Here is a 72,089-nt window from a genome sequence, read left to right on the forward strand (position 1 = left end):
TGCATCGTGAAAAAATATAGGACATGAAAGTCCTATATATTTGCCTTTGTCCCTCATCTCGGTAAAAATTGGTTGTATTTACATGGTGATTATTTTTGTCGATAAAGGATGAAAGAGGTATATGATCTTCTTATACCTTATCCTGATGTCAAAAAATTGAGACGGTTATAATCAGATGCATGTTGTATGCGTCGTGAAAAAATATAGGGCATGAAAGTCCTATATATTTGCCTTTGTACCTCGTATCGGTAAAAATTTCTTGATTATACATGATGATTATTTTTGTCGACAAATAATGAAAGAGGTATACAATCTTCTTATACCTCATCCTGATGTCGAAAAATTGAGACGGATATTATAAGATGCATGTTGTATGCATCGTGAAAAAATATAGGCCATGAAAGTCCTATATATTTGCCTTTGTCCCTCATCTCAGTAAAAATTGGTTGTATTTACATGATGATCATTTTTGTCGATAAATGTTGAAAGAGGTATATGATCTTCTTGTACTTCATCCTGATGTCGAAAAATTGAGACGATTATTATAAGATGCATGTTGTATGCATCGGGAAAAAATATAGGGCATGAAAGTCTTATATATTTGACTTTGTCCCTCATCTTGGTAAAAATTGGTTGTATTTACATGATGATTATTTTTGTCAACAAATGAAGAAAGAGGTATACGATCTTCTTATTTCTTATCCTGATGTGGATAAATTGAGATGGTTTTGAATATATGCATGTTGTAGTCATCGTGAAAAAATATAAGGCATGAAAGTCCTATATATTTGATTTTGTCCCTCATCTCGGTAAAAATTGGTTGTATTTACATTATGATTATTTTTGTCGACAAATGATGAAAGAGGTATACGATCTTCTTATGCTTCATGCTGATGTCGAAAAATTGAGACGGTTATTATTAGATGCATGTTGTATGCATCGTAAAATAATATAGGGTATGAAAGTCCTATATATTTGCTTTTGTCTCTCATCTCAGTAAAAATTTGTTGTGTATAAATGATGATTATTTTTGTCGAGAAATAATGAAAGATGTTTACAATCTTCTTATGGCTCATCCTGATGTGGAAAAATTGAGACGGTTATTATTAGATGCATGTTGTATGCATCGTTAAAAAATATAGGGCATGAAAGTCCTATATATTTGCCTTTGTCCCTCATCTCGGTAAAAATTTCTTGCATATATATGATGATTGATTTTGTCGATAAATGATGACAGAGGTATTCGATCTTCTTATGCCTCATCCTGATTTCGAAAAATTGAGACGATTATTATAAGATGTATGTTGTATGCATTGTGAGAAAATATAGAGCCTGAAAATTGATTGTATTCACATGATGATTATTTTTTTCGACAAATGATGAATGAGGTATACGATCTTATGCCTCATACTGACGTCGAAAATTTGAGATGGCTATTATTAGATGCATGTGGTAGTCATCGTGAACAAATATAGGCCATGAAATTCCTATATATTTTCCTTTGTCCCTAATCTCAGTAAAAATTGATTCTATTTACATGATGATTATTTTTGTCGACAAATGATAAGAGATGTATGATCTTCTTATGCCTCATCCTGATGTCGAAAAATTGAGACGGTTATTATCAGGTGCATGATTTATGTATCGTTAAAAAATTTAGGGCATGAAAGTCCTATATATTTGGTTTTGTCCCTCATCTCAGTAAAAATTTCTTGTATATACATGATGATTACTTTTGTCGACTAATGATGAAAGAGGTATACGATCTTCTTATGCCTCTTCTTGATGTCAAAAAATTGAGACGGTTATTATTGGATGCATGTTGTATGCATCGTGAAAATATATAGGGCATGAAAGTCCTATATATTTTCCTTTGTCCCTCATCTCGGTAAAAATTGGTTGTATTTACATGATTATTTTTGTCGATAATTGATGAAAGAGGTATGATCTTCTTATACCTCATCCTGATGTCGTAAAATTGAGACGGTTATAATTAGATGCATGTTGTATGCATTGTGAAAAAATATAGGGCATGAAAGTCTTATATATTTGCCTTTGTCCCTCATCTCGGAAAAAATTGGTTGTATTTACAAGATGATTATTTTTGTCGACAAATGATGAAAGAGGTATACGATCTTCTTATGCCTCAACCTGATGTCGAAAAATTGAGACGGTTATTATTAGGTGCATGTTTTATGCATCGTGAAAAAATTTAGGACATGAAAGACCTATATATTTGCCTTTGTCCCTCATCTCGGTAAAAATTTCTTGTATATACATGATGATTATTTTTGTCGACTAATGATGAAGGTATACTATCTTCTTATGCCTCATCCTGATGTCGAAAAATTGAGACAGTTATTATTAGATGCATGTTGTATGCATCGTGAAAAATATAGGGTATTAAAGTCCTATATATTTGCTTTTGTCCCTCATCTCGGTAAAAATTGGTTGTATTTATATGACGATTATTTTTGTCGACACATGATGAAAGAGGTATACGATCTTCTTATGCCTTATCCTGATGTCGATAAATTGAGATGGTTATTATTATATGGTGTTGTATGCATCATGAAAAAATATAGGGCATGAAAGTCCTGTATATTTGCCTTTGTCCCTCATCTTGGTAAAAATTTCTTTTATATACAAGATGATTATTTTTGTCGACTAATGATGAAAGAGGTATACGATTTTCTTATGCCTCATCTTGATGTCGAAAAATTGAGACGGTTATTATTAGATGTATGTTGTATGAATCGTGAAAAAATATATGGCATGAAAGTCCTATATATTTGCCGTTCTCCGTCATCTCGGTAAAAATTGGTTGTATTTACATGATGATTATTTTTGTCGATAAATGATGAAAGAGGCATATGATCTTCTTATACCATATCCTGATGTCAAAAAATTGAGACAGTTATAATTAGTTGCATGTTGTCTGCATCGTGAAAAAATATAGGGCATGAAAGTCCTATATATTTTCCTTTGTCCCTCATCTCGTTAAAAAATTCTTGTGTTTACATGATGATTATTTTTGTCGACAAATAATGAAAGAGGTATACGATATTCTTATATCTCATCCTGATGTCGAAAAATTGAGACGGATATTATAAGATGCATGTTGTATGCATCGTGAAAAAATATAGGCCATGAAAGTCCTATATATTTGCCTTTGTCCCTCATCTCGGTAAAAATTGGTTGAATTTATATGTTGATTATTTTTGTCGATAAATGATGAAAGAGGTATACGATCTTCTTGTACCTCATCCTAATGTCGAAAAATTGAGACGGTTATTATAAGATGCATGTTGTATGCATCGTAAAAAAATATAAGGCATGAAAGTCTTATATATTTGCCTTTCTTTCTCATCTCGATAAAAATTGGTTGTATTTACATGATGATTATTTTTGTCGACAAATGATGAAAGAGGTATACGATCTTCTTATGCCTTATCCGGATGTCGCTAAATTGAGATGGTTATTATTATATGCATGTTGTATGCATCGTGAAAATATATAGGGCATGAAAGTCCTATATATTTGATTTTGTCCCTCATCTCGGTAAAAATTGGTTGTATTTACATGATGATTATTTTTGTCGACAAATGATGAAAGAGGTATACAATCTTATTATGCCTCATGCTGATGTCGAAAAATTGAGACGGTTATTATTGGATGCATGTTGTATGCATCGTGAAAATATATAGGGCATGAAAGTCCTATATATTTGCTTTTGTCCCTCATCTCAGTAAAAATTTCTTGTGTATAAATGATGATTATTTTTGTCGAAAAATATTGAAAGAGATTTACGATCTTCTTATGCCTCATCCTGATGTCAAAAAATTAAGACGGTTATTATAGGATGCATGATGTATGCATCGTGAAAAAATATAGGGCATGAAAGTCCTATATATTTGCCTTTGTCCCTCATCTCGTTAAAAATTGGTTGTATTTAGATGATTATTTTTGTCGATAATTGATAAAAGAGGTATGATCTTCTTATACCTCATCCTGATGTCGAAAAATTGAGACGGTTATAATTAGATGCATGTTGTATGCATCGTGAAAAAATATAGGGCATGAAAGTCTTATATATTTGCCTTTGTCCCTCATCTCGAAAAAAATTGGTTGTATTTACAAGATGATTATTTTTGTCGACAAATGATGAAAGAGGTATACGATCTTCTTATGCCTCAACCTGATGTCGAAAAATTGAGACGGTTATTATTAGGTGCATGTTTTATGCATCGTGAAAAAATTTAGGGCATGAAAGACCTATATATTTGCCTTTATCCCTCATCTCGGTAAAAATTTCTTGTATATACATAATGATTATTTTTGTCGACTAATGATGAAGGTATACTATCTTCTTATGCCTCATGCTGATGTCGAAAAATTGAGACAGTTATTATGAGATGCATGTTGTGTGCATCGTGAAAAAATATAGGGTATTAAAGTCCTATATATTTGCTTTTGTCCCTCATCTCGGTAAAAAATGGTTGTATTTATATTATGATTATTTTTGTCGACAAATGATGAAAGAGGTATACGATCTTCTTTTGGCTCATCCTGATGTGGAAAAATTGAGACGGTTATTATTAGATGCATGTTGTATGCATCGTTAAAAAATATAGGGCATGAAAGTCCTATATATTTGCCTTTGTCCCTCATCTCGGTAAAAATTTCTTGCATATATATGATGATTATTTTTGTGGATAAATGATGACAGAGGTATACGATCTTCTTATGCCTCATCCTGATTTCGAAAAATTGAGACGATTATTATAAGATGTATGTTGTATGCATTGTGAGAAAATATAGAGCCTGAAAATTGATTGTATTCACATGATGATTATTTTTTTGACAAATGATGAATGAGGTATACGATCTTATGCCTCATACTGACGTCGAAAATTTGAGATGGCTATTATTAGATGCATGTGGTAGTCATCGTGAACAAATATAGGCCATGAAATTCCTATATATTTTCCTTTGTCCCTAATCTCAGTAAAAATTGATTCTATTTACATGATGATTATTTTTGTCGACAAATGATAAGAGATGTACGATCATCTTATGCCTCTTCCAGATGACGAAAAATTGAGACGGTTATTATCAGGTGCATGATTTATGTATCGTTAAAAAATTTAGGGCATGAAAGTCCTATATATTTGGTTTTGTCCCTCATCTCAGTAAAAATTTATTGTATATACATGATGATTTCTTTTGTCGACTAATGATGAAAGAGGTATACGATCTTCTTATGCCTCATCTTGATGTCAAAAAATTGAGACGGTTATTATTGGATTCATGTTGTATGCATCGTGAAAATATATAGGGCATGAAAGTCCTATATATTTTCCTTTGTCCCTCATCTCGGTAAAAATTAGTTGTATTTACAAGATTATTTTTGTCGATAATTGATGAAAGAGGTATGATCTTCTTATACCTCATCCCGATGTCGTAAAATTGAGACGGTTATAATTAGATGCATGTTGTATGCATCGTGAAAAAATATAGGGCATTAAAGTCTTATATATTTGCCTTTGTCCCTCATCTCGGAAAAAAGTGGTTGTATTTACAAGATGATTATTTTTGTCGACAAATGATGAAAGAGGTATACGATCTTCTTATGCCTCATCCTGATGTCGAAAAATTGAGACGGGTATTATTAGGTGCATGTTTTATGCATCGTGAAAAAATTTAGGGCATGAAAGACCTATATATTTGCCTTTGTCCCTCATCTCGGTAAAAATTTCTTGTATATACATGATGATTATTTTTGTCGACTAATGAGGAAGGTATACTATCTTCTTATGCCTCATCCTGATGTTGAAAAATTGAGACAGTTATTATTAGATGCATGTTGTATGCATCGTGAAAAAATATAGGGTATTAAAGTCCTATATATTTGCTTTTGTCCCTCATCTCGGTAAAAATTGGTTGTATTTATATGACGATTATTTTTGTCGACTCATGATGAAAGAGGTATACGATCTTCTTATGCCTTATCCTGATGTCGATAAATTGAGATGGTTATTATTATATGGTGTTGTATGCATCATGAAAAAATATAGGGCATGAAAGTCCTGTATATTTGCCTTTGTGCCTCATCTTGGTAAAAATTTCTTGTATATACAAGATGATTATTTTTGTCGACTAATGATGAAAGAGGTATACGATTTTCTTATGCCTCATCTTGATGTCGAAAAATTGAGACGGTTATTATTAGATGTATGTTGTATGAATCGTGAAAAAATATATGGCATGAATGTCCTATATATTTGCCGTTCTCCGTCATCTCGGTAAAAATTGGTTGTATTTACATGATGATTATTTTTGTCGATAAATGATGAAAGAGGCATATGATCTTCTTATACCTTATCCTGATGTCAAAAAATTGAGACAATTATAATTAGTTGCATGTTGTCTGCATCGTGAAAAAATATAGGGCATGAAAGTCCTATATATTTTCCTTTGTCCCTCATCTCGGTAAAAATTTCTTGTGTTTACATGATGATTATTTTTGTCGACAAATAATGAAAGAGGTATACGATATTCTTATACCTCATCTTGATGTCGAAAAATTGAGACGGATATTATAAGATGCATGTTGTATGCATCGTGAAAAAATATAGGCCATGAAAGTCCTATATATTTGCCTTTGTCCCTCATCTCGGTAAAAATTGGTTGAATTTAGATGTTGATTATTTTTTTCAATAAATGATGAAAGAGGTATACGATCTTCTTGTACCTCATCCTGATGTCGAAAAATTGAGACGGTTATTATAAGATGCATGTTGTATGCATCGTGAAAAAATATAGGGCATGAAAGTCTTATATATTTGCCTTTGTTTCTCATCTCGGTAAAAATTGGTTGTATTTACATGATGATTATTTTTGTCGACAAATGATGAAAGAGGTATACGATCTTCTTATGCCTTATCCTGATGTCGATAAATTGAGATGGTTATTATTATATGCATGTTGTATGCATCGTGAAAATATATAGGGCATGAAAGTCCTATATATTTGATTTTGTCCCTCATCTCGGTAAAAATTAGTTGTATTTACATGATGATTATTTTTGTCGACAAATGATGAAAGAGGTATACAATCTTCTTATGTCTCATGCTGATGTCAAAAAATTGAGACGGTTATTATTGGAAGCATGTTTTATGCATCGTGAAAAAATTTAGGGCATGAAAGTCCTATATATTTGCTTTTGTCCCTCATCTCAGTAAAAATTTCTTGTGTATAAATGATGATTATTTTTGTCGAAAAATATTGAAAGAGATTTACGATCTTCTTATGCCTCATCCTGATGTCAAAAAATTAAGACGGTTATTATAGGATGCATGATGTATGCATCGTGAAAAAATATAGGGCATGAAAGTCCTATATATTTGCCTTTGTCCCTCATTTCAGTAAAAATTGGTTGTATTTACATGATTAGTTTTGTCGATAATTGATGAAAGAGGTATGATCTTCTTATACCTCATCCTGATGTCGGAAAATTGAGACGGTTATAATTAGATGCATGTTGTATGCATCGTGAAAAAATATAGGGCATGAAAGTCTTATATATTTGCCTTTGTCCCTCATCTCGAAAAAAATTGGTTGTATTTACAAGATGATTATTTTTGTCGACAAATGATGAAAGAGGTATACGATCTTCTTATGCCTCAACCTGATGTCGAAAAATTGAGACGGTTATTATTAGGTGCATGTTTTATGCATCGTGAAAAAATTTAGGGCATGAAAGACCTATATATTTGCCTTTGTCCCTCATCTCGGTAAAAATTTCTTGTATATACATAATGATTATTTTTGTCGACTAATGATGAAGGTATACTATCTTCTTATGCCTCTTGCTGATGTCGAAAAATTGAGACAGTTATTATGAGATGCATGTTGTATGCATCGTGAAAAAATATAGGGTATTAAAGTCCTATATATTTGCTTTTGTCCCTCATCTCGGTAAAAATTGGTTGTATTTACATTATGATTATTTTTGTCGACAAATGATGAAAGAGGTATACGATCTTCTTATGCCTTATCCTGATGTCGATAAATTGAGATGATTATTATTATATGCATGTTGTATGCATCATGAAAAAATATAGGGCATGAAAGTCCTGTATATTTGCCTTTGTCCCTCATCTCGATTAAAATTGATTGTATTCACATGATGATTATTTTTTTCGACAAATGATGAAAAAGGTATACGATCTTATGCCTCATACTGATGTCGAAAATTTGTGATGGCTATTATTAGATGCATGTCGTAGTCATCGTGAAGAAATATTGGGCATGAAATTCCTATATATTTTCCTTTGTCCCTGATCTCGATAAAAATTAATTGTGTACTATCCGTACCACTATGCCGAGCTTGAGCTTGACATCACAGCGCAGGACGACCTTAGACACGCGCTGGGAGACCTCGGCCAAGTCGAGGTCCGCTATCTAAATAAGTCATAATTGATCTCAGGCCCAAGGCCCAACAAAACCCTAATCCACACAAAGGTACGTGCATTACTGATACGAGACTCATACACCCACAAACACTAACTTTAGCATCGGAGTCTCTTTTGCAGGTACCACTCCCATCTTGGAGCAACAAGCATACCAGTGAAGGAGGCTCACCGATCTTACCCAGCAGATCGTCCCCTACGACCAATCTCCGGTAAGAACATTTGGCGCCCACCGTGGGGCCGATCAAGACAGCTCTTATCGTCCATGCTTATGGTTTTTGATGTTGTGTCGGTTTTCCATACAACAGTTTTCACCCGAAGCCATAGTAGACGAGCAACAGACGACGTCGATCATACGACAAGCATGGACAACGAAGCAACATTGTGAAGGCTGATCGAGCAGGTCAAACAAATGCGGCAGCAACACACTGCCGATCTGCAAAACATGCGTGCCAAGCACGAAACTGACCTAGCGGCATTGCGTACCGCTAACGAAGCTGACCTAGCGGCACTGCGCGCCGAGAATGAGCGTATCCACACCCAGCTTCCTCGGTGCCCCTCTGATGATAGACTATGGCCAAGGCCAAGGAATCCAAGAGGTGATATACTAAAAAAACCAAGAGGAATGGGATGATCTTAAAGACCTTTTTCTTATGTTTATACATATAGTAGTTCTTTTGTATAGGTTATTTTTGCCTTTGTATTTGTGAGGCACTTTACTTGCTTTTTCTAGTGTTTGTATATTGATTTCAAGGTAGGTTACTTGGAGAGTTTAACTCCATTTAACCTCCCTAATTGATGTATTCATTTTGTATTTTTTCAGTAGGGAAAAAGGGGTGACATTTAGCAAAGCTAGGGGGTGTACTTAGAAATTGGGCCTGAGTTGGGCTTAGGCAAAATTTTGCATATTGGACTCATTTTTCTCCTAATTTTTCATAGATTTGATTTAGCTAGGTCTCATCATCATTTGATGAACCTAACTAAACCAAATCAATAATTTTTGAAATAAATCAAAGGAGAAAAAGAAGCCAAGGCCGCCTAGCTCCTTCATTTCTCTTTGGCCGAAATTTCCATGTGCATTCTTGAGTTTTTGAAACTTCTCCTCCAAGTTTCTAAACCTTGGTAGGTTGGCTGACCTTACCATGGTTCTTAAGTGAACCATGGTCTAGGATAGCTTCTCCTACAAGTTTTAGAAACCATGGATGGTTAGCTACACCTTACCATGGTTCCTAGTGAACCATGGTTAAGGTTAGCTTCTCCTAGAAGCTACCTCTCCCTATATATTTGTAATTCCTTCACTTGTACTCACTTTTGGACATTTATGAGAAAAAGAATTCAGAATTCTCTCTCATTTTCAAGAGTCAAAATTCGTGAGAAACCTTCTCTTAGGTTCTCTCTCAAGGTTCCTTCTCCTAGAAGCTTGGTTTCTCAAGCTTCTTCACTTCTTCAAGAGGTAACCGAACCTCTCTTAGGTGCTTCTCCTCCATTGGAGATTTATTCAAGGAGCTTCCACTGATTTGAAGTGTACAACCTCATTGAGAAAAGGTCTTGGACGTTGGAATTGTTGAAGAACATCAATCCTCTTCAACCTAGTTCCATCATTTTTGGTATCTAGAGCCTAGTGCTCTTGAGGTTTTGTTTCTAAACTTTTTCTACTTGAATCCGTGTTGTCTAATCTTCCTTTTCTATGTCTTAAACTTGTGTTTGCTGCATGGATCTAGTTCTAATACAATGTTTGATGGATCCTATTTGTCAAGTATGAATTAATTGATTCATTTTTGCTTATTCCTATTCTTGTGAATCAATTTCGATTTTGTGCTTCTAGGACTCTTGAACTTGTGCGTTTTTGTTTTTGCTTGAGTCTTCTCCATTCATTCACATGTTTCCGTGATTGGACAACATTCATTGAGCATAGATTTTGTTTTTGAATCACTTGTTTTGTCATAGAAGTCATGTGTAGTCCTTTCACTTGTTGAAACTTCCTAGACTAGCTTGTTTGACCTAATTTTTTGTGTATTGTTTGAGTCCGAAATTTTGTGTGTATTTTCTTATTGAATCTGAACCTTACTATATGTGCTTTTTATTTACATGTTTGAGTTCTTAATTTGCTATTAGTTCTAGCAAATTTCCTAGAGTTAGGTTTCTATTATGTCTTGTTAAAAGTTTTGGCAAAAAAATTCATAAACACTATTTCCTATTAGGTTTTCCTTGAGTATTTTGTGTGGCTGAAACCTATTGCAATTTTTTTGAGCCTTAAAACAGAGACAAAACAGAGGTGTAAGTGTTCTAAATGCTTGAGAAAAACAAAATAATGAGTGCTTAAAAATTTTACCTAAAAACATTACAAAATTGTGAAGCACTAGTGAAAACATGCTTGTGAACACCTCTTGTTTTGTGTGAAAAATTTGCTGCAATGTTTCTAGCCTAAGGCCGAGATCTATACTTGTTCAAAAGGCATCTAAACTCCTGATTAATCAAAGAAAAAAAAGTGAAAAATATTTTGCAAAAAGAAAAGAAAGAAAATAGCAAAAGAAAAAGCCAAAAATGAGTGAAAAATTTGTAAAACTAGCTCTCGGTTTTGGTATGTGTTTGCTTACATATTTTTCGGTCCAGCCACATAAATTGTGTCTTATTTTTGTGTCTAATCTTAGCTTTTGTTTTGTAATCCATTCTAGTGCCTTTGATAGGTTATCTTTTGTGTGCTAGCTTCCTAAAATTGCCTTAATTGTTGCTTGTCATTTTTGTGGAATTCCTTCTAGTTTTGTCTCATCTACTTCCACCAATTAGTGTAGCTGTTCCTAATTGTTCCTTTTCAGTTTTTGTACTAATATTCCAGCATCTTAAGGTGTGTTGAGTGCCTCTCAGACAGGGAGACGACGAGTCGCTGAGGGCGTTCATGGAGCGTTTCACCGGCATCTCGGTCAAGATCCGGAACCTGAATCCCGAAATCGCCCTGCACGCCATGTTCATGGCGCTCAAGCCATTCCCTTTTGTGGACAGCTGGTGCCGCCGAGCTCCTGCCGACATGGACAAACTCCGCGCCCGAGCTGCAGGGTACATACAAATGGAAGAGCACTCCACTTTTTGTGACCAGGTTCGCGAAAAATCACAAGCGAAGCCTGACCATGGTCACAAACACAAGATGAAGGTCACCAATGACAGCCAGTTCAAGAAGACTGCCAAGGCAAATAAGGGGGGGAGATATGACTTCTACACTCCCCTGAATGCGCCCCGAGTGCACATCCTGGAGGAGGCCAGCAATAGCAACCTGCTCACCCTACCACCATCAGGTCACAACCCCAACAGTGCAGACAAATCCAAGCATTGCAGATACCACAGAAACCACGGTCACACCACTGAAGAGTGCCGCACCCTCTGAGATCGTATCGAGGAACTCATCCAGGCGGGTCACCTTAGCCAATATGTCCAATGGCAGTAGGGTCACAGAGGGGGCTACAATGGACGAGGACGAGGCAGAGGTCGTGGTTCGGGAGTGTAGAATACCGGTGGTGTAGTGCAGGCTGAGGTAAGCCAGGAAACAGGGTCAGCTCCCCTACGGAGAGTAATCAACACATTTGCAGGAGGCTTTGCAGGGGGAGGATCCAGTAGCTCGGCCCGAAAAAGACACATGCGCAGCATCAACAACGTCCACTATGCTACCTTGGCCTCGCACCAGAGCTCATCGCTGATCACCTTCACCGACGACGAATATACCGGTGTTTGCCCCAACCAGGACGATCCAATGGTCATCGTTGTGGAGGTCGCCAATTGGGAGGTCCACAAGACGTTGATAGACCAAGGAAGCTCGACTGGCGTCCTATATTGGCCGACGTTCCTCAGGTTAAATATCCCTCACTCCCTTATCCAACCTCACACAGAAACACTAGTTGGATTTGCAGGAGAGCGAGTACACACTCGAGGCTACGTAGACCTACTGACAACCTTCGGAACCTCTCCCGAAACTAGGAGGATTATGGTCCGATACCTCATCGTGGAAGCCAACATCTCCTACAACATAATCATCGGGAGGCCGACAATAAACCAACTCGGAGCAGTGGTGTCTACCCCGCACCTCACCATGAAGTTCCCAGGGAGTGACATCAAGATTATCTCCATCAAGGCAAACCAGAAGACAGCTCGGCAATGCTACGCCGAAAGTCTGAAAGTCTCTTCATCCGATGAGCGTTGCCGAAATCCTCCCCCCACAGTGGCTCACATCACCCACGTGGATATCACTGACCTGTATCCAAGTTCGGACTCCCATCATGAATGGCCGAGTCCCATCGACCAGCTCGATGACCTCCAGATCGGAAAACTTCCTGGGCAATGCACGAAAATCAGCAGGCAGTTGAACCTGGAGTTACGGCGACAGCTCGAAGCTGAGATCTCTAGGAACGCCGACCACTTTGGATGGTCCAGCGCCGACATGCCAGGTATAGATGCTAACTTCATTTGTCACAGGTTGGCAATTCACAAGGAGGCGAAGCCAGTCGCCCAAAGGAAGAGGAATGTCGGTGGTGAAATGCGGGAGGCCATCGTCATCGAGACGCAAAAGCTATTAAACGCAGGCTTCATCTGTGAGGTTAGGTACACCATGTGGTTGGCAAACGTGGTCCTGGTAAAGAAGAGCTCTGGGAAGTGGCGCATGTGCGTCGACTACACTAATCTGAACAAAGCATGCCCCAAGGACTCGTACCCCTTGCCGAGCATCGACAGGCTGGTTGATGGAGCATCCGGGCACGCCCTCCTCAGTTTCCTTGATGCTTACTCCGGGTACAACCAGATCATGATGTACCCACCAGACGAGGTTCACACGTCATTCATCACCGATCGCGCCTACTACTGCTACCGAGTGATGCCCTTCGGTCTCAAAAATGCGGGAGCCACCTACCAGCGGCTGATGGACAAGGTTTTCCACCAGCAGATCGGATGGAACATGGAGGTCTACGTCAATGACATGGTGGTCAAAACCACCTCGATCGAGGATCATGCTGCCGACCTGGCCGAGGTGTTCGGGCAAATCAGGAAGCACAACATGCGCCTCAACCCAGAAAAGTGCGTCTTCGGCGTCCAGGGAGGTAAGTTCCTTGGATTCATGATCACTAACAGGGGGATCGAGGCCAACCCGGAGAAGTGCAAAGCCATCATCCAGATGCAGAGCCCTCAAAATGTGAAGGAAGTCCAACGCTTGGTGGGAAGGTTGGTTTCCCTGTCTCATTTTATCCACAGGCTGGCAGATAAAGCGGGGCCCATCTTCACCCTGCTGCGCAAGCCAAAAAATTTCGAATGGACGGACCGGTGTGAAGAGGCTTTCAAAAGCTTCAAAGCCTTCCTCACGACTCCACCAATTCTCCAAAGGCCGGATCATCAAGCTGACCTCCTCCTCTACCTGGCTGTGGCAAAAGGCGCAATCAGCACAGTTATAATGCAAGAGAACCAGAAAGTGCAGACGCCAGTCTATTTCATCAGCTGAGTCCTCCAAGACACCGAGAAACGATACCAGACGATTGAAAAGCTTGCACTGGCAGTTGTCACCGCAACTCGACGTCTCTGACCTTACTTTTAGAGCCACCAGGTGATAGTCAAGACCGACTACCCAATCAAGCAAATCCTGAGAAAGCCAGAGCTCGCCGGGCGGATGATAGCGTGGTCGATTGAATTGTCTGAGTTTGGCATCCAGTACAAAAGCCGCGGTGCTCTGAAAGCTCAATGCTTAGCTAACTTCGTGGCCGAACTGACGCCAACCTCGGTCAAGGAGCCACAGCTATGGACTTTGTATGTTGATGGGTCCTCCAACTCTAAGGGTAGTGGTGCAGGTATCATCTTGAAAGGTCCAAGTCAAGTCACCTTGGAACAATCTCTCAAGTTTGGCTTCAAAATGACAAATAACCAAGCAGAGTACGAAGCACTTCTCGCAGGGCTAAGGCTAGATTGCGACCTCGGAGCACGAAGAGTAAGTTGCAACAGCGACTCAAAACTCATGGTAGAGCAGCTCAACGGGACATATCAGGCCAAAGATGTTCTATACAATAGTATTTCCACATGGCATCACATCAGATCTCGTCCTTCGACGAGTTCACTATACAGCATGTACCGCGAGAGCAAAATACCAGAGCCAACCTCGTTTCAAAGCTCGCCAGTACCAAACGCCCTGGACAGCATCGGACCATTATCCAAGAAACCTTGTATTCACCCAGCTTGGACGACAAGGTCGTCAACACCAGCGATAGCGAAGAACAAGGGTGGATGTCAGGTATTTGGAACTACTTGAAGGCAGGTATTTTACCCGAGGATAAAGATGAAGCTCGGAAGATGAGGGGAAGGTCGGCTAAGTTCGTAATTGTCGGAGACGAACTGTTCAAGCGTGGAATCTCCACCCCTTTGCTCAAATGCTTGACTGCACCTCAAGCTACTTATGTCATCGAGGAGATCCACCGAGGTATATGTGGAATGCATTATGGAGTGCGCTCGATGGCAGCCAGGGTACTCCAGGCTGGGTACTACTGGCCCACCTTGAAGTCGGATTGCCAAGTCTACGTGCAAAAATGCAAAGAGTGCCAGCAGTTCGGCAACGCGCATCGACAGCCACCTCAAGCTCTCCACCAGATGATGTCCCCGTGGCCTTTCGCCCAGTGGGGAATGGACATCCTAGGACCGTTCCCCCGCGAAAGGTCAGCTCAAATTCCTCTTGGTGGCAATCGACTACTTCACCAAGTGGATCGAAGCGTGCCCACTCGCCAAGATCACCACTGAGAATATACGGAAGTTCACTTAGAAGAGCATCATATGCAGGTTCATAATTCCGCATTCCATTGTCACCGATAACGGCCGACAATTCATCGCGCAAAGCTTCGAAGACTTCCTTCGGGAACTTGGAATTAAGCACCTCCCGACCTCGGTGGAACATTCACAAACTAACGGCCAAGCCGAAATTGCAAACAAAGTGGTACTCCGAGAGCTCAAGAAGCGGTTAGGGAACGCCAAGGGACAATGGGCTGACAAACTCCCCAGCATCCTCTAGGCGTACCATTGCACCCCCCAGTCAATAATGCAAGAAACGCCCTACAGGCTCACTTATGGAACTGACGCCATGATCCTAGTGGAAGTCGGGAAGACATCTCACCGACGTCAGGTCTTCAAGAATGAGCAAAATGCTGAAGAAATACCAGCTGACCTTGACTTGATTGACGAGCTCAGGGACGAAGCTCGGATTCATGAAGAAGCTTGCAAACTCCGAGCTTCCAGATGATACAATACGCGTGTACGACCTCGCTCTTTCCGAGTTGGTGACCTGGTATGGCGACTATTAGGCGAAGCACGGAGAGACACACCAGACGACAAGCTTGCACCCACCTAGGGTGGCCCATTCCGAGTTATAGAAGACTTGGAGAACGAGGCATACCGACTGGAAGAACTTAGCGGAAAACCCATCCCGCGAACTTGGAATGCCACGCATCTCAAGTTTTATTTCAGTTAACTTTGTACGAATGAGTTGTGCACTCTTTTCCAGACTCAGTCTTTTTGTCCCAAAAAACAGAAAAATGGGTTTTGGCTGAGAGGGTTTTTAACGAGGCACACGTAACATCAATAAAATAACTCATTCTTTTCCATTCATATCTTCTTAATTCTACATCATTTCACCATAAGATACTTTATGCTAAACCGAGGTCGAGTTCGAACCTTGGTACGATTCACTTCACTCTAAACCGAGGTCGAGTCCGAACCTTGGCACGATTTATTTTACTTTACACCGAGGTCGAGTTCGAACCTTGGTATGATTTATTTCACTCTCAGTCGAGGTCGAGTTCGAACCTTAGTGAGAGTTACTTTACACCGAGGTCGAGTTCGAACCTTGGTACGATTTATTTCACTCTAAGCCGAGGTCGAGTTCGAACCTTAGTAAGAGTTACTTTACATCGAGGTCGAGTTCGAACCTTGGTACGATTTATTTCACTCTAACCCGAGGTCGAGTTCGAACCTTAGTAAGAGTTACTTTACACTGAGGTCGAGTTCGAGCCTTGGTACGATTTATTTCACTCTAAGCCGAGGTTAAGTTCGAACCTTAGCAAGAATTACTTTACGCTAAACTGAGGTCGAGTTCGAACCTTGGTATGATTTGTTTAACCCTAACCCGAGATCAACCATGAACCTCGGCAAACATTATTTTTATCTTACACAGAGGTCGAGTTCGAATCTCGGTCTGAATCACTCTATCTCGCCAAGGGTCGAGTTCGAATCTCAATACGAATTATTTACATCAGGCCAAGTTTGAGCCCCGGAAAAGCACAAAAAACACAAGTGCATAAGCAGAAGGCCAAATAGAACCACCGAAAGCGTGAGGATAAAATCTCGACAGAAAAAATATTATATACAATAATGTTTGTAGAGTTCAACACCCGAATCCAAAGAAAAAAGCAGAACAAAATAAACTAAGCTATTACAAAAATGGCCTAGGCAGAGGCATTTTCGCTCGAGCTGTCCTGGAGGTCATCCTCTTTCACCAGCTTCCCAAAGCTCACCTCTTTTTCCACATGCATGGCAGAGAGGTCGACCCTCGGCGTCGAACAGGACAACTCGCTTAGTTCCCTCGAGCTTCTTCTCCAGCTCTGCCTTCTCCACAGCCATCTTCGAGAGGTCCACCCTGAGTGCGGCGACCTCCTCTTCTTTCCCACCGAGAAGCACCTCGTCACAAAGACGCTTCTCAACCGCCACCACGAGATCAGCCTTCAGGGAAGTTACCTCGTCTTCTAAGGCACGCACCCGGCCTCGGGAAGAATTGGCGAGCTCCTGCAGCTCACTCACTTGAGCAGCGTGAGTCTCATTGGACCTTAGAGCAATCTCTAAGGACTTCTAAACTCTCTCCAGCTCCCTCTTGGTGGCTTTAAGCTTGGCCTCATTCTTCAGCTTAGCATCACTAAGATCGCCCGCCAAGGCCCGGTTCTCCTCCTTCAAAGCCTTGTTCTCTTCCCTCAAAGGTTGGACTCGGCCCTTCAGCTTTGCCAGGTCCTCCTGCTGCTTGGACCACTTATGCTTCCAGTGGTCCACGATGGCCATGGTCCTCTGTAGGAAGACCTCAACAGAATCAAGGCCTTCCACTGGCCCGGCCGTCTCGATCATGGCTTGATCAGCCGTACTCAGTGACTCCTTGGAGAAGAACTTCTCCGAGGTCACCCCCGCGCTCCACAGAGAATCTATGTCCTCCGAAGCGCTCACATGATCCAGCCACACCCGAGAACGATCCTTCCCGAAGCGATGGGCGAGGTATTGGCTTCTTGGGGGCCCCTTCGACAAGCTGGATGGCAGCGCCGAGGTCGTGGGTGTAGGTGTCGAGTCCCCGAAGCTCGGCACCTTTCCGCGGGCCCTGGCAGAAGCAGAGGCAAGCGCCTCCTGCTCAACCACGGGGGCACCCGCCCTTGGTACCTCCAAACTTGGAACCACTGGGACCTCGACAGCATGCCTCACCTACAAAAAATACAAATTTCCCCCTAAATCAGCAAGTAGGAAAAGAGCAATATAGAAGAAAAACCACAAAGAAAGGCACCAACCTTGGTGGCCTGGGCAACCTGCTCGGCGGCCTGGGCGATCTCCTCGGCGGCCACCTGAGGAGCTACCTCGGGTGGAGAACCCCCAGTTAGGTCGACCGCATCAGCATCGGCAGCCTTGGAGGTCACCTCCTCAGCATCTCGAGGGGTAGAGGTCCCCCTGACCTCTTTTTCTCCCCTCTTTATTTTTCTTCGGGTCTCCAAGGGGGCCACCTCCTCCTCTTGAGGCTCGGGGACCTCAATCTCGGCGACATTGTAGTGTGATTTCAACTCGCGCCACTTGCTTTTGCCCATTATACCTACAAGTACAACAATCATATACGTCAGTAAAAGCAAAAATTCCCAAGCCCTTAATAGCCAAAAAGACAAGATACTCACTCTCTAGGCCCCTCTCCTTGTACACTGAGTTAACAAGCGACAAAACGAGCTTGCAGTCCAAGGGACGAGGGAGCGCCTCTAGGTCGGCGATGGCAGCAGCCTCCGAGGCTGTCAACTGAAGGTTGCCCGACCCGTGAAACCTGGCTGGAGCTTGCCACCAATAAAGAGGGAACCTCGGCAGCCCGCTCAAGTAAAATACCCCATCTTCCAGCGGGTTCACATCCACGAGCCGAACCCAGAAAAACTCTTGCTTGAAATTTTTGTAAAACTGGGAGTAGAGAGAAAATAATTCCACAGCCTTACTGCTGTTCAAAGAAGCCCAACCATAAGGGGGTACACCCATCTTTAGTTGGTAAAAATGAAGAAAGACATGGAGAGATACCCCTATCCCTAGGGTCGAACATAGAACCTGAAAGGCCCTCAAAAAACCCCAACTGTTGGGGTGCAACTGGCAAGGAGCCGAGTTGATAAAGTTCAAAAAATCACATTCAAGCGGGGTAAAGGGAAGGCATACGCCTAAATCCCTGAAAAAGCACTGGTACATATAGAAGAAAGGAGGGTCAGAGGGACCCTCCATATAGACGTGCTCACCGGGCTGGCACGGTTCCAGCCAGATAAGCTCGGAAAGAGAGGACTCACAGATCCTATGAGATTTCCACATCACATTGATCTCCATAAATGACCTGAAAATGCACTAAAACTCCCCCACGTCACTTCTAACCCAATCGTAGCCAGGAATGCCGGGGAGGGGTTCCTTAGGCTGGCTCTCCCCTTTCTTCTTTTCAGCGGCGACAGTCCCGGCAGCCACCGCCTTGTCGCGCGCCTTACCCTTGCCTTTGGCAGGAGCAGAGGGGGTGACATCCTTGTTACCAACCATCAAGAAAATCAAAAGATTTGAAAAGAAGGAGAAAAGATTTCAGAAGAGGAAGAAGATTGAGAGATCGAAGTACCTGGTACTCCTTTGATAAACGAAAATACAGAAACGAGAGGAGGAAAACTCGGTTACCGGAGAGGGCGATAGAGGAAAACAGGGATGGCAGAAGTAGGGAGACAAAGAAAATCGGCGTGCTTAAGAAGCCAGAGAGGAAAGAGAATGCAAAGAGTAAAATGGAAGGAGAAGAGGTGCGAGAGTGAGAAAAGGGGTTCCATAAAATTCAAACGGCCACAACACGTGTCAGCCAAGGGACAAAACTGGCGACACATTTAATGAGCCCCATTATGACGTGCACGGCCATCATTGCTTAACCGTCACTCCCCATTAATACGCCGCCTACACGTTTTCGAGAACGAGGCAACGGTTACGACACATTGCATCTTGACAGACAGGCATACGCGAAAGGTCACGGCCCCTTGGCGAGCTCGGTCTTAACTCCTTGACCCACGGCCTTCGGAGCTCGGAGGGCTAGTGTATTATCTGTACCTCTATGTCGAGCTCGAGCTTGGCATCACAGCGCAGGATGACCTCGGACACGCGCTGGGAGACCTCGGCCAAGTCGAGGTCCGCTATCTAAATAGGTCATAACTGATCTCAGGCCCAAGGCCCAACAAAACCCTAATCCACACAAAGGTACGTGCATTACTTATACGAGACTCATACAACTACAAACACTAACTTTAGCATCGAAGTCTCTTTTCCAGGTACGACCCCCATCTTGGAGCAACAGATTATATTTACATGATGATTATTTTTGTCGACAAATAATGAAAGAGGTATACGATCTTCTTATGCCTCATCCTGATGCCAAAAAATTGAGACGGTTATTATTAGGTGCATGTTTTATGCATCGTGAACAAATTTAGGGCATGAAAGTCCTATATATTTGCCTTTGTCCCTCATCTCGGTAAAAATTTCTTGCATATACATGATGATTATTTTTGTCGACTAAGGATGAAAGAGGTATACGATCTTCTTATGCCTCATCCTGATGTTGAAAAATTGAGACGGTTATTGTTAGATGCATGTTGTATGCATCGTGAAAAAATATAGGGTATTAAAGTCCTATATATTTGCTTTTGTCTCTCATCTCGGTAAAAATTGGTTGTATTTACATGATGATTATTTTTGTCGACCAATGATGAAAGAGGTATACGATCTTCTTATGCCTTATCCTGATGTCGATAAATTGAGATGGTTATTATTATATGCATGTTGTAGTCATCGTGAAAAAATATAGGGCATGAAAGTCCTATATACTTGATTTTGTCCCTCATCTCGGTAAAAATTGGTTTTATTTACATGATGATTATTTTTGTCGACAAATGATGAAAGAGGTATACGATCGTCCTATGCCTTATGCTGATGCCGAAAAATTGAGATGGTTATTATTAGATGCATGTTGTATGCATCGTGAAAAAATATAGGGCATGAAAGTCCTATATATTTGATTTTATCCCTCATCTCCGTAAAAATTGGTTGTATTTACATGATGATTATTTTTGTCGACAAATGATGAAAGAGGTATACAATCTCCTTATGCCTCATCCTGATGTCGAAACATTGAGACGGTTATTATTAGATGCATGTTGTATGCATCGTGCAAAAATATAGGGCATGAAAGTCCTATATATTTGCCTTTGTCCCTCATCTCGGTAAAAATTTCTTGTATATACATGATGATTATTTTTGTCGTCAACTGATGAAAGAGGTATACGATCTTCTTATGCCTCATCCTGATTTCAAAAAATTAAGACGATTATTATAAGATATATCTTGTATGCATCGTGAAAAAATATAGAGGCTGAAAGTCCTATATATTTGCCTTTGTCCCTCATTTCGGTAAAAATTGGTTGTATTTACAGGATGATTATCTTGGTCGACAAATGATGAAAGAGGTATACGATCTTCTTATGTCTCATCCTGATGTCAAAAAATTGAGATGGTGATAATTAGATACATGTTGGATGCATCATGAAAAAATATAGGGCATGAAAGTCCTACATATTTGCCTTTGTCCCTCCTCTCGGTAAAAATTAGTTGTATTCACATGATGATTATTTTGTCAACAAATGATGAAAGAGGTATACGATCTTATGCTTCATCCTGATGTCAAAAAATTGAGACACATATTATTAGATGCATGTTGTAGTTATCGTAAAATATATAGGCATGAAAGTCCTGTATATTTGCCTTTGTCCCTCATCTCGGTAAAACTTGGTTGTATTTAGATGATGATTATTTTTGTCGACAAATGATGAAAGAGGTATAAGATCTACTTAAAAGTCATCATGATTTCAAAAAATTGAGATGATTTTTTTTAGATGCATGTTGTAGTCATCGTGAAAAAATATAGGGCACGAAAGTCCTATATATTTGTCTTTGTCTCAGATCTTGATAAAAATTGCTTGTATATACATGATGATTAATTTTATCGACAAATGATGATAGAGGTATACGATCTTCTTATGTCTCTTCCTGTTGTCGAAAAATTCAGACGGTTATTATTAGATGCATGTTGTATGCATCGTAAAAAAATATAGGGCATGAAAGTCCTATATATTTGCCTTTGTCCCTCATCTCAGTAAAAATTGCTTGTATATACATGATGGTTATTTTTGTCGACAAATGATGAAACAAGTATATGATCTTCTTATGCCTCATCATGATGTCGAAAAATTGAGACGGTTATTATAAGATGCATGTTGTATGCATCGTGCAAAAATATAGGCCATGAAAGTCTTGTATATTTGCCTTTGTCCCTCGTCTCGGTAAAAATTGGGTGTACTTACATGATTATTATTTTTGTCGACAAATGATGAAAGAGGTATTCGATCTTCTTATACCTCATCCTGATGTCAAAAAATTGAGACGGTAATAGTTAGATTCATGTTGTATGCATCATGAAAAAATATAGGGCATGAAAGTCTTATATATTTACCTTTGTTCCTCATCTTTGTAAAAATTGGTTGTATTTACATGATGATTATTTTTGTCGACAAATGATGAAAGAGGTATACGATCTTCTTATGCCTCATCTTGATGTTGAAAAATTGAGACGGTTATTATTAGATGTATGTTCTATGCATCGTGAAAAAATATAGGGTACGAAAGTCCTATATGTTTGTCTTTGTCTCAGATCTTGATAAAAATTGCTTGTATATACATGATGATTATTTTTGTCGACAAATGACGATAGAGGTATACGATCTTCTTATGTCTCATCCTGTTGTCGAAAAATTCAGACGGTTATTATTAGATGCATGTTGTATGCATCGTGAAAAAATATAGGCATGAAAGTCCTATATATTTGCCTTTGTCCCTCATCTCGGTAAAAATTGCTTGTATATACATGATGGTTTTTTTTGTCGACAAATGATGAAACAGGTATATGATCTTCTTATGCCTCATCATGATGTCGAAAAATTGAGACGGTTATTATAAGATGCATGTTGTATGCATCGTGAAAAAATATAGGCCACGAAAGTCTTGTATATTTGCCTTTGTCCCTCGTCTCGGTAAAAATTGGTTGTACTTACATGATTATTATTTTTGTCGACAAATGATGAAAGAGGTATTCGATCTTCTTATACCTCATCCTGATGTCAAAAAATTGAGACGATTATAGTTAGATTCATGTTGTATGCATCATGAAAAAATAGACGGCATGAAAGTCTTATATATTTACCTTTGTCCCTCAGCTTTGTAAAAATTGGTTGTATTTACATGATGATTATTTTTCTCGACAAATGATGAAAGAGGTATACGATCTTCTTATACCTCATCTTGATGTTGAAAAATTGAGACAGTTATTATTAGATGTATGTTCTATGTATCGTGAAACAATATAGGGCATTAACGTCCAATATATTTGCCTTTGTCCCTCATCTCGGTAAAAATTGGTTGTATTTACATGATGATTATTTATGTCGATAAATCATGAAAGACGTATATGATCTTCTTATGCGTCATCCTGAAGTCCAAAAATTGAGACAGTTTTTATTAGTGCATGTTGTAGTCATCATGAAAAAATATGGGGCATGAAAGTCCTATATATTTGCCTTTGTCCCTCATCTCGTTAAAAATTGGATGTATTTACATGATGATTATTTTTGTCGACAAATGATAAAAGAGGTATACGATCTTCTAATGCCTCATCCTAGTGTCGAAAAATTAAGACGATTTTCATAAGATGCATCTTGTAAAAATATAGGGCATGAAAGTCCTATATATTTGCCTTTGTCCCTCATCTCGGTAAAAATTGGTTTTATTTACATGATGATTATTTTTGTCGACTAATGATGAAAGAGGTATACGATCTTCTTATGCCTCGTCATGATGTTGAAAAATTGCGATGGTTATTATTAGATGCATGTTGTTTGCATCATGAAAAAATATAGGGCATGAAAGCCTTGAATATTTGCCTTTGTCCCTCGTCTCGGTAAAAATTGGTTGTACTTACATGATGATTTTTTTTGTCGAAAAATGATGAAAGAGGTATACGATCTTCTTATACCTCATCCTGATGTCACAAAATTGAGACGGTTATAATTAGATGCATGTTGTATGCATCGTGAAAAAATATAGGGCATGAAACTCTTATATATTTACCTTTCTCCCTCATCTTTGTAAAAATTGGTTGTATTTACATGATGATTATTTTTGTCGACAAAAGATGAAAGAGGTATAAATCTTCTTAAGCCTCATCCTGATGTTGAAAAATTGAGACGGTTATTATTAGATGTATGTTCTATGCATCGTGAAAAAATATAGGTCATTAAAGTCCTATATATTTGCCTTTGTCCCTCATCTCGGTAAAAATTGGTTGTATCTACATGATGATTATTTTTGTCGATAAATGATGAAAGAGGTATATGATCTTCTGATGCCTCATCCTGATGTCAAAAAATTGAGACAATTATTATTAGATGCATGTTTTATGCATCGTGAAAAAATAGAGGGCATGAAAGTCTTGTATATTTGCCTTTGTCCCTCATCTCGGTAAAAATTGGTTGTATTTACATGATAATTATTTTTTGTAGACAAATGATGAAAGAGGTATACGATCTTATGCTTGATCCTGATGTCAAAAAATTGAGACACCTATTATTAGATGCATGTTGTAGTCACCGTAAAAAATATACGGCATGAAAGTCCTGTATATTTACCTTTGTCCCTCATCTCGGTAAAACTTGGTTGTATTTAGATAATGATTATTGTTGTCGACAAATGATGAAAGAGGTATACGATCTTCTTATGTGTCAACCTGATGTCGAAAAATTGAGACGATTTTTATTAGATGCATGTTGTAGTCATCGTGAAAAAGTATAGGGCACGAAAGTCCTATATATTTGTCTTTGCCTCAGATCTTGATAAAAATTGCTTCTATATATACATGATGATTATTTTTCTCGACAAATGATGATAGAGGTATACGATCTTCTTATGCCTCATCCTGATGTCAAAAAATTCAGACGGTTATTATTAGATGCATGTTGTATGCATCGTGAAAAAATATAGGGCATGAAAGTCCTATATATTTGTCTTTGTCTCTCATCTCGTTAAAAATTGCTTGTATATACATGATGGTTATTTTTGGCGACAAATGATGAAACAGGTATATGATCTTCTTATGCCTCATCATGATGTCGAAAAACTGAGACGGTTATTATTAGATGCGTGTTGTATGCATTGTGAAAAAATATAGGCCATGAAAGTCTTGTATATTTGCCTTTGTCCCTCGTCTCGGTAAAAATTGATTGTACTTATATGAAGATTATTTTTTTCGACAAATGATGAAAGAGGTATACGATCTTCTTATACCTCATCCTGATGTCAAAAAATTGAGACGGTTATAATTAGATGCATGTTGTATGCATCGTGAAAAAATAGAGTGCATGAAAGTCTTATATATTTACCGTTGTCCCTCAACTTTGTAAAAATTGGTTGTATTTACATGATGATTATTTTTGTCGACAAATGATGAAAGAGGTATACAATCTTCTTATACCTCATCTTGATGTTGAAAAATTGAGACGGTTATTATTAGATGTATGTTCTATGCATCGTGAAAAAATATAGGGCATTAAACTCTTATATATTTGCCTTTGACCCTCATCTCGGTAAAAATTGGTTGTATTTACATGCTGATTATTTTTGTGGATAAATGATGAAAGACGTATATTATCTTCTTATGCGTCATCCTGATGTCCAAAAATTGAGACAGTTTTTATTAGTGCATGTTGTAGTCATCATGAAAAAATAAGGGGCACGAAAGTCCTATATATTTGCCTTTGTCCCTCATGTCGTTAAAAATTGGATGTATTTACATGATGATTATTTTTGTTGACAAATGATGAAAGAGGTATACGATCTTCTTATGCCTCATCATGATGTTGAAAAATTGCGATGGTTATTATTAGATGCATGTTGTATGCATCATGAAAAAATATAGGGCATGAAAGCCATGTATATTTGCCTTTGTGCCTCATCTCGGTAAAAATTGGTTGTACTTACATGATGATTATTTTCGTCGTCAAATGATGAAAGAGGTATACGATCTTCTTATACCTCATCCTGATGTCAAAAAAATGAGACGGTTATAATTAGATGCTTGTTGTATGCATCGTCAAAAGATATAGGGCATGAAACTCCTATATATTTACCTTTGTCCCTCATCTTTGTAAAAATTGGTTGTATTTACATGATGATTATTTTTGTCGACAAATGATAAAAGAGGTATAAATCTTCTTATGCCTCATCCTAATGTTGAAAAATTGAGACGGTTATTATTAGATGTATATTCTATACATCGTGAAAAAATATAGGGCATTAAAGTCTTATATATTTGCCTTCGTCCCTCATCTCGGTAAAAATTGGTTGTATCTACATGATGATTATTTTTGTCGATAAATGATGAAAGAGGTATATGATCTTCTTATGCCTCATCCTGATGTCAAAAAATAAGACGGTTATTATTAGATGGATGTTTTATGAATCGTGAAAAAATATAGGGCATGAAAGTCTTGTATATTTGCCTTTGTCCCTAATCTCGGTAAAAATTGGTTTTATTTACATGATAATTATTTTTGTCGACAAATGATGAAAGAGGTATACGATCTTATGCTTCATCCTGACGTCAAAAAATTGAGACACTTATTATTAGATGCATGTTGTACTCATCGTAAAAAATATAGGGCGTGAAAGTCCTGTATATTTGTCTTTGTCCCTCATCTCGGTAAAACTTGGTTGTATTTAGATGATGATTATTGTTGTCGACAAATGATGAAAGAGGTATACGATCTTCTTATGTGTCATCCTGATGTCAAAAAATTGAGACGATTTTTGTTAGATGCATGTTGTAGTCATCGTGAAAAAATATAGGGCACGAAAGTCGTATATATTTGTCTCTGTCTCAGATCTTGATAAAAATTGCTTGTATATACATGATGATTATTTTTGTCGACAAATGATGATAGAGGTATACGATATTCTTATGCCTCATCCTGATGTCAAAAAATTCAGACAATTATTGTTAGATGCATGTTGTATGCATCGTGAAAAAATATAGGCCATGAAAGTCTTGTATATTTGGCTTTGTCCCTCGTCTCGGGAAAAATTGGTTGTACTTACATGATGATTATTTTTGTCGACAAATGATGGAAGAGGTATACGATCTTCTTATACCTCATCCTGATGTCCAAAAATTGAGACGGTTATAATTAGATGCATGTTGTATGCAACATGAAAAAATATAGGGCATGAAAGTCTTTTATATTTTCCTTTGTCCCTCATCTCGGTAAAAATTGGTTGTGTTTACATGATGATTATTTTCGTCGATAAATGTTGAAAAAGGTATACGATCTTCTTATGCGTCATCCTGATGTAGAAAAATTGAGACGGTTATTATTAGTGCATGTTGTATGCATCAAGAAAAAATATACGGCATGAAAGTCCTATATATTTGCCTTTGTTCCTCATCTCGGTAAAAATTGGTTGTATTTACATGATGATTATTTTTGTTGACAAAGGATGAAAGAGGTATACGATCTTTTTAAGCCTCATTATGATGTCGAAAAAATGAGATGGTTATAATTAGATGCATGTTGTATGCATCATGAAAAAACATGGGCATGAAAGTCTTGTATATTTGCCTTTGTCCGTCATCTTGGTAAAAATTGGTTGTATTTACAAGATGATTTTTTTTTGTCGACAAACGATGAAAGAGGTATACGATCTTCTTATTCCTCATCCTGATCTCAAAAAATTGAGACGGTTATTAGTAGATGCATGTTGTAGCCATCGTAAAATAATATATGGCATGAAATTCCTATATATTTGACTTTGTCCCTCATCTCGGTAAAAATTGGTTGTACTTACATGATGATTATTTTTGTCGAAAAATGATGAAAGAGGTATACGATCTTCTTATACCTCATCCTGATGTCACAAAATTGAGATGGTTATAATTAGATGCATGTTGTATGCATCGTGAAAAAATATAGGGCATGAAACTCTTATATATTTACCTTTCTCCCTCATCTTTGTAAAAATTGGTTGTATTTACATGATGATTATTTTTGTCGACAAAAGATGAAAGAGGTATAAATCTTCCTAAGCCTCATCCTGATGTTGAAAAATTGAGACGGTTATTATTAGATGTATGTTCTATGTATCGTGAAAAAATATAGGTCATTAAAGTCCTATATATTTGTCTTTGTCCCTCGTCTTGGTAAAAATTGGTTGTATTTACATGATGATTATTTTTGTCGACAAATGATGAAAGAGGAATACGATCTTATGTCTCATCCTGATGTCTAAAAATTGGAACGGTTATTATTGGGTGCATGTTGTAGTTATTTTGAAAAAATATAGGGCATAAAATTCCTATATATTTGCCTTTGTCCCTCATCTCGGTAAAAATTTGTTGTATTTACATGATGATTTTTTTTGTCGACAAATGATGGAAGATGTATACGATCTTCTTATGCCTCATCCTGATGTCGAAAAATTGAGACGGTTATTATTAGATGCATGTTGTAATCATTGTGAAAAAATATATGACACGAAAGTCATATATATTTGTCTTTTTCCCTCATCTCGGTATAAATTGCTGGTATATACATGATGATTATTTTTGTCGACAAATGATTAAAGAGGTATACAATCTTATGCTTCATCCTGATGTCTAAAAATTGAGACGGTTATTATTAGATGGATGTTGTAGTCATCGCGAAAAAATATAGGGCATGAAATTGCTATATATTTGCCTTTGTCCCTCATCTCGGTAAATATTGGTTGTACTTACATGATGATTGTTTTTGTCGACAAATGATGAAAGACGTATACGATCTTCTTATGCGACATACTGATTTCGAAAAATTGAGGCGTTTATTATTAGATGGATGTTGTATGCATCGTGAAAAAATATAGGGTATTAAAGTCCTATATATTTGTCTTTGTCCCTCATCTTCGTAAAAATTTCTTGTATGTACATGATGATGTATTTTGTCAACAAATGATGAAAAAGGTATACGATCTTCTTAAGCCTCATCCTGATGTCAAAAAATTGAGACAGTTATTATTAGATGCATGTTGTATGCATCGTGAAAAAATATAGGGTAATAAAGTCCTATATATTTGCCTTTGTCCCTCATTGTCGCCACCGGCCCGAAACGGGCTTTCGGCATTCGCGAACTATGGTTGGACTCGTTTATTTGTTTAAAAATATGGATTGCTAGAATGACGTATTCTCAAACTGAGACCTTGTCAAACGAGCAATTTTATTAAATGATTCACCAATCCATATTAATCCCAAGCGGGACCCTCCATGGATTAGTGGTTTTCGCAAAAGGAGGGTTCTTTGGAGTCGCCACCAATGTTTTACTCAAAACATTGGAAAAAGGGATAAGGCAATCGATTCAAAAATCGACTTCGGCCATTACAACCAGAGTCGGGTAAGGGAGTCGGTTACGCGTGGGGAAGGTGTTAGCACCCCACAGCGCCCCTTTCGGGTTCCCTATGACAGATTATTTCTAAAATAACAGTGTAGAATTACTAAATTACCCCTATTTATTCTAAGCAATTATAAATTAACTATCTACATGATGACAGTTTAAATATGCACACAGAAAGCAGTAAAAGGAAGGATTTAAGAAGAAACCTTTGAAGCGTGCTTTTATATATTTCGTAAAACTGGGAAGCTTTTTGGCGTTCCCTCGCTCTACAAGCCCGTTCGCTCCCTCCTATAAAATTTTAACTATGGAAATCCGGAGGATTTCCCTTCGACTAGGTTCGATCCTCAAGCAAAATGGCTCGGGGCTCAAGAACTTCGTCGGATCAACTCTCCGAGTGATTTCTAGGGCAGAACACTGCTCAAAAACCCCAGAATACTCAAGGAGAGGGTTGAAACTATGTTCCAAAGTGTGAAATGACGTCCAATTGACGTCATATTTATAGGGAACAGGCCCAGTACGGGCCCTGGAGCCAATACGGCCGTATTGAAATTTTTGAACTTCAATACGGCCGTATTGAGTTCAATACGGCCGTATTGAAATTCAGAAATTTCAATACGGCCGTATTGAGTTCACTGCGGCTGTATTGAAGCTTCAATACGGCCGTATTGATTTCAGTACGGCCGTATTGAAGTTTCAGAAACTTCAATACGGTCGTATTGAGTTCACTGCGGCCGTATTGAAGCTTCAATACGGCCGTATTAAGTTCAGTACGGCCGTATTGGGCTTCATTCCCTCCACTTTCTTATTTTGAGCTATTCTAAGACCTCTAGACCTACAGAGAACCCTCCTAGGGCCTTCCAGGAGTCCTTCTGGCTGATCTTCCTTCAGTCTTCGAGAGTCTTCAAGCTTTATTTCCGACCCGGGCAATTTTAGGGGTCTACACTCATCTTGGTAAAAATTGGTTGTATTTACATGATCATTATTTTTGTCGAAAAATGATGAAAGAGGTATACGATCTTCTTATGCCTCATCCTGATGTCAAAAAGTTGAGACGGTTATTATTAGATGCATGTTTTATGCATCGTGAAAAAATATAGGGTATTAAAGTCCTGTATATTTGCCTTTGTCCCTGATCTTGGTAAAAATTGGTGGTATTTACATGATGATTAATTTTGTCGAAAAATGATGAAAGAGGTATATGATCTTCTTATGCCTTATCCTGATGTCGAAAAATTTAGACGGTTATTATTAGATGCATGTTGTAGTCATCGTGAAGAAATATAGGGCATGAAATTCCTATATATTTGCCTTTGTCCCTGATCTCGGTAAAAATTGGTTGTATTCACATGATGATTATTTTTTCGACAAATGATGAAAGAGGTATACGATCTTCTTATGCGTCATCCTGACGTCAAAAAATTGAGACAGTTATTATTAGTTACATGTTGTAGTCATCGTGAAAAAATATGGGGCATGAAATTCCTATATATTTGACTTTGTCCCTCATCTCGTTAAAAATTGGTTGAATTTACATGATAATTATTTTTGTCGACATATGATGAAAAAGGTATACAGTCTTCTAATGCGTCATCCTGATGTCAAAAAATTGAGACAGTTATTATTATATGCATGTTATAGTCATCGTGAAAAAATATATGGCATTAAAGTCGTATATATTTGCCATTATCCCTCATCTCGAAAAAAATTGCTTGTATATACATGATGGTTATTTTTGTCCACAATTGATGAAAGAGGTATACTATCTTCTTATGCCTCATCCTGATGTCAAAAAATTGAGACGGTTGTTATCAGATTCATGTTGTAGTCTTTGTGAAAAATTATAGGGCACGAAAGTCCAATATATTTGTCTTTGTCCCTCATCTCGGTAAAAATTGCTTGTATATACATGATGATTATTTTTGTCGACAAATGATGAAAGAGGTATACGATCTTATGCTTCATCCTAATGTCGAAAAATTGAGACGATTATTATTAGAAACATGTTGTGTGCATCATGAAAAAAAAGGGCATGAAAGTCTTGTATATTTGCCTTTGTCACTCATCTCTGTAAAAATTGGTTGTATTTACATGATGATTATTTTTGTCAACAAATGATGAAAGAGATATACGATCTTTTTATGTCTCATCCTGATGTCAAAAACTTGAGACGGTTATTATTAGATGTATGTTCTATGCATCGTGAAAAAATATAGGGCATTAAAGTCCTATATATTTGCCATTGTCCCTCATCTCGGTAAAAATTTGTTATATCTACATGATGATTATTGTTGTCGACAAATGATGAAAGATGTATACGATCTTCTTATGTGTCATCCTGATGTCAAAAAATTGAGACGATTTTTATTAGATGCATGTTTTAGTCATCGTGAAAAAATATAGGGCACGAAAGTCCAATATATTTGTCTTTGTCCCTCATCTCGGTAAAAATTGCTTGTATATACATGATGATTATTTTTGCCGACAAATGATGAAAGAGGTATACGATCTTATGGTTCATCTTGATGTCGAAAAATTGAGACGGTTATTATTAGATGCATGTTGTAGTCATCGTCAAAAAATATAGGGCATGAAATTCCTATATATTTGACTTTGTCCCTCATCTCGGTATAAATTGGTTGTATATACATGATGATTATTTTTGTCAACATAATGATGAAAGACGTATACGATCTTCTTATGCGTCATCCTGATGTCGAAAAATTGAGATGTTTACTTTTAGATACTTGTTGTAGTCATCGTGAAAAAATATAGGGCACGAAAGTCCTATATATTTTTCTTTGTCCCTCATCTTGATAAAAATTGCTTGTATATACATGATGATGATTTTTGATGACAAGTGATGAAAGAGGTATACGATCTTCTTATGCCTCATCCTAATGTTAAAAAATTGAGACGGTTATTGTTAGATGCATGTTGTATGCATCGTGAAAAAATATAGGGCATTAAAGTCCTTTATATTTACCTTTGTCCCTCATCTTTGTGAAAATTGGTTCTATTTACATGATGATTATTTTTGTCCACAAATGATGAAAGAGGTATACGATCTTCTTATGCCTCATCCTGATGTCAAAAAATTGAGACAGTTATTATTAGATGTGTGTTGTAGTCTTTGTGAAAACACATAGGGCACGAAAGTCCAATATATTTGTCTTTTTCCCTCATCTCGTTAAAAATTGCTTGTATATACATGATGATTATTTTTGGCGACAAATGATGAAAGAGGTACACGATCTTATGGTTCATCCTGATGTCGAAAAATTGAGACAGTTATTATTAGATGCATGTTGTAGTCATCGTCAAAAAATATAGGGCATGAAATTCCTATATATTTGACTTTGTCCCTCATCTCGGTATAAATTGGTTGTATATACATGATGATTATTTTTGTCGACAAAATGATGAAGGACGTATACGATCTTCTTATGCGTCATCCTGATGTCGAAAAATTGAGACGTTTACTATTAGATACATGTTGTAGTCATCGTGAAAAAATATAGGGCACGAAAGTCCTATATATTTGTCTTTGTCCCTCATCTTGGTAAAAATTGCTTGTATATACATGATGATGATTTTTGTCGACAAATGATGAAAGAGGTATACGATCTTCTTATGCCTCATCCTGATGTAAAAAAATTGAGACGGTTATTGTTAGATGCATTTTGTATGCATCGTGAAAAAATATAGGGCATTAAAGTCCTTTATACTTACCTTTGTCTCTCATCTTGGTAAAATTTGTTTGTATTTACATGATGATTATTTTTGTCGACAAATGATGAAAGAGGTATACGATCTTCTTATGCGTCATCCTGATGCTGAAAAATTGAGACGGTTATTACTAGATGCATGTTGTAGTCATCAAGAAAAAATATAGTGCATGAAAGTCCTATATATTTTTCTTTGTCCCTAATCTCGGTAAAAATTTCTTGTATATTCATGATGATTATTTTTGTCGACAAATGATGAAAGAGGTATACGATCTTATGCTTCATCCTGATGTCAAAAAATTGAGACGGTTATTATTAGATGCATGTTGAAGTCATCTTGAAAAAATATAGGGCATGAAATTCCTATATATTTGCCTTTGTCCCTCATCTCGATAAAAATTGGTTGTATTTACATGATGATTATTTTTGTCGACAAATGATGAGAGAGGTATAGGATCTTCTTATGCCTCATCCTAATGTCGAAAAATTGAGACGGTTATGCAAAATTTGCTTAACATAAGGTCATTGCATCTGAAAGATTTATCGTCTGTTGAAGGAAAATGTTTCATATAAAAATAATGATTAAAGTTCTTGCATTTTCCTTTTCAAGATAGTTTCATTTAAACATAAGTAGTAGATAAAACTCTTTAGTGTATTAAATATATATTAAACAAAGCTTGCGTCTGCATCTGAAAAATGATTTCACTAAGAGATTCTGGGTGGACGACATTTTTCACAAAGATTTAACCAGTAATGGAGATATGTGTTTGAGAAATTGGAATTAGCAGTGCAAGTTATTTTATACTGGTTCACTCAAACCGAGCTACATCCAGTCTCCTTCAACTAAAGGGTTCCACTAAATATGTAATTCAGTACAAAAGTATTGTGGACCACTTCTGGCCCATTGACTTCACTCATCAACGCTAGTATTTTCTTATCAACCTCTTCAGGCTAGCATTGAGTATTATCGTCAACTCTTGGACCTGAGTATTCTCGACCACTCCTGGCCTGCTAGCTTCACTCAGCAACGCTAGTATTTTCTTATCAGCCTCTTCAGGCTAGCAATGAGTGTTATAGACCACCCAAGTCACGACCACTCCTGGTCACGAGTATTCTAGACCACCCAGGTCACGGCCACTCTTGGTCACGGGTATTCTCAATCACTCCTGGTTGGCTAGCTTCACTCACCAACTCTAGTATTCTTAAACTACTTCTGGTTCCCCAAGTATTCTCGACCACTCCTGGCTCGCCAGCTTCACTCACCAATGCTAGTATTTTCTTATCAGCGCCACTTCTGGCTAGTAGTGAGTATTCTCGACCACCTCCTATCCCGTCGGCTTCACTTGTTGACGCTAGTATATTCTTATCAACAGAATCCCAAGAGATAAGGCACAACCAGTATGCTTTGAATGCAAGAAACCAGGACATTACAAAACAGAATGTCTAGAATTGAAGAAAGAAAAGAAGAAGTTGACCTTCCATAAAAAGAAGAAGGTCATGCTGGCCACTTGGGAAGATCTAGACACGTCATCGTTTGAAGATGATGAAGAAGCAAATATCTGTCTCATGGTAGACACAAACTCATCATCGAAATATGATGATGAAGAGGTTAGTAAATCTGACTTTAAATCTCTTCAACATGCATATAATCAACTTTTGTCTGATTCGGAAAAAATTTCTATAGCCTATAAAGAATAGAAGAAAATGATTTCTGAATTACTTGGGGAACCAAAAGTGGTTTAAGAATACTAGCGCTGACAAGTGAAGTTGGCGAACCAAGAGTGGTTGATAATACTTGGGGAACCAGAAGTAGTTTAAGAATACTAGCGCTGACGAGTGAAGTTGGTGAACCATAAGTGGTTGATAATACTTGTAATCCGTTTTGATTAGTGGAACCCTTTGGTTGAAAGAGACTAGACGTAGCTCAGGTCGAGCGAACTAGCATAAAACTTTTGCACTTTTTATCTATCTCTCAAATGCAATTTTGTTTAGCTGATATATCATACTGAAAATTTTGTCCACTACTTATTTTTCACTGCAACTATCTTCAAACGAAAAATACACCTACTTAACTTATTATTTTAAGAAACATTTTCCTTGTGCAGACGATAAACTCTCAAACACAAAATCTTTTGTTAAGCCAAACTTGCACAGTTTTTAATGTTCAAAATAATATTCTTATTAGACGAAAAAGGGTATATTTGTGAAAACGGTATTAAAATTCCTTCGATCACACACACATTCAACCTCCCTTTTGTGTGTTTTTTCGCTAACTTCAAGATTCATGTACATATATATATAACTACAATAATTCAAAATTGAAAGCATAAAATCCTAGTTGTCGGTCAAGCAACAGCTACAAAATAACTGTATCTGGTAGCTCAAGCAACATCGTTATCCTCTAGCATGACTCCCAAAAACTTAACAATCATCTCGCCTAATCATGCCCTACTCTTATAACAAGTATGATTATTGCAATTCAAGTACAAGGAAATATGCAAGCGTAAGCTTAAAGAAAACAACATAACAAGTATAGAGATAAAGTGCAACTATACTTTCAACATCAACATATAAACTGCATAATACAATTCATGGTACTCAACAGTACAACACAACAATACCTTAATTTAGCATATAAATACTACAATTCTTCAACACAACACGTAATCAACATAATAGTCCACAACAAACTATTTCACGACACAACTTCATAACATTACAATATGTCAACATATATCAACTTAACAACAAAATAACACAATGTGTTGTCACACATTTCAACTAAGAAATCTTTTATACCACAAGTAAGTTGTTTAAGCGAAATGACACCGTCAAACCAACTTAAGTAATGTGATATTTTTAGACTTGTTAAATCAACAATAAATTTAGGTAAAAATCTACAACACAACATGGTTTATCGGATTTTGTTACTTAAATTATGAAAGTCCAATGTTCCTATTAGGGTTAACACAATTTGGATGTCACCCTACCATGACCTTGTCACCAATGGTTCTTAGGGATTTAAACCAACATTTTTCAAATTACATATACTATAAAGGGACTAAAATCATCACATGAAAATTGTGACATTTTCTAAATTTTAAATTTAAAAGACTTAAAATAAATTTAACTTAATTTAAGGGGTTTAAAACATATTTATGTCTAATTTAAAAATAAGCAAATGTACATAGAATCTTAGGGATTTAAACCAACATTTTTCAAATTACATTTATTAGAAAGAGACTAAAATCATCACATTAAAATTGTGACATTTTCTAAATTTTAAATTTAAAAGACTCAAAACAAATTTATCTTAGATTTAAGAGGTTTAAAACATATTTATGTCTAATTTAAAAATAAGTAAATGTATATAGAATCCTAGGGATTTAAACCAATATTTTTCAAGTTACATATATTAGAAAGGGACTAAAATTATCACATTAAAATTGTGACATTTTCTAAATTTTAAATTTAGAAGACTCAAAATAAATTTATGGGATTTAAAACATATTTATGTCTAATTTAAAAATAAGTAAATGTACATGAATAAATCTATATAAAACTTGCTAATGATAAAAATTGAAATAATATACATGAAACATTGTTATCATCATTGTGCAATAATTTTTATAGATAAAATAATATGTATAATTTTCTAACATACACCTACTTATTTTTTATAAGTATTATTTTCATAAATTTTAATTCTAACTTTATTAAAAATCAATTAAAGTCAGTATTATTTATTAAATCACTCATTCTAAAATAAAATAAATAGGTATACTGTAACACCCCAATTTTCATACATTTATTGAGGGTAATGTGGTAATTTTTAGGATAATTTAGTAACCCAGAACGGGCTGTTCCCAAATTGGAATGGGCCGTTCCATGTTGAGCTTAGGAGAGCTTGAGCTTGAAAGAGTTTTGATGATCACAACATGTGTGTACAACAACAACTTGGAAGCACAAAAACAAAGTCAGAGAAGAGTCAAGAAAATGCTATGTAATAGAGCTATGTAATAGAGTTTAGAAAATAAATTGTTTTGAATGAGTTTTTATATTGTGTGTGCTTAGTATGCTTTGTGCATAAGCAAATCTATATCTAAAGCTAAGTAGAGGTATGTGATGATGAGTGAAAAGGTTGGAAAGTTATTTTGAGACTTAAAAACGAAGTTTTAAAAACTAACTCAAAATAATCGATTATCGTTAAATATAATCGATTATTTCAGCAACAGGCAAAATAGGATGCCTTGTTGCAATAATCCATTATTTGCCAAAATAATCGATTATCCCAAAAACAGCTCTCTGGAATAATCGATTATCCAGCAAAATAATCGATTATATTGTTCTTGGTTGATTTCCAGAAAATCTGAAGAACAAAAGAATCGATTATTCTTTAAAATAATTGATTATCTGCGTTTGAAACTTTTATAAATAGTTTGAACTTTGAGAAACTTCATACAAGAGTTAGAACTGATAATCAAATTGTGAAAAACGTTTTTGTGGAGTCTCTGTGACATCTTGGAGAGTTTTCTTTGTGAAATCCAAGAGTAAAAACGTTTGTGAAAAACTTTGTGAGATCATCATCATCATCATATCTTGAAAGGGGAAGATTAAGATTTGCTTCAAGAATTCTAGGTGAATTCGTTCCTTTATTCTTTGTGAATCTTTGTAAAAATCTTGAGAAGGGTTTCTCAAGTGGTAAGGTTTCTTGTAGTGGGTTCTACAAGGGGTGCTTTCTTGGGGTCAAGAAAGTGGTTATCTTTTGTGTTGAAGTATATGCATGTGTGTGTGCTTGTAAACCTTCTTGCTTAAGATAGTGGAACAAATCTTAATCAGGTGTTGATTAAGGACTGGATGTAGGTCACATGTGGAGTGGCTGAACCAGTATAAAAGACTTGTGCAATCTTCTTCTATCTTATCTTTTACTTTGAGTAATTGCTTGATTGAACATTAAAGAAGATAATTCTTGATTAACATGTGTATGTGAAAATTATTGGTTTAAATCTGAATTAGAACATTATATTTGAACCTCACAATTTTGTAATCAAGAAAGCATATTGCATTCATACTTTCATAACAAGTCTTTAAGAGAGCTTCATTTGAAAAATTCAGTCTTAGAAAAGTTTAAGTGAAATAAAGATCCTAAATACTCTAATAATTTTTAAAGGGTCATAGAATCCAATTCACCCCCCCTCTTGGATTGTGCCATTCTTTTCTAACATTCCAGACCACCAAAATGGCCTATAACCCTAAATTGGAACAGGGCATTCCAAATGTGGCTGTTGTGGGTTAAATGCATCCCTAGAATGGGTCGTTCTAGTTTGGCAACGGGTCGTTCTGGATGTGAAATTTTGCACATGACGTAGAGTCCAGAACGGGCCGTTCCGGATTTGAAACAGGCCGTTCCAGAGATGCCTGATGCCTATAAATAGAACGCTCTGCCACTCCTAAAATGCACACTTCTCATTTCTGACTCTTTTCTTCTTTACTCTCTTCTCTTGTCTTCTTCTGCACTCTCTGTAGATCGAGGGGTGTGACACCCTTACTACCCCAATACATATACTGTAACTTTACAAATAAATGTTTAAATTTCGGTAAAAGGGTTCACATGAGAAACTTCAAAAATCGTTCTTCAATAACCACAATAATAAAGATTTAGAAAATGAAACACAAGAGTTTATAAATTGTTTTCAAAATGATATTTACAATTCCAAATCCATATAAAAATTCTGTTCTAAAAGTCCTCTGCCCCGATGTCACAATATCATAGCATACCTCTAATTTAATTGTTGGCATTCTAGATGCCACTCGCAGCCGGATCTTCCTCACCTAAAACATCCACAAAATTGTACGGTGAGAAAAGAAAACATCTATATGTAAAGTTCATACAAGCACACAACGTATCATCCCATTATAACTCGATACTTAACAAAATATTCATAAACATTTCAATGTATCATAACTTTATCAATCGCGCATCATCATCACGTCATAATTCACAATCACAACAATCATCACAAATCTTGCAATCAACCTTATGCCAAGGTCACGCCTATAGCATCTCTTGCCCAAGGTCGTGCCACCCCTGACATAAGTATTAATTGTCTCACACATCCCACACCATGCTAGGGGTACGCTCGTCCTTGTAGCATCACTTACTCAAGATTCGTATCATCCCTGGTCATTAGTGCGAGGAACCACAATCACATCACATCACAATCACATCACAATCAATTCATCACAATCCACATAAATCTTACAATTAACACTATGCCAAGACCACGCCACAACTGACACAAGTAATACGGGTTAATTGCCTCACTCATCCCACACCATGCCAGGGGTACGCTCGTCCTTGTAGCATCACTTACCCAAGGTTCGTATCATCCCTGGTCATTAGTGCGAGGAACCACAATCACATCATAATCACATCACAATCAATTCATCACAATCCACATAAATCTTACAATTAACACTATGCCAAGACCATGCCACAAGTGATACGGGTTAATTGCCTCACTCATCCCACACCATGACAGGGGTACGCTCGTCCTTGTAGCATCACTTACCCAAGGTTCGTCTCATCCCTGGTCATTAGTGTGAGGTACCACAATCACAATCATAATCATATCCACACGGTGCAACGATTCACATACCCATCAAGCAATTCACCATGAATACTCATTATAGTAATAATATAACAATAATATAAAACTCAATTAATTCACCAGTTTAATACAATATTAAATCAATAGAATTACCAATTTAATATAACATTCATAAATGTAATAATAATCAATGGAATTATCAACATAAACAGTAAAACCCCTAATTATTCCAAAACCCAGCTCACATGTACTTTTCTACAATTTCGTTCTCTCTCCCAAATCTTCATTCTTACAAATTAAATATATATTTCTAATCCTCAACATATACAGAATCTAATGATATCATTAATTCCTCAAACAGAAATAATCTAATTTTTCCAAAAGCTAACTTACAGGCACTTTTCTATAATTTCATTCTCTCTCCTAAAGCATCATTTTTTACAAATTAATCATGCATTCATAGTCCTAAATATATACAGAATTAAATGAGACCAATAATTCTCCAAACAGAAATAATTATAAAATTTCTCATAATCCTAAGGGCTCTTCCTCTACCCAATTTCCTCATGTAACTCTACGTATAAATAATCCCCTTTTCCCCCGTACCTGGATAAACAGCAGTTGAACTAAAATAGGGATCTCTTGGTCTCCCCCTCTAAGTGCCCCTTGGTCTTCAGAGAGAAGAAGAGGGAAAGAAGAGAGAATAGAAGAGAATAGGAAGAGAGAATGAGAGATGTGAGAAAATGAGAGGTGAGGCCTCCTATTTATAGGAATCCGCCTCACATAACCCGAAACGACTCGTTCCAAAAGTGGAACGCCCATTCTGGGCCCGAAAAATCTATGCAAGTTTTTGAACTAGAACGGCCCATTCCAAAACCAGAACGGTCCGTTCCGGGACTCATCTAGAACGGCCTGTTCTTCAACCAGAACGACCCGTTCTCCAACCAGAACGGCCCGTTTTGGAATTTAGAACGGCTCGTTCTCAACTACATTTTTTTAGGCAATTTCCTTATTCTAGAACGACCCATTTCACTCTTGAAACGGCCCGTTCCAGGAAACGAATTGGGCCCACGACCCAGTGAAAATTGGGCTGTTACAAGGGGAACCCAGCGGAGGAGATCAACCAGATCTTTAGTTCAGTTACTGTTTATCCAGGTACGGGGGAAAATGGGATTATTTGTATGCAAAGTTACATGAGAAAATTGGGTAAAGAGGAAGCTCGTAGGATTATGAGTAATTTTATAATTATTTCTGTTTGGAGAATTATTGGTCTTATGTGATTCTGTATGTATTTAGGATTATGAATATATATTTAATTTGTAAGAATGATGATTTGGTAGAGAGAACGAAATTATAGAAAAGTGTCTGTGAGTTAGGTTTTGGAAAAATTGGATTATTTCTGTTTGAGAAATTGATGATTCCATTAGATTCTGTATGTGTTGAGGATTAGAAATATATATTTAATTTGTAAGAATGATAATCTGAGAGAGAACGATACTATAGAAAAGTGCTTGTGAGTTAGGTTTTGGAATAATTGGGGGTTTTAGCGTTTATGTTAAGATTATATTAAATTGGTAATTTCATTGATTATTATATTAATTTATGAATGTTATTGTTATATTACTTGATAAGAATTGATGATCTAGATGTGAATTGCCTGAGGGGTGTGTAAACCCTTATTTTGTTGGACTTATCTGTTGTGTATGTGATATGGAATTGTGTATCTGATATGGAATTGAGCTATGAGATGAGATGTTGTATGGATGTAAATATGATTGTGATTGTGGTTCCTCACACATATGACCAGGGATGAGACGACCCTGGTCAGGTGATGCTTCAGGGATGGCATGCCCCTGGCATAGTGTGGGATGAGTGAGGCAATTAACACGCAACACTTATGTCAAATATGGCAGCCTTGACATAGGGTTAATTGTAAGAGATTGTGTGGATTGTAATGTGATTGTGGTTCCTCACACTAATGACTAGAGATGAGACGAACCTTGAGTAAGTGATGCTACAAGGACAAGCGTGCCCCTAGCATGGTGTGGGATGAGTGAGGCAATTAACTCGTATCACTTGTGTCAAATGTGGCGTGGCATTGGCATAGTGTTAATTGTAAGATTTGTGTGGATTGTGATGGATTGGTGTAATTGTGAATTGAGATGTGAAGTTGAATGATTGGTAAATTATGATATATAGAAATACTTGTGAATATTTCATTAAATAATGAGTTATGATTATGTTGTGTTTTTCCTTGTGTGCTTTTCATATAGATGTTTTCTTTTCTTACCATACAAATTGTGAATATTTTAGGTGAGGAAGATTCGGCTATGAGTGGCATCTAGAATGCCAACAGTTGAATTGTGGGTATGCTCTGATATTGTGACATCGGGGCAAAAGATTTTTAGGACATAGATTTTTATATGGATTTGGAATTGTAAATATTATTTTGAAAACAATTTGTAAATTCTTGTGCTTCATTTTTCTAAATTTTTATTATTGTGGTTATTGAAGAACAATTTTGAAGATTCTCATGTGAACCCTTTACCAAAATTGAAAAAATTTATTTGTAAGTTTTCATTATTACAATATATGTGTTGGGTAGTAAGGGTGTCACATATACATTAACAACTCGTACACATACATAAATTCTAGATTTAGATTAACAACTATAGTATATCATATAAATTTGTTAGATCAAAAGATAGTTTTGAAATTTTCAAGTAAGTTTTAATGATAACAAATTTAGACATTTTTCAGATAAATATTTTTAGATCATACAATAAAATGAATCAATATAGAAGATTGATTATGATGATGTGTAGTCTTACATATGGACTACTTTGTTTGTAAGACGAATGCATTTAATATATATATATATATATATATATATATATATATATATATATATCATATATGATGTCTAATAACCAAAATATTTATCTATGATATTCTTTAACAGATTGAAAGGAATTTAAAAAAATCCTTTTTGTTACTTGCACCTCAAAAATGAATGAAGATATGTTTTGCATCAAAGAAAGGACAAACAAATCCCTTGAAGCATGCAAAATCTCAAAAATAGTCATTCCTAACCGACACACACAATTCCTTTCATTTGATACCATAAAGGTGATAAGTAGCCTCTTTGATCAGATAAGAAGTGACAATTTATTGAAATACATTTAATGTTCACAATTAGTGCACCAACGAACACCTCTTCTCACAAAGAAGGAAGACAAAGATAGACAAAGTAAGCTTGTGAGAAATACTCAAGGATTTGTAATGATTATCTTTACAAAACACCTATATAAAAATGCTTAAAGATTTAGAAAGGAAAAAAAAAAGAACAACTTTTGTAAAAAATTCATATTCATTCTTTTTATAAAATATTTTGTACTTAATTTAGTTGTATCACATCTTGATAGTAAGACAAAATAATAAGTGATTTTTCAGTTTTAACTATGTATTATTGCTTAAAGCTTGAAAAAAATTATTTGTAAAGATTTCTTGTTCGTTAAAACCTAGAGAGACTTTGTTGTTAAAGAATATTTGGTTGTTGAAACTTATAGATGCTTTGCTTTTAAAAGAAGAGTTAATCACCTATACACTGCCAATGTAAAGTTTTTTTTACACTAGCAACCAATTATATCTTTTAATTGTGTCATGTCACTGTTAAAAGTAAATGTGTTTACAGTGACATAGCACAATTAAAAGATATAATTAATTGCCAGTATAAAAAAACTTTACACTAGCCTTAAAAGAATACTTAATTGCTGAAACTTAGAGAGACTTTATTATTCAAAGAATACTTGAGTAATTACTTGAAGATTCAAGTCAAAAAATACTTATATTGAATCAGAAGTAACTTCTAAAAAAATAATAAAACTTAATCAGGTTGATTAAGAACACGTAGTCTCAATGGGATAGACCAGTATAAAAATATCTACCTTATATTATTTTCTTTTAACTCTTCGTATGTACTCAACATTTTTTATACTATTTTACTGTTTCAAAAAATGTCAAAATTTTCATTGACATTATTCAACCCTTTCAATATCTCTTTTTCCTCCACAAAATCACATCTAAATTATAAATACTAATTAATGTCACCCGATTCAAGTCACAATAAAATCTCCATTAATTTTTTAAAGTAATCTTTTGAATTTAAATCTTAAGCATAAATAAAAAAACATTAAAAAAAAAAGCTTTTTCTCTCCTGGTTCAACTTGGATTATACTAGATATTTAAAACAAATAATGTTCATAAAATCTGAAATTAATATAAAATTATTTAATACTTATATATATCTAATAAATTGGTGTGGTATACTATTACAATATATAAAAATAAAAGCGTTTTAATCATATACTTATAGTGATTTATTAATGATAAAATTTAATATAATTAATTAAGATAATGTGTGACTGTGCTGCATGGTAAAATTCACTAGATGTGCTGCATTGTGAAATTTTTACTGTAACTTGATGCGACATGTACTGCAGTGTAAAATTCACACTAGATTTAATATATAAAAGTATATATAGATTATTGATATTGTAATTAACTTTTGACGGTATAATTTCATCTTTCTCTTAATTATATAAGAGTTATCTAATAAATAATAATTATTAAAAACTATGAGAATGAGTAAAACTGAATAGTATTAATTAATAAGAAAATTTCGTGTAAAAATATATAATAAGAAAATTGATATGCATACGACAAATATTTTTGATTATTTACACATGAATTACATCTTCCCAAATATTCAGCAATTATATTATATATACACCTTTACACAATTACAACTAAAGATTACATGTATGACAAATTTATATTTAGGATTGATTAAAAACACGTGAATCAAATTTCGGAAATTTTGAAGATGTCTTCACACTGGTAAATATAAATGCATGCCTTGTCTTTGGTAGCCTGAACAAGAATTGGTAAACCATAAATTAGCAACTTTTAAATATAGTTTTGTCAACATATATATCAGTCCAAAATAAGGATTTAGATTATATATATAATGCAGTTGTAAACGAATAATGATGCAATAAAATGAATATGTAAAATCTAATTTTTATCTAATGATCAACCTAAGTCATGCCTCTTTAAAAAAAATGCCTAATCCCAATTATATATTCCATTTTTTTATCCACAAAATCTAATTTTTATCTAATTAGTGGTTTAATTACATAATCCATTGGTTACACCTTTCTAATTATGCAAAATTTAAAACCAAAAACATGTACCATTTTTCTTTATCTACAACTTATAAGTTCTCTCAAACCCACTCCAACCCCTTTTCTTCCAACTACATGACTAATTCTAGTAGTTTAATTACATATTCCATTGATTACACACCTTTTTAATTAATTATGCAAAATTTAAATCCACAAATATATATATATATATATATATATATATATATATATATATATTTCATCACATAAAATATTTCTCTCTCTCTCTTGATAATTTCTTCAATCTACCTCAATACACCCGAAAATAAATATGATCAAAAAAGAATTGAACTGATAAAAAAAGAAAGATGATGTTTATATAATAAAATTTACAAAGAGAGGAAAAGTCTAAAAATTAAAATATAATAACTAATGGATTAAAAAGAGTTAAACACAAAATAATGTTGTGTAATATTGTATGAATTGTTAAATGCATTGACAATGTCAAAGTGAGTACCTTAGGTTCACAGGTCAACATTAGGGGCATCATATATTATCGATGAGTTTGAACTCCAGAATCTCCTTGTAGTCCAACCATGGCTTCACCCAAACCTTGGTTTCATAAACATTTTTCTTTTCTCCATCTTTGGCTTCCAGAGTGATGTAGTACACCATTCCAGAAACCACTTGCTGTTTTGCATTTACCACCTTCACAAACTCCAGAACTGCATTCTACACCATTTTTTATGAAAAGTTTAATCAAAATGATGAGGAGAGAAAGATATTCTGGGATTTGAGAAAAATAAATTATTATTACTTTTTTTTTTTGGTTTTAATTATAAAAAGAGTTTAATAGTCATATATATTAAATTATAATTGTTTTTAACATTGTCCACTAATAAAAATTCGTCACTTTTAAGATAATTATTATAAAAATCAACAAACTTACAATACATAATGATTTGTGTTAATGTATAACCTTTTTTCTCATAAAAAAATTATCTTAATTTTTAATTTAATATAAATTGATGAAAATAAGAAAACTATATGTTTACTAATTTCTTATATGAAAATTTGATATTAAATAATAAATTTTAAAAAAATTAATATTTTTATAACTAAAAGTGAAAATATTTTCTTAATACAAATGATTTTAGGAGATAGTTGTTCTTTTTTTTTTTTGTGTAAATGTAAAACCATTTTAACTTTCGAACAGAGGCATTAATATAAATTATAAATAAAGCTTGTTTTAAAAATTAAAAGTGAAAATATGATATGAAAACTAAAATTAATATTTATAAGTAAATGCTTTTTAAGATATAGTTTTTTTTTTTTAAACTATTATGTTTTAACCTGATGAAAAGAAGTATTAAACCAACATTTTTAATCAAGAGCTTTTCTCTAAAATCTTATCTATTTATCATAATTTCTTCTAAATATATTTTAATTAAAAAATTTATTTTCTTAAATAAATTGTAAAAGGCGTCCTGTATAAGATGAGAAGTTGAGGAGTGGTTTGATTTTATTTTTAATAATCATGTTATTGATCTAAAATATTTACTAACTTTATCAATAACTAATTTCCATATAAGACATAAATTTGAGATTATATTTAAAGGAATCGATTGCAATTCCACTTTAACTATCAACTAATTGATGAGAAGTAGTTTGATTTGAAAATATGATTCCTTTCACTTTTTTTTTTTTTTTGGTTTTTATAACTTTCATTAATTATTGTATAATAATACATACTCTATAGTGACATAAAAATTGTCATTAAAAATTATTTTTACCTACACAGTAAATACAATATATGTTAATATATTGTTAAAAAGTAAGTATAAAATATAATGATATACAAAATATGTTTTAAAATCTCATTTTTATTTATAAACGGTAAAAAACATAAAAAAGAAAATAAAACCAATAAGCAAAGTATACTTTTGACACCAATATATATATATATATATATATATAGAAGGGATCCGTTTATTTCAAGAGTAAGTTTACCTAAACTTATTTCGTTCAATAACTCATGTTCTACATCAAATTTCAACGATCCAACCGTTGAATTTAAAATTCTTAATGCATAAATCAAATCTGCAAATTTTTAAAAAATTTGAAAATCATTTGATACTTCATTTCATTAATTCAAATTAATTGACAAATAATCATATTCATAAAATAATTTTACACATTGATTTGAATTAATGAAACGAAAATTTGAATTAATGAAACAAAGCATTAAATGATTTTCAATTTTTTAAAAAATTTGCATATTTGATCTATGCATTAAGAATTTTAAATTCAACGATTAGATCGTTAAAATTTGATGTAGAACATGAATTATTGAACGGAATAAGTTTATGTAGACTTACTTCTAAAGTAAATGGATCTCTCCTCATATATATATATATATATATATATATAGAGAGAGAGGAAGGTTCAAACGACACCGGTGTAACTTTTACTAAGTGTTACACCGTTCAATAACTTTATATTAAATGTGAATTTTGTAAATCTAACCGTTATGGAAAGTTCATATCTCTTAGATCATATATGTCAAATTTTGTTAAAATTGAACAACAACTTGAAGGTAATCAAAGTGTTCATATTTTAGTATATCTTGAAATGTATATATTACGTCAATTTTGTTTTATGAGAATGAAGTATCAAATCATCTTAGATTAATATAAAATTTGATATATATGATTTAAGAGATATGAACTTTCAATCTAACGGTTGGATTTACAAAATTCACATTTAATATAAAGTTATTGAGCGGTGTAACACTTAGTTAAAGTTACACCGGTGTCGTTTGAACCCTCCTCATATATATATATATATCCGAAAACATTTTTGTCCACGTTAGGCATTTCTTAAAAACAAAAGAATTTTCATATTTAACAAATTAGGTGATGCATGAATGCAAAAAAGAAAGAACATAAAATGTACTTACCTCTTTCTTGTTGTGCTCATCAACAGCAAAACGGGCAAGGCTATTAATGGTATCACTGTTCTGGCTTCCCTCTACTTGGCTAATGCCTCCCATCGTTGCCATTTTCTTCGATATCCTCTCTCTCTCTTCACTCTCTTATAATCGATATGCTTAGTAATAAATAGGTCAAGGATCCCTTTAATTACACATATATATAAGTTGTAATTTCTTGGTCAAATTGCGCGTATGTAGCAAAATTGTGTACGCCACACGTTTTGCAATTTGATGGTTTTACATCGTCTGCTCTTATAGGTGGTTTTGTATGTAAACTAACCAAGTTTTGCTCTTATATTTAAACTATTTCACTACGCAAGACAAACATTGAGTATTCTATCATTTTTTTTTCTGATATAAATAGAGAAAAGATTATAAAAATATTATGATGAAGATTGACTTTAAATCTGCATGTTTCTCCTGAATTCACTAAGTTAATTTTAGTGGTCAAGTGTCCTATCATTTAGACCATAATTAATAAAATCATATAGAATTAAAATAAAGGCCTACTAGAAAAACCATCTTAAGAAAAGTATGTATATATGATGAATGATTCAGCTGCATGACAGAGATAAACACAGCTAAGAAATGAAAAACCACACGGCAACGTTAACTTAATTAGATATCAACTATCCATCAACTTGCATGAATAGTCCGTGGAAACAAGAACGAGGTCGGCATATTCTATCAAAGCCATATGATGAATATTCCAAATTTAACATCATCATTAAAAACAAGTGTCGGTTCTAGCAATAATAACCTTGTCTCTTAGGTACATGAATTAGGAGTGCGATTCTTGATACATATAATTTATGTAAGAAGAAATTTTTAGTGAGAAAAGTTAATTCCTTAAATAATTTAAAATAATTTTTAATACCTGGGGAAACTTGTCCTTAACTTTCAGTATCATGCATTGACGGAGTGTTTTTGGGATATACTGTTAGAAAATAAATTTAATAGAGCACAAGAAAAATAAAATATTTAGATTTATCAATAAAACCAATATCAACAACACAATGAATACTATAAAATTAAAAACAAAACAATCAGTAGTAACTAATTAAACACAAAGAGCAAATTAGAATATTAAATAATAGGTTTAGAGTAGTCTGAGTTGAAGCACGCAGAGCGCTATCCTTAGAGAGAAAACGCCCCCACTGCACTGGTAATTTAGAGTCTTATAGTGCGCTCCTCTCCCAAGATACGTCAACCCGTTAGACCGTTCGAGTACAGCGAAAGATTCCCGAACCAAATAACACCGCTCTAAAATTATAATTTTGTAGTAGAAATAATATTGAGGGAGAGAGATATTTTAGTTTTAACACAATAGCGGCCCCACCACCACACTCACTAGGTGAACCCTTCCAAGGGTGGTCTGTGACACCCACCCCTACAACAATTGTCATTGGGTCCATTAAGAGGTATTTTAGTTTTAACACAATAAATATAAATATTTGAATACCTCAACCTTATTACTGTCACAGTTTACTTTAGAGTACAGCTCGCCATAGGAATGGAACATGCAATAATTTTGCAATTTACAATGGTATACTTAGTTAACAAACAATTTCGTTATTACCCATTGAACTCCATTTATGGGATCACCATTTATGTGGAGACGGGTGTCCATTGTTGCAACTAGCTCATGGACTTTAGTCCCATTCCCCTCGACGATTCAAATACTTGTTGATACGTCAACCCTTTTGTGAGTGGATTTGCAAGATTTTTTTCAGACCTGATAAAATCAACAAAAATAACATCATGAGTTATCAAATTTCTGATAGATTTGTGTCTTATTCTCAAGTGCCTTCTTTTTTAATTAAAGTTTTTGCTAGTAACTTTAGCAATGGCAACTTGACTATCACAATGCATTGAGATTGGAGGTATAGGTTAATTTAATAATGGCAAGTCATATAGTAAATTTTTAAGAAATTCAGCCTCACTACTAGCAGTATCTAAGGAAATTATTTCAGCTTCCATAGTAGAACGAGAAATAATAGTTTGTTTTGCAGATTTCCAAGCTACTGCACCTCCAACTAAAGTAAAGACATAACTACCGGTAGATTTAGTTTCATCAGAGTCAGAAATCCAATTTGCATCACAAAAACCTTCAATTACAGCAGGATAACATGCATAGTGAATGCCATAATTAATAGTTCCTTTGAGATATCTAAATAACCTTTCTAGAGCAAGCCAATGTGAATGATTAGGATTATGAGTATATCTTCCTAACCTACCAACAACATATCCAATGTTCGGTCTTGAGAAATTAGACAAATGCAACAAGGAACTAATAATTTGAGAATATTTAAGAGGAGAGACACTTTCACCAATATTTTTCTTCAATTTAATACTAGGATCAAATGGGGCAGAAACTGGTTTTTCATCAAAATAATTAAACTTTTTAAATATTTTTTCAATATAATGTAATTGTGTCAAAACAATACCATTTTGATTCTTAATCAACTTAATACCTAAAATAACATCAACAAAACCAAGATCCTTCATTTCAAAATTACTAGACAAGAAAGACTTCACATCATTTATAACATGTAGATTACTACCAAAGATTAAAATATCATCCACATAGAGACATAAAATAACACATAAATTATCATCAAATTGTTTCACATAAACACATTTATCACTATTATTAAACTGAAATCCATATGAAGAAAAAAATTGATCAAATTTATCATGTTATTGTTTGGGAGCCTGTTTTAAACCATACAAGGATTTAACAAGCTTGCAAACTTTATTTTCCCACTAGTAGAAAATAAGCATATTACGTCACCCCTTTTACGTCAGAAATACGAAAATCCGATGTAAAAATAATGTGGTGGCATTTTTTTAATTTTTGCAAACTTTTTTACGTCGCACCTGGTAGGGTTTGACGTAAAAAGTCCAATCTACGTCGGAGGTATGTTTGTCCGACGTAGATTTGACATTTTACGTCGGACCCTACCAGGTCCGACGTAAAAAAGACGCAAATTTGAATAAGAGAGGGCGAGGCACACCGCGCGCATTCACTTTGTTTTTTTTGTTGTTCTACGAAGCAGAATCGCTTGTTCTGCAAGCAGAACGACCCGTTCTGCAAGAAAAACGGCCCATTCTCCAAGCAGAACGGGCCGTTCTGCCTGCGTTCTTATGTTTTTTTTTTGTTTTTTTACTACTATTTTTACGTCGGATTTAGTAATGTCCGACGTAAATTTACGTCGGGTTTGCAGGTCCGACGTAAAATTTACGTCTCCCGCTTCTACGTCGGTACGTTTTCTAACGTAAAAAGTCTAAAATATCCGACGTAGTACACCTCTTTTGTACTAGTGTCCATTCCAGGTTCTATAAAACCTTCAAGTTGATTCATGTAAATTTCTTCTTCTTATAAGTCACCATTTAAGAAGACAGTTTTTACATCCATTTGATGAATTTTCAAATTAAAAACACATGCAAGTGCAATTAAAACTCTAATAGTGGTAACTTTAGAAACAGCAGAGTATGTATCAAAGAAATCTACACCTTCTACTTGTTTATAACCAATAACAAGTCTTGCCTTAAACTTATTTATGGAGCCATCTGTTCTTAACTTTTTCTGAAAAACCTATTTACAACCTATACTCTTGCAACCAGGAGGAAGGTCAATCAAAAACCAAAATTTATTGATTTTAAGAGAATCTTTTTCATCATTAATAGCTTCTTTCCAAAAAGGTGCATCAACAGATCTCATAGCTTCACTATAAGTTTTAGGATCATTTTCAAGTAAAATAGAATAAAATTTAGGACCGAAATCTTTAGCTTTTCTAATTCTTCTACTAATTCTAGGTTCAAAATCCTTGTTAACAGTACTACTCGAAGGTAAAACAGAGCCAGAAGTATCATAAACAGGTTTAGAAAATTTATTCTTTAAAAGAAAAATATTTTCAAAGAAAATAGCATCTCTAGATTCCATAATTATATTATTAGAAATTTCAGAAACTTCAGAATTAATAACTAAAAATCTTTAAATAGTACTATGTAAAGAGTATCCTAGAAAAACACAATCAACCATCTTGGGACCAATTTTTATTTTCTTATTAATAAGAATATTCACCTTTGCAAGACACCCCCACACTTTGAGATATTTCAAATTTGGTTTTCTATTTTTCCAAAGTTCATAAGGGGTTTTATCGGGATTTTTATAAGGAATTCTATTCAAAGTGTGACATGCAGTAAACAAAGCTTCCCCCCACAAATTATCAATCAAACCAGAACTTATAAGCATAGCGTTTATCATGTATAATAAAGTACGATTTTTTCTTTCAGCAATTCCATTAGATTGAGGAGTATAGGGAGGAGTGACTTCATGAATTATGCCATGTGTTTCAAAAAATTCACCCATTTCATTAGAAGAATATTCCCCTTCTCTATCAGAACGAAGAATTTTAATACTCCTTTCTAATTGATTTTCAACTTATGCTTTATAAACCTTGAATTTTTCAAATAGCTCACTTTTATGAATAATCAAGTATACATAGCAATATTTTGAGAAGTCATTAATGAAGGTAATAAAGTATTTCTTTCCACCACGAGTAATAACACCATTACTATCATATATATCAATATGAATGAGTTCAAGCACACAAGTTTCCTTTTGGACAGAATTTTGAAAAGATTTTCTAGGTTGTTTGGCTTGAACACAAACTTCACATTTTTGTTTCAATTCATTAAAAGATTTAGGAATAAGATCAAGTGTCATCATTCTTTTAATAGAATTCAAGTTAACATGTCCAAGTCTACCATGCCAAATGTCACAACATTCAACATTTGAAATAGAAGATGAAGAAATGCTAGAATTTTTATTAATAAAGGAAGACATGATATTAAGTTTAAATAAACCATCACAAATATATCTTTTCCCAACAAAAGAACCATGTCGAGAAATTACAACTCTATTGGATTTAAAACAACTTTAAAACCTTGTTGAACTAACAAAGCAGCACTAATCAAATTTTTTCTAATTTCATAAACATGAAAGACTTCATCTAAAACAAGAAAATTTCCAGAAGATAATTCTAATTCTACTCGGCCTAGACCAATGACGCGTGCTAGGCTCCCATTCCCCATGCTTACAGTACGTGTGCCACATTCCTGATATGAAGAAAATAATTTTTTATCAACACACACATGAACATTAGCTCCAGAGTCAATCCACCAATCATTTGAGTTATAAATAAAATTTAACTCTGGGCTAGTGACATGATACCTGTTAGATGGGAAATCTGAGCTAGCATTAGCGGTAATAACATTAGCTTGAGGCTGAGACGAAGATTTGGGATCAGATGTAATGTCTTTTGGTTGACGACGACGATGAAAACAATCTTTAGCAAAATGATTGTTTCTTCCACAAACAAAGCAGAAGGACTCATTTCCTTGAATTTTACTCTTTGGTTTGTAGTTGTTATTAAAAGCTTTGTTTTTATTTTTAGAGAAATGAGAGCTTTGACCAAATTTATTATTATTGGAAAAACCAGATTTTTTGAAAAAATTTTGTTTAGGCTTATTAGCGTTTTCCACTAAATGAGCCTTAGCCTGAAAATGGGTTTTATTAGAATCCTTTTGTGAAATACGATGTTTATCTTCAATTCGCAAGGTAACCAATAAATCAGATAAAGTGAAATGATCGGGTTTATGCTTAAGGCTTCTTGCAAATTTAGACCAAGAAGGAGGCAATTTAGAAATTAACAAACTACCAAGCATTATGTCAGGCAAAGTAATTTCTTTCATTTTCATATCATAAATAATATTTTCAAATTCATGAACTTGGTCAAAGAAAGGTTTTCCATCTTCCATTTGAAAATAAATCATTCTTTCACAAGAGTATTTTCTTAAACCCTTTTCAGCAGAACCATACTTTAGTTCAAGAGCGTCCCATAACTCCAAAGCAGTTTTTGTATGACAAAATATTTTATAAATATTATCAGGTAAAGACCTCAAAATACGACCATGACACAAAATATCTTTATCACTAGAAGAACTAGCTTCAACCAAGGTGCATTCAGAATAATTTTCAAATTTTCCATTTAAAATAACAGAAAATAAATTTAACTCTGTAAGCCAAAATTCCAACTATTGTTGCCAACATAAAAAAATTTCACCAGTAAATTTTTCTGGCTTACTACTCAAAGACTTTAAAAGATCCATTGCAGACGTTGATATTGAACAAGAAAAAAAAAAGATTTTTCTCTCTAAGATTGTTAGAAAATAAATTTAATAGAGCACAAGAAAAATAAAATATTTAGATTTATCAATAAAATCAATATCAACAACATAATGAATACTATATATAAAATTAAAAACAAAACAATCAGTAGCAACTAATTAAACACAAAGAGCAAATTAGAATATTAAATAATAGGTTTAGAGTAGCCTGAGTTGAAGCACGCAGAGCGCTATCCTTAGAGAGAAAATGCTCCACTGCACTGGTAATTTAGAGTCTTATAATGCGCTTCTCTCCCAAGATACGTCAACCTGTTAGACCGTTCGAATGTAACGAAAGATTCCCGAACCAAAGAACACCGCTCCAAAATTATAATTTTGTTGTAGAGATAATATTGAGGGAGAGAGATCAAATGAACTTGTTGTGTGTGTATTTTTTTTTCTCTTTTTCTCATGTATTAATATATGTATATAGGCACAATTGGATTCCCTTTTTTTAACTTCAACCGTACGTGCAACAGTTTTAAAATTTGTTTTGCAAAACTTTCGGAAACAAGTGCATGTACTGTGCTAACTAATAGGAAAAAAAAAACGTGAGTCTTTATCAAGGTGCACGTACAATCCAAAAACTGTTTTTAGTTTTTGGAACGTTATATAAAAAAAAAGATTAATCATATTAAATATTTAATTTAAATTTTAAATTATAGTATAATTTCTCAACCTATACAACCCTGGAAGTGGTGAGTGCCTACTTTAGTAAGTTTAGTTGGTTCGGCCATGGCAAGTGTCATTCTTAAGAATGCATATCCTGGGAAGTTGTAAGTGTCTTAAGGTTGAAAATTCCTTGAAGACTCGTAGGATGCCTTGGAGGGTGTAATACCCCCGTCACATAATCTTTACTGATTTATTTACTCATTTGTTATTACAAAAACGAAGATAAATTTTTATGATTATTTATTAACTTATAAATACATAACTTAGAAATAAAAAAGAAAATAAAAAGAGATTTTTATAAAAGTTATCTTAATGTATAGATTAAGTTAATTTTTTAAAAAAAATTTAAAAATTATTTATTTTTTATTAATTTAAGTTAATTGATAATCATAAAAATATTTTATACGTTGATTTAAATTTATATAATGAAGTATCATATAATTTTTAAATTTTTAAAAAATCTGTAAATTTAACCTATATATTAAGAATTTTTAATTTAATGATGGAATCATTAAAAATTATAATACGTAGAACGTGAGTTACACACACAGGAGAGATTAAGCTAATAATCAAAAAGTAAAAGTTAATTTAAGAGAGTTACAATTAGTCCTTAAGCTTTAAATCTCAAGTTCAAGTTTTAGGTTTCATAAAAGTGATTAATTTTTAATATTTTATTATTTAAATATTTAAAGGTGAAATTGTTTAGAAAATGTGGAGACAAAAAATGATTATAATTTCTTATCCCTGGTACTAGTGGGATACTAGTGGGGTCAAGATACTCTGTCTCTACATTTTGTTTAATAAAAGTATTTAAAGATCATCAATATTTGTTAGATAAATTGGTACTATGTTATGTCCTCAAACTTTAAGGTTTCGGTTCGAGTTTTGTCTTTATAAGAGTAATACATTTTTAATATTATTTTTTATTATTTAAAAATTTAAGAGTAGAATTGTCTAAAAAAATATGTATACCAAATCAACTTATCACTTTTATATATATGTTATAGACTAGCCGGATTGAAGCCCTTGTGCTTCTATTAAAAATAAAATAAAATTTGAAATTAAATAATAAAAGGCTTAAATATATTTTTAGTCCCTCAAATTTAAGGTAAATTTGTTTTTAGTCTCTCAAATTTAAAATTATTATTTTTAGTCCCTGTAATTTAAAAAAATCTTATTTTAGTCCTTATATTCAAATTTTGTTAAAAAATTTATCAAATATTATTGCATAAAACCTACCTACTAATGTTCCTATTAGTAAAAATATCACATTAAATCCAATTGATATTGTTTAACCATCTTAATTTTTCACTTTCAAATATATTATTGGTGATCTAAGGGACTAAAACAATATTTTTGAAAATTTCAGGGACTAAGAACAACGGTTTCAAATTTGAGGGACCAAAAATAAATTTCTTAAACTTAAAGAACTAAAAACATATTTAAGCCATAATAAAATTATGTTGGTTCAAATGACGTTGTAGTTAGTCCTTGAGTCTCAAAGTCTTCACTTCAAATCTTGAATTAAAAACACTAAAATTTTAATAATAAAATAGTATAATGATCTACTAACTGTGAAGACCAAGTAATTACTAAAAGGGATATCTCCTTTATATATTTTATACAATAACAAGTGGGATCAAGACACTTCGTATTGAAGTTAGACGAGAAGACACATAGAAGGGGGGGTTGAATATGTGTGTGTGTGAACAAAGGAATTTTAGAAACTTTTTCGCAATAAGGCTCTCTTTCGTCCAATAAAAATAATATTAGTGAATGCTGAACAGAAACTACCTAGGATTGGTTTAACAAATTCATTTTTAGTCTGGGAGTTTCATCGTCTGTTTAAAAGATTGCTTCTTTAAACGAAAATCGTTATTTAGGATGACAAGTTGAACAAATATGGTTTCGTCTGAAGATAGCTTTGATAGACGATAATCATTGGACAAAGTTTTCAGTGGATTAGATTAACCAAATAAAGTGCGTCTAAAATATAAAATTATCTCAAGTATTTTTATATTGGTTCACTCAAACTGAACTACGTCTAGTCTCCTTCAAATGAAGGGTTCCACTAGATAATCAATGAGGTACAAGTATTGTTTGTTCATGTGACACCCTTACTACCCCAACACATATATAATATAATTTAATTAAGAAGAATAAACTTTCAAAGGGTTCGTAAAAGGGTTCACATAAAACTTCGAAACTGTTCTTTCTTCAATATAAGAAAATGACTGAAAAATAAAACTTGAAAGGTAAAATTTAAGAGTTTACAATTTTAAACACATTTATTACAATACCAAATCCATATAAATATTCTGTCCTAGAAATCCTCTGCCCCGATGTCACATTATCAGAACATTCCCATAATTTAACTGTTGACATTCTAGATGCCACTCGTAGCCGGATCTTCTTCACCTAAAATATCCACAGTTTATACGGTGAGAAAAGAAAATATCTATATGCAAAGTACATATAAACACATCACAATATAATCTCATCATAATTCATTATTTAATAATATATATATATATATATATATATATATATATATATATATATCAATCATTCATCATCTTCACATCTCAATTCACATTTAACATATCTCATTTCACATACATATCTCAATCCATCATAATCCACACCAATTATACAATTTACAACATCATTTCCATATTCATAATTCATGTCAATCTTATAATTAACACTATGCCAAGACCTCGCCACATCTGACACAAGTGATACAGGTTAATTGCCTCCCACACCAAACCAGGGTCACGCCCTCCTTGTAGCATCACTTACCCAGGGGTCGTGCCATCACGCTCGTCCCTGAAGCATCACCTACCCAGGGTTCGTATCATCCCTGATCATCCGGGAGTACGCTCGTCCCTGAAACATCAACTACCAGGGTTCGTATCATCCTTGATCCTTTAGTGTGAGGAACCACAATCAAATTACAATCCATACAGTCTTTTGCAATTAACCCTATGTCAGGGCTGCCATAATCGACATAAGTGGTGTGTGTTAACTGTCTTACTCATCCCACACCATGCTAGGGTCACGCCCTCCCTGTAGCACCACTTACCCAGGGGCCGTGCCATCCCTAGTCACTGATGTGAGGCACCATAATCACAATCATAATCACATTCATATAACATCTCATCTCATAATTCAAATTCACATCACGTACACAATTCCACCTCACATACACAACAGATAAGCCCAACAAAATAAGGGTTTACACACCCCTCAAGTAATTCACATCAAGATCATTCATTCTTATCAATCAATACAATAATAACATTCATAAATTAATATTATAAACAATGGAATTATCAATTTAATATAATTCAGCATAAACAGTAAAACCCTTAATTAAAACCTATCTCACAGGCACTTTTCTACAATTTCGTTCTCTCTCCCAGATCATCATTTTTACAAATAAATCATATATTCGTACTCCTAAATTCATACAAAATCAAATAATGCCAATAATTTTTCAAACAGAAATAATTATAAAATTGCTCATAATCCTAAGGGTTCTTCTTCTACCTAATTTCCTCATGTAACTCCACATATAAATAATCTCTTTTTCCCCCGTACCTGGATACATAGGAACTCGGGCAGAACCTCCTCTTTTTCCTTAAATAAGGATCAGAACTAAGATTGGAGCAGAACCTCATCCTCTGAGTTCCCCTTGGTCTTCAGAGAGAAGAAGAGGAACGAAAGAGAGAACAGAAGAGAAGAGAGAGTGAGAATGAGAGGTGTGTAGAAATGAGAGGATTTGAGGCCTATTTATAGGATTTTTTGCCCACCTACCACTACAGCCCGTTCCAAAATCGGAACGGCCCGTTCTGGGCCCTTCAAACCTACGTAAATTTTTCAACCGGAACGACCCGTTCCCAAACCAGAACAGCCCGTTCTCAAACCCAGCAGAACGGCCAGTTCTGCTTCCAGAACGGCCCGTTCTCCAAACCAGAACGGCCCGTTCTCCCTCTGGAATCGGCCCGTTCTCCAAACCGGAACGGCCCGTTCTACTTCTCAAATTTTGGGCCTTTAACTTATTCCAGAACGGCCCGTTTCACTTTTGAAACGGCTCGTTCTGGGCAACGAATTGGGCCTACGGCCCATTGAAAATTGGGCTGTTACAATACTTCCCTCCTTTATGAAATTTCGTCCTCGAAATTTTTGCAATGGTAGACTTCTCGCTTCTTACTTTCTAATTATTATGCGACCTCACTACCTTATTGATATACAACTCTATCAAAAGATATCTAAGGGAAAAACAAGTAAACTTGGCAAGCCTATCCACTAAAACACAAATAGAATTAACCTCTTAAGCATCTCAGACAAACCTACAATTAAGGCCTATCCACCCATCATCTCACTTCCACAATGGGAGGTCTGAGTGCTACAAAATTCCTAAAGACTTCTAGCATACTAAACACAAGTATACAATTTCTCTACTCCTTTCTTCACCTTAGGTCACTTCACTTCCGCTGCGCTATTCAGATACATCCTCCTAAGGTCCCGATACATCTCATTAGCTCCTAAATATATATATATTAAGAGTACTGTTATGTACTTCCTCTAAAATCATCTTCCTTAATTCAAGGTTACTATGCACCCAAGTTTGTCCTTGCACCTCAAAACAATGTCGATTTCTACTCATAAATGGTTATCTATACTTCTACCAATTTTCTCCACTTGGTTCTCTAAGAAAGGATCTGACTCCTAGGCTTCTCTAATCTCATCCATTAATTCACTAGTCACTTTTAACACAATCAATTCAATGCTTCTAAGGATAATCTCATACACCAAGCATAAGTCTTTAAATTCTTCAATCAAATCTAACCCTTAAATCATCATAAATGATATACTAGAGGTCATCATAATCAAGGCATCTGCCACAATATTGGTTTTACTTCTGTGATCATCTTTAAAGATTAAGCACCTAAGCGTAAGTTCACTAGGTATACATATCAGATCTCTAATTTCACCAGTTCATCTACACCCAAGTCAAACTCTTATTCATCACCTTATCCTATAGCCTCATATCTTGTCACCAAAATTAATCAATTAATTATACGTCTCCAATTTTCTTCAACAATTCACTGGTTACTCAAGTTATACCTAGTTTCATACTACTCGGAGTAATCTCATAAGTCAAACTTAAATCTTTAATTTCAGTCAAAAAGATCCATCTCTCTAATCATAAGAAAAAATAATGTAGAGGGTTCCTACTCAAAGCATCAACCATCACATTGACTTTATGCAAATAACAACTAAGATTGAAATCCTAGTCCACAAAAATTCCAACTATCTCTTTTGTCCCATATTCAAGTCCTTCGGGTCAAACAAAATTTGAGGCTTTAATGATCACTAAATACCTCCAACTTAGAATCATATAGGTAGTGTCTCCAAATCTTAGTGTAAATATCACGATTGCTCACTCAATGTCATGGGTAAGGTAATTCCTCTCATAAATTTTCAATTGTTTAGAAACATAAGTTATTACCCTTCCTCATTGCATCTACACTACCTCCAAATTCATCTTAGAAGCATCACAGTATACCACATAAGACTTACTAAAATCCGGTAACATTATCCAATCTTTCCTTAAGAGTTTGAAACATACTCTCACATTTATTATCCCATACAAAGGCAAGTCTTTCCTAGTCAATCTAGTCAAATAGTAAGCAACCTAGAGAAGTAAGCGACGAAATGCTTTGGGGAGTTGAAAATAAGCATAGGTCCGGGGATCCTTGATATAGGTTAACCTTTTGAACTACTATTGAATTCATGGGTAGGCAAAAGACAACTTAGTGAACTGAAACATCTTAGTAGCTAGAAGAAAAGAAAGCAAAAGCAATTCCTATAATAGCGACGAGAGAAACGAGAGCAGCTTAAACCGTGAACGGCTATCTTAAAAATTTACTCAATAAATTTCCTATAAACTATCTCAATAAAACTTCTAACCTCACAAATTGACTTTTGACATCTCCCACTTAAGCACAACTTCTACCATAGGTAGATCTATGTTATATCCGCGCAAGAAATTACAAGGCCTAAATCTATCTTGGATATATCTTCAAAATTAACTCTAATATGATGATCTCACATCTTAAGGTCAATCTCACTAAACACACAACCATTCACTAATTAATCCATAAGGTCATCTATCCTCATATCCACATACATGCATATCATATTAGAATACCTATTTAAACCTTCATATATACATCCTTCCCAATCATATATATAAATCTATCACTATTTTACACCATATAACATGTGCATGAACTTAACTTTACCACATAGCATCATAAAACCTTGAATAACCTTACAATCCACATGACAACACCTCAGAACATCATAACAAAATCACTTTTATCCTTGCATTGCCTAGTAACTCAAAAACATCATGATAGCATACATATCCCATCAATAACTGTCAAGGAAAATGATACCTAGAGAGTTACACTTGTCCAACGATCTCAATCCTATCTCAAAAGAAAGATAAAAGAATAAGCTATAACTCTTATGAAAACATGAGATTCTGAATAGATCCTCTTCTCAGCTAACAATTCAAAAATCACAACAGATATATTTAACGCTTATAACTAGCCTCTGATTACCAAAACAACTATAACTGAAGTTCTAAACCTTCATTTTACCTGATTCCAGTGCCATTGAAAAGATCACATCCAAGACTACAACTTCCATGAAGACCACAAAATCCAAATCTATCAATACGATACTCCTACTAGCATAACAAAACTACAGTAAAAACATCTCCTACACTAGACAACAATAGTGCACTAACAACCCACAGAATACCTCAACCCTTCCAAACTTACTTCTTTCTACCCTGAACGAAAATAATTCACCTATTCCACAAAAGACTTAGAGCTAAAATCAAATCCTCATGCAACCTAACCCCTAACAAGATTAATATGCAAGCATCAAAACTTAAGGAAATCACCAACACTTTGACCTTTCATCAAGAACACTCAAAGTTCTAATGCTCGACACATAACCTCTTGGATTCAATCATTACCACTATAACTTTCAGAAACGCCACCAATCGTAAACTCTTAATACATTTGATAAGTCAATTTCTTACCCACATCCAAGCTTCCACTAGTTCTAGTTGGTTAGCAAGATACTTCGTCTACTACCACTACTTGCACCTATGCTCGCAACACGAGCGATGCCACCCAACCGCTACTTCTTACATAAGCAAGAAGTATCAAAATAATTAAGCAATCATGAGATTAAGAAAGAGCAATCAAAAATAGCATCATCAAGTTATATCATGTCTATCAGACAAATCCTGAGAACACAATGCACACAAATAAATAACAATAACATAATCAATCATCACATTAGCACATCAATAAGCTTCACACTCAATGCATTCCATCATTCATCTATCGAACAAGCATAGTAGACTCACAACTCACGGCCGATTGGATGACCTGCTCTGATACCACTAAATGTGACACCCTTACTACCCCAACACATATATAATATAATTTAATTAAGAAGAATAAACTTTCAAAGGGTTCGTAAAAGGGTTCACATAAAACTTCGAAATTGTTCTTTCTTCAATATAAGAAAATGACTGAAAAATAAAACTTGAAAGGTAAAATTTAAGAGTTTACAATTTTAAACACATTTATTACAATACCAAATCCATAGAAATATTCTGTCCTAGAAATCCTCTGCCCCGATGTCACATTATCAGAGCATTCCCATAATTTAACTGTTGACATTCTAGATGCCACTCGTAGCCGGATCTTCTTCACCTAAAATATCCACAGTTTATACGGTGAGAAAAGAAAATATCTATATGCAAAGTACATATAAACACATCACAATATAATCTCATCATAATTCATTATTTAATAATATATATATATATCAATCATTCATCATCTTCACATCTCAATTCACATTTAACATATCTCATTTCACATACATATCTCAATCCATCATAATCCACACCAATTATACAATTTACAACATCATTTCCATATTCATAATTCATGTCAATCTTATAATTAACATTATGCCAAGACCTCGCCACATCTGACACAAGTGATACAGGTTAATTGCCTCCCACACCAAACCAGGGTCACGCCCTCCCTGTCGCATCACTTACCCAGGGGTCGTGCCATCCCTAGTCATTAAGGAGTACGCTCGTCCCTGAAGCATCACCTACCCAGGGTTCGTATCATCCCTGATCATCCGGGAGTACGCTCGTCCCTGAAACATCAACTACCAGGGTTCGTATCATCCTTGATCCTTTAGTGTGAGGAACCACAATCAAATTACAATCCATACAGTCTCTTGCAATTAACCCTATGCCAGGGCTGCCATAATCGACATAAGTGGTGTGTGTTAACTGTCTTACTCATCCCACACCATGCTAGGGTCACGCCCTCCCTGTAGCACCACTTACCCAGGGGCCGTGCCATCCCTAGTCACTGATGTGAGGCACCATAATCACAATCATAATCACATTCATACAACATCTCATCTCATAATTCAAATTCACATCACGTACACAATTCCACCTCACATACACAACAGATAAGCCCAACAAAATAAGGGTTTACACACCCCTCAAGTAATTCACATCAAGATCATTCATTCTTATCAATCAATACAATAATAACATTCATAAATTAATATTATAAACAATGGAATTATCAATTTAATATAATTCAGCATAAACAGTAAAACCCTTAATTAAAACCTATCTCACAGGCACTTTTCTACAATTTCGTTCTCTCTCCCAGATCATCATTTTTACAAATAAATCATATATTCGTACTCCTAAATTCATACAAAATCAAATAATGCCAATAATTTTTCAAACAGAAATAATTGTAAAATTGCTCATAATCCTAAAGGTTCTTCTTCTACCCAATTTCCTCATGTAACTCCACATATAAATAATCTCTTTTTCCCCCGTACCTGGATACATAGGAACTCGGGCAGAACCTCCTCTTTTTCCTTAAATAAGGATCGGAACTAAGACCGGAGCAGAACCTCATCCTCTGAGTTCCCCTTGGTCTTCAGAGAGAAGAAGAGGAACGAAAGAGAGAACAGAAGAGAAGAGAGAGTGAGAATGAGAGGTGTGTAGAAATGAGAGGATTTGAGGCCTATTTATAGGATTTTTCGCCCACCTACCACTACAGCCCGTTCCAAAATCGGAACGGGCCGTTCTGGGCCCTTCAAACCTACGTAAATTTTTCAACCGGAACGGCCCGTTCCCAAACCAGAACGGCCCGTTCTCAAACCCAACAGAACGGCCAGTTCTGCTTCTAGAACGGCCCGTTCTCCAAACCAGAACGGCCCGTTCTCCCTCTGGAACGACCCATTCTCCAAACCGGAATGGCCCGTTCTACTTCTCAAATTTTGGGCCTTTAACTTATTCCAGAACGGCCCGTTTCACTTTTGAAACGGTACGTTCTGGGCAACGAATTGGGCCTACGGCCCATTAAAAATTGGGTTGTTACAGTTTAGCCTCTTTAGGCTCGTAGTGAGTATTATAGACCACCTAGGTCATGGACACTCCTGGTCCCAAGTATTCTCAACCACTTCTGGCTTGTCAGCTTCACTCATAGACGCTAGTATTCTTTACTCAGCCACTTCTAGCTCTCACTAAGTATTATCGACCAACTCCTAGCCCGTTGACTTTACTCATCAACGCTAGTATTCTTTACTCAACCACTTCTGGCTCCTAGTGAGTATTTTCGACCAACTCCTAGCCCGTTGACTTCACTCATTAATGCTAGTATTCTTTAATCAGCCACTTCTGACTCGTATTGAGTATTCTTTGACAAGCCTCTCCAGGATTTACAAGTATTCTTTCCCTAGCCTCTTCAGGCTTTACAAATATCAACTGAACATGTTTGGTTTGAGTGTATGGGTTACTCTCATAGAGAGGATACATAATTAAGAATATACACTCACAAAGGTATGCAACCTTAGTCTTTACAACGATTGAGTGTTTGGTCTACTCTCACAGAGAGGATACATGAATTGGTACACTCACTAAGGTTTTGTTCCTAAGATTCACATGTTTGGAATTCCTTAGTTTACAGAGATGAATACACTATGGTACATTTGACTCTTTTCGCTCTATCTCTGGTTTCGTTGCATAGTGGGCTTGATATCACTTGGTTAAGAATGCAAAGCTAAAGGCTAGCCAAAAAGCCAACCTTCCAAGGTTTGAGATAGTGATATATATATTGTCTTGTAGAATTTGGCCGTTGTAAGTGTCTGTTGAAGAAGATATAGTCGTTTATGACTAGTTCGATCTACTCATTTAATGCTTGAGTTCTTGCATTAAATGTTGCTTCTTATGATAGACCTTGCGTGAAGTCTTTTTTGCCTTGTTAGAAGTAGTGTCTAAATTTAGTAGAGACCTAGGAACCTTTTTGTCCTTTTCTAGTCACATAGTTGTAGAGTGTCGTCTTTAAATTATCTAAAAAAGTTATGTAATTTTTCTGACACATGCATGCTTTTGCTTTTGTGTGCTTCTCTTCTTGTACTTCTTTTCCCTTTGATCACTCATTTACGTTGAAAGCATTTGAGTGATTGTAGATGATGCCTTGATTTGTCTTTTAAGACTTGATTCTTTAAATGCTTGCGTGGAAGTCTTTGTCTACGTCTGTTGGTCTTGTGCATCTCAATCTTGACTTTCGTCTGAGCATCTGAGTTTAGTGCTTTGACTTTTCTCTTAATCTGGTCAACATTACAGGTGGACAGACTCTGTTCTTTGTCTGACGTGTCTTTCAATCTATGTTGTCCTTCGTTTGACTTTCTTGAGATCATTTTTCCTTCTTGTGCATGGTTTCGTCCATGGTCTTGTTTTGACCTTTCAGTTTGATGCCTTCATTTTCAATGCATGAGGTGGTTCTTGTTTCATCTTTCACAGCTTGCCTATACTTATATTTTTTTGAAATACTAACGTACTTGTTAGAAATAATAACATGTATTATATTTGTCTCATTCAAAACTTTGCTAGGAATTTCTTCGTCTGACTTAACACGTATCTCTATATTTTTTTAATAAATGTATTTAAAAATTATCAATATTTATTAGGTTTATTGGTATTATTTTTGGTCTTCAAACCTACGGGTTATGAGTTTGAGTTTTGTGTTTGTAAAGATAGTTACTTTTAAATATTTAAAAATGAAAGATAAAATTATCTAAAAATAAATGTAAACACCTTATTAGACTAGCGTCTTTATATATGTTATAAATAAAAGAAATTGAATGATAAAGATGGAGAATATATACATCTTTTAGAGTAACTTTTTTATCCTCTTCTATAAACATATATTTGAAATAATTGATTATATATTAGTTATGGATAATATTTTAAATTATTTTTATTGTTGGAATATTTCTTAAAATTAAAATTTCATTTGATTTTAATTAATTATGTTATATACCTTAAAAAGACTACGTTACTTGGAAAATTGAAAATGTATTTATATATATATATATGTGTGTGTGTGTGTGTGTGTGTGTGTGTGTGTGTGTGTGTGTGTGTGTGTGTGTGTGTGTGTGTGTGTGTGTGTGTGTGTGTGTGTGTGTGTGTGTGTGTGTGTGTGTGTGTGTGTGTGTGTGTGTGTGTGTGTGTGTGTGTGTGTGTGTGTGTGTGTGTGTGTGTGTGTGTGTGTGTGTGTGTGTGTGTGTGTGTGTGTGTGTGTGTGTGTGTGTGTGTGTGTGTGTGTGTGTGTGTGTGTGTGTGTGTGTGTGTGTGTGTGTGTGTGTGTGTGTGTGTGTGTGTGTGTGTGTGTGTGTGTGTGTGTGTGTGTGTGTGTGTGTGTGTGTGTGTGTGTGTGTGTGTGTGTGTGTGTGTGTGTGTGTGTGTGTGTGTGTGTGTGTGTGTGTGTGTGTGTGTGTGTGTGTGTGTGTGTGTGTGTGTGTGTGTGTGTGTGTGTGTGTGTGTGTGTGTGTGTGTGTGTGTGTGTGTGTGTGTGTGTGTGTGTGTGTGTGTGTGTGTGTGTGTGTGTGTGTGTGTGTGTGTGTGTGTGTGTGTGTGTGTGTGTGTGTGTGTGTGTGTGTGTGTGTGTGTGTGTGTGTGTGTGTGTGTGTGGGAGGGGGGATTCGTTTACTCCAAGAGTAAGTCTACCTAGACTTACCCCGTTCAATAATTCATGTTCTACATTAAATTTTAATGATCCGACCGTTTAATTTAAAGTTCTTAATGGATAGATCAAATCTGCAAATTTTTAGAAAATTTGAAAATCATTTGATACTTCATTTCATTAATTCGAATTAATATATAAAATAATTTTATGATTATCCGTCAATTTAATCATAAAATCATTTTATACATTGATTCGAATTAATGAAACGAAGTATCAAATGATTTTCAAATTTTCTAAATATTTGCAGATTTAATCTATGCATTAAGAACTTAAAATTGAATAGTTGAATCGTTGAAATTTGATGTAAAACATAAGTTATTGAACGGAGTAAGTTTAAATAGACTTACTCCTAGAGTAAACGGATCCGTGTATATATATATATATATATATATATATATATATATATATATATATATATATATATATATATATATAAGGAGGGTTCAAACGACACCGGTGTAACTTTAACTAAGTGTTACACCGCTCAATAACTTTATATTAAATGTGAAGTTTGTAAATTCAATCGTTAGATTGAAAGTTCATATCTCGTAGATCATATATATCAAATTTTATATTAATCTAAGATGATTTGATACTTCATTCTCGTAAAACAAAATTGACGTAATATATACATTTCAAAATATACTAAAATATGAACACTTTGATTACCTTCAAGTTGTTGTTCAATTTTAACAAAATTTGACATATATGATCTAAGAGATATGAACTTTCAATCTAACGGTTGGATTTACAAAATTCACATTTAATATAAAGTTATTGAGCGGTGTAACACTTAGTAAAAGTTATACCGGTGTCGTTTGAACCCTCCTATATATATATATATATATATATATATATATATATATATATATATATATATATATATATATATATATATATATATATATATATATATATATGAGTAATGAAATGTTAGAAATACTCCACTACAAAAATTTCAACAATTTCACTGTTGGTAAAAAAATAAAATAAGATTTGAGAAATTGTAATATTTCAAATTTTTTAGAAAATGTTTAATTATATTATTATAATTGTTCTTAATTTATTTTTAATATTTTAGTAAATAAAATGAATCTACATAATATCTAATTGTTAAAATAATATTAAATTTCTAGTTATAATATTTTAAATTTTTTAGTACAAAGTTTTAAATTTTAATATTTTAAAATTTTCAGTATTATATTTTAATATGAAGAAAAAAAATGGTAAATTTTTAATAAAGTAATATTAGAATACTTATACATGATGTATTCGTAAGTTTTTTTTTTAAAGGAATCGTAAGTATTAATTATAGGTATTTTTTTTATATTTAATTACATTAAATAGATTAGATATATTATAATTTATATATTAATCAGAAGCAGTTTCTGGATGAATTCACGTCGGGCGCGATCTAGCTGTGCCGGGCGTGAGTTCTTTCAGAATTTGACTTTATAGTCTTCATGAAAGTTGTAGCCTTGGATCTTAGCTTTCCAATGGCATTGAATCACCTAAAAAGGAGGTCTATAACTCTAGATATGGATGTTTTAGTGAACAGGGGCCAAGTTGTCAACATTAGTTATAGCTGTTGCAGTTTTTGTAAGTTTTGACAAAGTAGATGATGGAGTTAGGACTCAGTGTCTTAATAAGAGTTGTAGGAAATCCCCTTATATTTCTTTTGAGATAGGTTTGGGCTTATTTGGTTTAGTATAAATCTTTTGATGTTGTTTTCTTTGACAGTTGTCGAATGGAGATACATGTTGTTTTGATGTGTTAAGTTGTTATCATGTCGATTAAAAAGTTGTTTGATACTATAATGTATAATTGGTTCATATATGTATGATATATGATGTATGGTGGTGAATGATTCATATGTATGCTTGGTAATGATATGTATGAATGTTTGAATATGATATGACATGTGTATATGTTCATATGAGGATGATATTGATCATGATGGTGGATTGATCATGTATGATGTATGATGCATTATTGCATGTGATGCCTTATGGCATGAGTATGATTATTGATCATGATGGTGGATTGACCATGTATGATGTATGATGCATTATTGCATGTGATACCTTATGGCATGTGTCTAGCCTAGGACTTGAGGAGAGGGAAATATTTTTGAACTAGAAGAGCTCACATAGAGTCTCTTGAGAGTGGTGCTTGGATAGGTCACTGATTATGAGAGTGGCCCTCAGGTAAGCCACTGGTTTGGGTGGTCTCCTCTAAGTCCTTAGTTAGTGTTGGAGCAGAGTATGAGGTCGAGGGTTATTCCCTTAACCAAATACTGGGGAAGGTGCTGGTTTCTTGAGGATAGTCGGTGGGCAAACCCCACAAGTGACTTGGTATGCATGTCAAGGTCGTGGTAAGCCTGTACCTAGCTATGTTATACCTGATGGTAGAACCAGACTTCCAATTGTGTAAGTGATATCATTCGAGTAAACCCGAGGGAGGATTTATATCTTGTTTAGCTGTGACTAAGCGGGCGCATTGGGCGTGAAAACGGTTGGGGTGGTTTCAGTAGGATGGGATGTCACTTATACTGCTCTGTTGTTAGGGAGATCTCCTAGGTGTATACGTGACGATGCATTAGATGATTGATATGCATTGATATCTATCATGAGTTGCATGTTATTGAATGATTGTTGTTATGATGAAGTGTGTGGTGTGACTTCATGTTTGATGAATTGATAATTGATTGAGATGGGAGTTCCTTTAGGACTTGATTGGATGAATGTGTGGTATAGATTTTGTTCTATACTTGTATGATTGATTTTTTGAACTCTAGCTTACCCTTCTGTTTCCATGTAGATGGACTGTGATGATCATACTTGTATGAAAGTAGGTTAGGGCTAGCTTGGAGTTGAGGTGACCGCTGCGAGACAGGGAGTTTTGTCCTCGTGTTAGAGTTACCGTGTTGGGTAACTGTTTTGTGTGTGCTTGACCGACACTAGGAGGTTATGATTTTGGGATGACTGTATATATATGGTGCTATATTTTGTACATAGAAATGTAGTTATTATATTTACATCTGTATGTATGAGTTGTTCAATTTCTATATTCTCTTAGATCACTTTCATTAGTGCAATTCAACTAAGTGTAGGGACCATGACAGGTCGTTACAATACACATATTGCAAACTGCTTCAACTGCTTCAATGGTTTGCTTAACCATCATTTTGGTCTCAGGTCATAGGCTCGAGTCTTGCCATGATTCTATCTTTAAAAAAACAAATTGGGAGAGATTATTCATTTATCTCTTTTAAATTTCATATATTCTTATATTTATCTATTTTATGTTGTATTTATTTATAATTATTTGGTGAGGTGTTCATCTTCTTATTTAATTTATGATACTTTTAATTCTAAATAGTCAATGAGGTGTTTTTAATTTTTTTTAATTATTTTATGATATTTATAATTGTCGTTTAACTAGTTTAATATTCTTAACCTCATCTCACTTTTGTAAACTATACTAAATTATAAATAATTAAAATTATTCTAAATTGTTTAGTTTAATTATTTTTATATTGTTTCTAACTATAACCTAGTTTAGTTAATCTTCCTAAGCTCGTATTATTATTATATCATCATTCTTTTTGAAGATAAATGTTAATCGATGGTCATAAGAAAAATAAAGGTTTGAATTAATTTGTAGTTGAATATTTAATCTTGGGGATTTAAATAAGTAAAAAACTTAAGGTGAAATATCATTGTATTATTTGAGATCATGATAATGTTCATTTATTTTGTGAAGGGGTTATTTTTATGGTATTTGTCTGAGGGGATATTTTATGAGTGTTATTTTTATAAGGTTATTACACAAACATACTCCACAATGATGAGATATTATCCGTTTTGGACCTAAGTTCTCACGATTTTGCTTTTAGTTATCACTCAAAAGGCCTCTCTATCATTGAAGTATTTTTGCGCTATATAAGTTGTTATTTCTTGTCTTATTTTATTGATGTGAGACTTGTTTGTATCCCAACAATTCTTCCCTCAAACAAGGGGCCTAACCTTTCATGCAACAAAATCTACCACTGAATGGGTTATTTTTATGGTATTTGTCTGAGGGAATATTTCATGAGTATTATTTTTATAAGGTCATCACCCAAAAGGCTTCTTAATCATTGAAGTATTTTTATGTTATATAAGTTATTATTTCTTGTCTTATTTTATTGATGTAGGACTTGTTTATATCTCAACATTTTAACTAGTCATTATAAGAATAATTCAAATTCCATTATCATAATTAATATTAATTATAAGTAATTTTGTATATTTTATTTATTTATTCATATTTATTAGATAATTATTCTTAATCGTTATATATATATATATATATATATATATATATATATATCTTATTTTAAATATTAAATTAAATAAGATGTAAAATAAATGAATCTTCTAATATAACTATATTAGACCCTTCTACTATAATTATCTTGGTCGTATTCTCGAGCAAAAATTAAAATATTAATATAATTACAAATTTAGTAACTTTTCAAAACATAAGATTATCCATTTTTATATTTTCTTCGATAATAAATATATTTCATCCTGAGATGTAATTACCTTTTTATTGAACAAAGCTCAAAGTAATCTTCCAAATCCTGATATAAGCCTAACATTCAATATAGAATATTGAGTCATGATTACAGGATGAAATGAAGAAAAAACTTTGTTCGTGAAGGCGCGGTACGAGACACGTCTTGTCTTGTTGAAATGTTGGAAAAAATCAGAAATGAATAATTGTGATAAAACACTCACTTCCTTTGTCCTCTTTGCCTTCTGTCGTATATGCTATCCAATCACCTCGATCTTATCTTCTTAGCTAACTTCTCTATCTTTTTGAAGATCAAATTCTTATAATATCTTTATTTATTTTTTCTTATTTTCACAAAATTAAAATTATTTAAAAAATATATACATTAAATTAAATTATTATCCTTATATTATATTAAATGTTGAATATAGTTATCTTATAAAACATTAACAATTTTTGCCAGCTCTGCATTTAAGTACAAATAGTGAGTGAAAGCTGGCCTACATCATTGTATCATGATTTACAGAGCAATACTACCATTCTATCTTATAAACCTGTGCCTCTGTTTTCCTTCACTATCTCAAAAATCAATTTTCTTATTTACAACTCCTCAGATCTAAATTCTTCCATATCCGCAACCTCAAGC

The 72,089-nt window shown here is 34.6% G+C and overlaps 3 protein-coding genes across 3 annotated transcripts in view; 2 read left to right on the top strand and 1 right to left on the bottom strand.

The window, feature by feature from the left end:
• The first annotated feature begins 12,102 nt into the window (after window positions 1-12,102).
• Window positions 12,103-13,947, top strand: LOC145955051 (uncharacterized). The gene is made up of 2 exons (XM_083069748.1): window positions 12,103-13,121; window positions 13,704-13,947. Exons 1-2 carry the CDS (start codon window positions 12,103-12,105, stop codon window positions 13,945-13,947), a joined length of 1,263 nt encoding a protein of 420 aa, XP_082925874.1.
• Window positions 13,948-44,316: 30,369 nt separating this feature from the next.
• On the bottom strand, window positions 44,317-47,928 carry LOC109790683 (cystatin). The gene is made up of 3 exons (XM_020349879.3): window positions 47,766-47,928; window positions 45,324-45,538; window positions 44,317-44,552 (listed from the first exon to the last, which is right to left on the bottom strand). Exons 1-2 carry the CDS (start codon window positions 47,865-47,867, stop codon window positions 45,353-45,355), a joined length of 288 nt encoding a protein of 95 aa, XP_020205468.1. The 5' UTR covers window positions 47,868-47,928; the 3' UTR covers window positions 44,317-44,552; window positions 45,324-45,352.
• A 23,962-nt stretch (window positions 47,929-71,890) lies between these two features.
• Window positions 71,891-72,089, top strand: part of LOC109790681 (hydroxycinnamoyl-CoA:piscidic acid hydroxycinnamoyltransferase) — a 1,665-nt gene continuing 1,466 nt past the window's right edge. The window contains exon 1 of the mRNA XM_020349878.3: window positions 71,891-72,089. This exon is cut by the window's right edge and continues 1,466 nt beyond it. The gene's annotated coding sequence lies outside the window, so the exon portion shown is untranslated.

The sequence above is a fragment of the Cajanus cajan genome, chromosome 2 (assembly GCF_000230855.2).
Source record: "Cajanus cajan strain Asha chromosome 2, NIPB_CcT2T_4, whole genome shotgun sequence".
Taxonomy (NCBI): domain Eukaryota; kingdom Viridiplantae; phylum Streptophyta; class Magnoliopsida; order Fabales; family Fabaceae; genus Cajanus; species Cajanus cajan.

Excerpts from the sequence above, each read along its gene's own strand:
- LOC145955051 (XM_083069748.1), top strand. The coding sequence starts at position 12,103 with ATGCGCAGCATCAACAACGTCCACTATGCTACCTTGGCCTCGCACCAG. Across the intron at positions 13,122-13,703 it reads AGCTCTGGGAAGTGGCGCAT|GCTGGCAGATAAAGCGGGGC; the intron begins GTGCGTCGACTA and ends TTTTATCCACAG.
- LOC109790683 (XM_020349879.3), bottom strand. The coding sequence starts at position 47,867 with ATGGCAACGATGGGAGGCATTAGCCAAGTAGAGGGAAGCCAGAACAGT. Across the intron at positions 45,539-47,765 it reads ATGAGCACAACAAGAAAGAG|AATGCAGTTCTGGAGTTTGT; the intron begins GTAAGTACATTT and ends AAAATGGTGTAG.